The sequence below is a fragment of the Protopterus annectens genome, chromosome 13.part0 (assembly GCF_019279795.1).
Source record: "Protopterus annectens isolate FY-2018-M chromosome 13.part0, PAN1.0, whole genome shotgun sequence".
Taxonomy (NCBI): Eukaryota; Metazoa; Chordata; order Ceratodontiformes; family Protopteridae; genus Protopterus; species Protopterus annectens.
In genome coordinates this window covers 505494257-505566345 of record NC_056747.1, presented here as the reverse complement: position 1 = coordinate 505566345, position 72089 = coordinate 505494257, and the positions used below count along the sequence as shown (strand labels likewise).

At 42.7% G+C, this 72089-nt stretch overlaps 1 long non-coding RNA gene and 2 other non-coding genes across 6 annotated transcripts; all 3 read right to left on the bottom strand.

Moving 5' to 3' along the window:
- Positions 1-35779: 35779 nt before the first annotated feature.
- On the bottom strand, positions 35780-57334 carry LOC122787418. 4 transcript variants are annotated; one of them, XR_006362570.1, is made up of 6 exons: positions 57163-57334; positions 52593-52861; positions 50376-50546; positions 49688-49798; positions 41826-41897; positions 35780-36067 (listed from the first exon to the last, which is right to left on the bottom strand). It is a non-coding gene; the product is annotated as an uncharacterized LOC122787418 (long non-coding RNA). The 4 variants fall into 4 exon arrangements; XR_006362571.1 differs by lacking the exon at positions 50376-50546 and having other exon boundaries at positions 57163-57235; XR_006362569.1 differs by lacking the exon at positions 52593-52861 and having other exon boundaries at positions 57163-57212.
- LOC122788502 lies at positions 39714-39845 on the bottom strand. The gene has a single exon (XR_006362701.1). It is a non-coding gene; the product is annotated as a small nucleolar RNA SNORA18 (small nucleolar RNA).
- LOC122788497 lies at positions 41627-41764 on the bottom strand. The gene has a single exon (XR_006362696.1). It is a non-coding gene; the product is annotated as a small nucleolar RNA SNORA8 (small nucleolar RNA).
- Positions 57335-72089: the final 14755 nt, after the last annotated feature.

The following is a 72089-nucleotide window of genomic DNA, read 5'->3' as shown; positions in this document are numbered from 1 at the left end:
TCAACTAAAGGGATGGTGGCTGCAAAGCTGCTCATACCTGCTCTCAGAAGGTTGTAGTCAGCTTGGGGGGGGGGGGGGGTCAGGGGAGATGTTGACTTCGCAAGTGATTGCTTTATGGTCAGCTCTTACCAAGGATGACGACACTGTAGGGGTGTTACAGTGGCTACTCATGTTGGTTAGTACCAGGTCCAGGATATTTTTGCCTCTTGTGGGGGGTGCCAACAACCTGATCCAATGCACTGGCATTGATGAAGTCAAGGAATCTCTGGGCATTTGTTTGAACTAGAATAGGTCTTCCACTCTATACTTGGGTATACAGTCACCCAGGATCAGGTAGAGGGTTGAAAAGAACGGCAAAGCAAATGATTCATGTGTTACTTTTTTTTTTTTTTGCTCAAATACCTAGTCTAAAATTTTGTAGTTTTGTTTTTTTTTTTTTTGGCGAGGCCTTCCATGCTTTGCATCTGATCATTTAACTTTAGTAGATTTATTCAACCAGGGTGCATGGCTGAGTTTTTTCTTTTGGTGCAAAGTGGAGCTAGACTATTAGTGTCCAAGAAAAGTTTGTTAAAGTGAATTACTGCTTTGTCTAGAGGAAGTGTTTAGTGTAGATCGGTTTAGTATATTAAACATTTATTAAAATTAGACTGCAAGAAGTTTTGTAATTTATATTCAATTTAAATTTATGGGGAAATTAATTTTATAAAGAATAGACAATATGAAAAAATGTAAATGGTAGAATCAAGATAGAAGCAATTGGAATGATACATTAAACGATTAATCCTTCAGAATGAGAAACTTGAAGATAAAGATGAGCAGCTGCCAAGTATTAAACGGGAGTACTTGAACACAAGAAGTTTGAAAGTTTTTTTGCATCACTCCAGAGCACAACACTATTAGTACAACTTGGGCAAGAGAAGAAAGAGGTGTTGCCAGACTTATGCAGCCTAAAACAGAGATGTACAAGATTTCAGAAATTCTACAAAAAGTTAACAAAAAAAAAGACCGGGGAAAATTGATTCCAACTATGCCTTTTGGGTTTATAACTACCTTGGGCAACTGAGGAAATAAGAGTTTGAGAGAATACAAATGAAGGCTTTTCTAATTCCAGAGAATGATGCAATCACCCATAAAACACACCAGACTTTGGTAAGTTACTTTGTATTTGCAATACTGCAGGACACAGACTGCAATTTCAACTCCTACACAGGAGCAGGATTAGTTTATTATGTGATAACAAATCTGCTTGGACTTTAAAAATATGTCTTTGTTGATTCGTGAAGCTTGGCTGGGCAAAGCCCATTTTCAGCAGAGGATAATGAGAAAACAAATGTGCCATGGTGGAGCCAAGTGAAAAAGTACAGTTGTGTACACCTACCATAAATGTAGATGTTAGAGTGTCTTCACTGTTGCAGTCATAACTGTAGGGTGTTCCTGCTGGCAGGCAGCCCGAGGTCGGCCAGAATTCCAAAGTCTGGGTCCAGTGTCGGCTGTACCAGCAAGTACCCTGACGTCAGAACGTAGAGGTATAAAGCTGACAGCCGACGCCATCTTCTCCAGCCTTTCTTGCCCCAGATGTCAGAAGCTCCCCAAAATAACCAAAAGGTGTCAAAAAGAAACACAAATACACCACAAAGGAAGAGGAAGATAGAACAAGCAAAAAATAAGAGGGGATAGGTGGGAGGGAAACACAGACTGCAACAGTGAAGACACTCTAATCTACATTTATGGTAGGTGTACACAACTGTACTATGTTCTTCGTGTTTCACTGTTGCAGTCATAACTGTAGGGTGGAATCCCAAAGCTGTGAATGAGGGAGGAGGTTATGCAGAATAAGGGGCAGCCAGAAGACCCTGCAAAACAGCAGAGGCAAAGCCTGCCCTAGACTTAGAATACAAAGGGAGATTATAGTGCTTAGAAAAAGAATGCACTGAACTCCAAGTGGCAGCTTCCAAAATGTCCTTGGTAGGAACTCCTCTGAGAAAAGCTGCTGAAGTGGCAGCTGCTCTAGTAGAATGACTTCTAACAGTACCTGGAATCTGTTTCCCAAAGTGAGAGAAACAAAACCTTATTCCATGAGCAATCCATTTGGAAATAGTTTGTTTAGAAATAGCCTTGCCTAGAGAACTGGAGGCATAAGAGATAAGCAACTGATCAGATTTTCTGAAATCTTTAGTTTTGTCCAGGTAAAATCGTAGTTGTCTGTGTACGTCCAATGAATGCAAAATCCTTTCCCCTTTGTTTTGAGGATTTGGAAAGAAAGTAGGAAGGTGAATATAGTCTGATTTAAAGCCACTTTAGAAATCACCTTAGGCATAAACGTAGGATTGGTCCTCAAGGCAACTCTGTCTTGGTGGAAAATAAGGTATGGTTCCACAGCCATGAGAGCTTGCAACTCTGACACCCTTCTGGCATACGTCAATGCTAATAAGATAGCTGTCTTCCAGGATAAGAACTTGATATCCGAAGCAGCAGCAGCAGGCTCAAAAGGAGGTAAAGTAAGTTTCTCCAAAACATAATTAAGATCCCAAGCAGGAACAGGAGGAGTTCTGGGAGGTCTTAAATTCTTAGCCCCTCTCAAGAATTGTCTCACCAGCTGGTGAGAAAAGATGGGAGGATCAGTGTTGAAATGAGCCGAGATAGCAGAAGCATGGATTTTGATGGAAGAAAAGGAGAGGTCTTTATGCAAAAGGTCTGAGAGATAAAGTAAAATGGAGGAAATATCAGGCAAAAGAGGATCAGAACCTCGATCCCGCATCCAAAAACAAAATCTTTTCCATTTAGAAGCATAGGATTTTCTAGTGCTAGGCCGCCTAGCTTCTAAAAGAACATCCAAAACTTGTTTGGGAAGAGCAGAAGGAATCAAAGGCCTTTGAAGAGCCAAGCTGCCAGGCATAGAGTCTTGATTTGAGAGTGTAGCATCTGACCCTGATGCTGGGACAGAAGAGAAGGAAACAGAGGCAGAATCCATGGAGGTTCCAAGAACAGGTGTCTTAAAGTTGGATACCAAAACTGCCGAGGCCAATTTGGAGCTATCAAAATGATAATCTTGGGTTTGTCCTGTTTTATTTTCAGTAACACCCGACGCAGAAGAGGAAGAGGGAAGGCATATCCCGAAAGATTCCTCCAGCTGAAAGACAGGGCATCCACTTTCCAAGCTGTTTTGTGGAAGGACCTGGTGCAAAAGAGAGGCAACTGATGATTGAGATGGGATGCAAACAGATCTGAGGACAACCACAAACTGCCGTAATCCTGCTGAATAAATTGGGGTCCAGCATCCATTCGTGAGGATCCAAAAGATTTCTGCTTAGGCTGTCTGCCAAGATATTCTGTTTTCCTGGAATGAATTGAGCTTGAAGATGCAGATTCAGAGATAGAGCTGTGTCCCATAAACTCATGGCTAGTCTGCAAAGGGAGTAAGAGTGAGAGCCCCCCTGCTTGTTTATGTACCACATGACTGTGGTATTGTCTGTACGAATCAGAAATGCCCTGGTTGCAAAAGATTCTGGAAGGCTAGAAGAGCATTTTGGACTGCCAACATTTCCTTCAAGTTGATGTGCCAGGGAAGATGCTTCTTTGTCCAAGAGCCCTGCTGGCAATTGTCTAGAAAATGAGCTCCCCAAGCATAATCCGAAGCGTCCGTGGTTATGATCTGAGAAGGATGAGGCAGACGAAAGGGATTCCCTTCATTTAAAGCACAAGTCCTGGACCACCAAAGGAACTCTTTTTGGAGGCAGGGAATCAAAGGAATCATTGTATCCAGACTGTGGTAATGCTGAGACCATACACTCTTTAGGTACCATTGAAGTTCTCATATGAAGCCTTGCATTTGGAATCAACAGGATGAAAGAAGCCATGTAGCCCAATGCCTGCAGGAATTTCCTTGCAGTGAGCAGAGTTAAAGTAGCCAAGGTTTTGAAAATTGATGCCAGTTGCACTTGCTTTTCTGGAGTAAGGAAGGCCCTTTGCAAGCTTGTGTTTAGAAGGGCTCCCAAAAAGATAATTTGTTGTGAAGGGATCAAATGTGACTTTTTTGTGTTCACTGAAAATCCCAGTAGTAGAAGACATTGAACGAACTGCAGATGTTGAAGTACAAGATCTTTGCTGTCCACCTGAATAAGGCAGTCGTCCAGATAAGGGTAAATTTGAATCCCTTGGAGTCTGCAATAAGCTACTACTGGAGCCAGACACTTGGTAAAGACTCTGGGCGCAGTAGATAAGCCAAAGGGCAGTACAGAGAATTGAAAGTGTCTCGAACCTGCCTTGAATCTGAGGCATTTTCTGCGTTCCTGTCTGATGGGAATGTGTAAGTAGGCTTCCATTAAGTCCAATGTCACCATCCAAGCATCCTGGGAGAGCATGGGAAGAAGTTGTTGCAGAGTAAGCATCTTGAATTTTGGAATTTCCAGAAATGCGTTTAATACTGAGAGGTCCAGAATAGGTCTCCATGAGTTTTGTTTTCTTGGGACCAGAAATAGTCTTGAGTAAAAATCTTTTCCCATCTCTGGAAGTGGAACAGGCTCTATGGCTCTCATGGCCAATAAAGCGTCCACTTGATTTAAGGCCTCTGACCATTGATGTTTTGGCAGATCTGGCCAACCGGAAGACCTTGGCAGAGTATGAAAGTGGAATTTGTAGCCTCTTAAAATTACGTCTAAAACCCATTTGTCCTGGGTAATGCGAGTCCAATTTTGGTAGGAGAGAAAGTTTTCCTCCGAGAGGGGCTTCCAGGCAAGGAGGACCTGCAGCCCAACAGAGAGTCATTGGGTCTGCTTCCTTTGTGATTGAGGTCTGTCTTCTCCCCTTCTAGGTGAAGAAGCAGTCCACTGTCTGGACCTGTAAGAGGCCTGAGCCTGCCCCCGACCTCTGGAGCATCTATATCTTCCCCTTTGAGGCCTGTCAGATGTGGGAAAGGACCAATTTTTGGGGGGCCAATTTCTAGAAAATCTAGGAGGCTGAACTTGTAAAAAATCTTTAACAGTCTGCATAGATTTTGCTTTTTCTTCCATCTTTTTAATAACCTCCTCAGCCTTGGATCCAAATAAAACATCATGCTGAACAGGGGCATCTAACAATTTAGCCTTAACTTGCTCAGGTAAATTCTGCTCACGAAGCCAAGCATGTCTCCTGATAACAGTACCGGAGGCTGCAGCCCTGCAAGAAGCCTCCAAGGCATCAAAACCACAATGTAAACTATGTTTGCTAACTTGTTCAGTTGCATGCAATACATCCTGTAATTCCTTGTCCTCTGCACATGCAGGAAGCTCTAATAGAAAGAGTAGCAGAAGTATAAACCTTTTTGCCCCACCTGTCCAAGGCACGAGAATCCTTTTCAGAGGGAATAGGATTTTTAGATGAAGCAGCCTTGGAACCCTGAGAAATAGTTTCAGGATCTGCAGAAGGGTTCTTAAAAATTTATGGGAATCAGGGACTCTGTAAAATCTATCAGGCTTAGAAGGAGCAGGCGGCAAGGAATCAGGATTCAGATTAGCTTCAGAAAAAGCATCATCCACAATATCAAGAACAGGAGGAATAGCCAAAGGTCTGTGTTGAGGGAGAAGGAGAAATTCCCCAAGTCTCTTCCTGGAAGCAGAATAATCCTGACCTTCCCAATGAAAATGCTCTCATCTCATGTAAGGTTTCCCCAAAAGAAAAATCTTCAGGGGGAGAGGCAGAGGGAATAGAGTCCTCTGCATCAGAATCCTCATGAGGAGGAAAAGAATAATCCTGGTTAGAGGAAGAGGCTGAAGACACAGAAGCCTGATCAGAGGAATCATAAGGAATATCCCGTCTAGGCCTCTTTTCAGGAGGAGGGTGAGAACCCCTAATCATTGTAAGTAAATCCTCAGCCATCCGTAATAATTGTTTCTGGTTCTTGGGAGCGGTATCCGAAGAAGCTTGAGAAGAAACCCTTGGTTTAACAGGAGTCTTTGACTTTGCCTTTCTTGTAATAGTGATATGAGAAGGCCTGAAAAAACCCTCAGAAGCCGGTACCTGCACAGCGGTTCCGGACCCATCTGAAGGAGCAACGTCCGAAGGTCCTGCAGCAGATAAAATACTAGGCCTAGTTGGCTCCCCATGGGAGTCCGTGTCAGCCATAGGTTCCGAAGTGGCGGACGACAGGGGCTGCAAAAGCACCTCACTGACGACCGTCGAACCCGAAGCTGGCTCCGGCTGCAAAGTATCCTGTTTGGACCTCGGAGGTCTATCCTTGTCCTTGCGTTTCTTTTGAATTCCGGTTGTCGGTAAAGTATCCGACGACATCCTATAATTGAATAGTCTACCAAATAATTCAAGGCCCAATCGTACCTACGCTTGATAGTGCGAGAATTAAACCTGGCACAGAACCGACAGCAAGAAACGTTGTGGTCAGGGCCTAAGCAAGGTAGACAGTAAGAGTGGAAATCTTTATGAGGTATTTGTTTTCCACACGATATACAATTATTAACTTTTTCTGACAACGGAGGAGCAAGAAAAAGGTTTCCCCAACGGGGTACTTAGCTTGAGAAGAGAAGTAGAAAACTTCGGACCGACGACAATCAAAGCACGTTGTCCTGAATGCGCCAACCAACAATTTGCGAGCCGCTTTCCACGGCAAGAAAGACTGGAGAAGATGGCGTCGGCTGTCAGCTTTATACCTCTACGTTCTGACGTCAGGGTACTTGCTGGTACAGCCGACGCCAGACCCAGACTTTGGAATTCTGGCCGACCTCGGGCTGCCTGCTGGCAGGAACACCCTACAGTTATGACTGCAACAGTGAAACACGAACATCTTCTCAGAAGTTACATTTCAAGAGACTATTACAAGACTGGTGCATATAATATTTACATCAATTAGTCTACACAATTCCACCTGTAAATTCTTAAAGAAGGGGATTGATACTTGTAGAACAGAGCATGTGCTGTAAGTTTAAGAGGCATTACAAAGTGAGGGCATATGCATATAGAGCACACATGCAGACAGTAGTACCATTTTGAAAGACTGAGTGTTAACATGTATGAGTGCAAGTCAGTTTTATAAATTTAAGTTAAGCCTCAATTCTGTGTTTGTATACAATAAAGCTGCCTGAACCAAACCCACAACTGTTCATCTGTTTTATCCTGACCAGATGAGCAACATGGTATCAGAACCAGGATAGTATGCGCGCAACTTCTTCAAACCATAAGGTGCAGAGTTAATGGTGATAGTACATTGAGCAGGCTAGGTGACTGTGCTCAATAAAAAAAAAAGGGCCAGAAAAACTTACAGGTAACCAAAGCTCACAAAGGATTTATTTTGTAAAGAAAGTGATAAAGTATTTGCAAAGCACATCAAATGGATGGCACAAAACACATTGATTAAACAAAAGATTTGAAACCATATTTGATAGAATTATCAGAAATACTTATGAACATGTTCAGTCACTTCAAATTTGCATAATTAGAAGTTATGTACTCACCATAACGTTCCATCTGAGTAGGTGACTTCATTCGGATGCAACCTGTGGGTATCGGATCCGATCTCGGATCCGAGCCGGCAATTCAAAAGCTTAGGCTCCGAGCTCCTAGCTCCTCCCTCTTACCCATAACCCCTTGCCAAGCCCTGACTGACCTCAGATTGAGTTTGCCTCAAATACTGACCACAGTATACTAAAACAGCATAAATACTCGCTCTAAAAGGTCAGGGGATGGAGAGGATGAGTTATCGAATGAAGTCACCTACTCAGATGGAACGTTATGGTGTACACAACTTCTAAATCTGAAGTAGGCAGACTTCATTCGTCTGCAACCTGTGGGACAGAGTCCCTAGCTACCTGAATCTTGGCGGTCATGGAAGGATGTTCCGAGCAATCATGAGCCAAAGGATGCTCTTCCTCTAGAAACAACATCCACCTTGTAATGAGAAATAAAAGTATGAGGCGAGGCCCAAGTAGCTGCCGCAGCAGATATCATCCAACAGAAACACCATAGCGGGACTTAAAGGCGGCTGACGTAGAAACTGCCCTAGTAGAATGAGCACGTAACCCTCTGAGGAGCAGGTCTGCCTGAAGTGTCATATGCCTGCAATATGCAATTAGCAATCCATTTAGACAGAGTGACTTTAGACACTGCTTTACCCAGAGCCAATTTAGCAAAGGCAGACCAACAGCTGATCTGATTTCCTGTGGCCAGCTGTCCTGTTAATATAAAAAGCGTAATTGTCTATGAACATCCAATGAATACAAATTGTATTCCCCTTTGTTTTAGATGCCGGGAAAAAGACAGGCAAATTGGGATTGGACTGGTTAATATTGGATTCAGAAGAGACCTTCGAGAAAGAAAAAGATGGATTGGTCCTGAGGCACACCCTATCAGGGAAGAAAGATAGGTAAAGGCGGTTTGACACAAAGAGCCTGAAGCTCAGACACCCCTTCTGGCTGAAGTGATAGCTTCTACCAGAAAGACAGTGCTTCAGTGAAAGGAATTTTAAATCAGCAGAAGCTGCAGGCTCGAAGAGGAGGAGCAGTGGGGCCTGCAGGTAACTAAAGACAAATCCAAAGGCTGATTTTAACCTCCTTGACTGGAGAGCCTTAATAAAAACTCCTTTGAGAAAGGATTGCATACATTTCGCTGTCACTGCAGGGAGCTGTGTCCTGTCCAATGTGATAATGCGATGATAGTCACCATGTGATTGTACTCTTTAATCGTGGAAAGAACTGGCCCCTGTTGATGAAAGAGGTCTGTTAGAAATTCTAGCACCGCATAAGAGATAGGTGCTGAAAAAGGATCCAATCGTTCTCTGCCCTGCCCATATAGAGAACCTCTTCCATTTACTCCGATAAACCTGTCTGAGTAGAAGGTTTATGAGCAGCCACCAAAATGGCTTTGAATCCGGTGAAGAGATACCGGAGTCTAAGTAAGGTTGGAATTGGAGCAGCCAAGCTGTCAACTTCAGGGTTCGCGAGATTGGGAACTGGCATTCCCAGAGGGAGAGAGATGAGATCCGAGAGTGGATCCAGAATCCATGGTGGATTGATTTCTGTGAGACCATCACGAAAAGGGAACCAAGGTTGTCGAGGCCAGAATGGGGCAATGAGAATCATTCTGCTCCCAAACTGTTTGGCTTTCTGCAGAAAAAACCTCTGCATCAGAGGAAGTGGAGGAAGGCATAAAGGAGACCGGGAGGCCAAGCCATGCACCAGAGCATCCTCGGAACTCCCCTGGGTGGGGAAGCAGAGCTTAAGAAATTTGTCGACGCATTTGGCGTTTGAGGGAGAAAACAAAAAAGCTGTTTTGTGGAAGGACCTGGTGCAAAAGAGAGGCAACTGATGATTGAGATGGGATGCAAACAGATCTGAGGACAACCACAAACTGCCGTAATCCTGCTGAATAAATTGGGGTCCAGCATCCATTCGTGAGGATCCAAAAGATTTCTGCTTAGGCTGTCTGCCAAGATATTCTGTTTTCCTGGAATGAATTGAGCTTGAAGATGCAGATTCAGAGATAGAGCTGTGTCCCATAAACTCATGGCTAGTCTGCAAAGGAGTAAGAGTGAGAGCCCCTGCTTGTTTATGTACCACATGACTGTGGTATTGTCTGTACGAATCAGAAATGCCCTGGTTGCAAAAGATTCTGGAAGGCTAGAAGAGCATTTTGGACTGCCAACATTTCCTTCAAGTTGATGTGCCAGGGAAGATGCTTCTTTGTCCAAGAGCCCTGCTGGCAATTGTCTAGAAAATGAGCTCCCCAAGCATAATCCGAGGCGTCCGTGGTTATGATCTGAGGAAAGGATGAGGCAGGCGAAAGGGATTCCTTCATTTAAAGCACAAGTCCTGGACCACCAAAGGAACTCTTTTGGAGGCAGGAATCAAAGGAATCATTGTATCCAGACTGTGGTAATGCTGAGACCATACACTCTTTAGGTACCATTGAAGTTCTCATATGAAGCCTTGCATTTGGAATCAACAGGATGCAAGAAGCCATGTAGCCCAATGCCTGCAGGAATTTCCTTGCAGTGAGCAGAGTTAAAGTAGCCAAGGTTTTGAAAATTGATGCCAGTTGCACTTGCTTTTCTGGAGTAAGGAAGGCCCTTTGCAAGCTTGTGTTTAGAAGGGCTCCCAAAAAGATAATTTGTTGTGAAGGGATCAAATGTGACTTTTTTGTGTTCACTGAAAATCCCAGTAGTAGAAGACATTAAACGAACTGCAGATGTTGAAGTACAAGATCTTTGCTGTCCACCTGAATAAGGCAGTCGTCCAGATAAGGGTAAATTTGAATCCCTTGGAGTCTGCAATAAGCTACTACTGGAGCCAGACACTTGGTAAAGACTCTGGGCGCAGTAGATAAGCCAAAGGGCAGTACAGAGAATTGAAAGTGTCTCGAACCTGCCTTGAATCTGAGGCATTTTCTGCGTTCCTGTCTGATGGGAATGTGTAAGTAGGCTTCCATTAAGTCCAATGTCACCATCCAAGCATCCTGGGAGAGCATGGGAAGAAGTTGCAGAGTAAGCATCTTGAATTTTGGAATTTCCAGAAATGCGTTTAATACTGAGAGGTCCAGAATAGGTCTCCATGAGTTTTGTTTTCTTGGGACCAGAAATAGTCTTGAGTAAAAGTCTTTTCCCATCTCTGGAAGTGGAACAGGCTCTATGGCTCTCATGGCAAATAAAGCGTCCACTTGATTTAAGGCCTCTGACCATTGATGTTTTGGCAGATCTGGCCAACCGGAAGACCTTGGCAGAGTATGAAAGTGGAATTTGTAGCCTCTTAAAATTACGTCTAAAACCCATTTGTCCTGGGTAATGCGAGTCCAATTTTGGTAGGAGAGAAAGTTTTCCTCCGAGAGGGGCTTCCAGGCAAGGAGGACCTGTAGCCCAACAGAGAGTCATTGGGTCTGCTTCCTTTGTGATTGAGGTCTGTCTTCTCCCCTTCTAGGTGAAGAAGCAGTCCACTGTCTGGACCTGTAAGAGGCCTGAGCCTGCCCCCGACCTCTGGAGCATCTATATCTTCCCCTTTGAGGCCTGTCAGATGTGGGAAAGGACCAATTTTTGGAGGGCCAATTTCTAGAAAATCTAGGAGGCTGAACTTGTAAAAAATCTTTAACAGTCTGCATAGATTTTGCTTTTTCTTCCATCTTTTTAATAACCTCCTCAGCCTTGGATCCAAATAAAACATCATGCTGAACAGGGGCATCTAACAATTTAGCCTTAACTTGCTCAGGTAAATTCTGCTCACGAAGCCAAGCATGTCTCCTGATAACAGTACCGGAGGCTGCAGCCCTGCAAGAAGCCTCCAAGGCATCAAAACCACAATGTAAACTATGTTTGCTAACTTGTTCAGTTGCATGCAATACATCCTGTAATTCCTTGTCCTCTGCACATGCAGGAAGCTCTAATAGAAAGAGTAGCAGAAGTATAAACCTTTTGCCCCACCTGTCCAAGGCACGAGAATCCTTTTCAGAGGGAATAGGATTTTTAGATGAAGCAGCCTTGGAACCCTGAGAAATAGTTTCAGGATCTGCAGAAGGGTTCTTAAAAATTTATGGGAATCAGGGACTCTGTAAAATCTATCAGGCTTAGAAGGAGCAGGCGGCAAGGAATCAGGATTCAGATTAGCTTCAGAAAAAGCATCATCCACAATATCAAGAACAGGAGGAATAGCCAAAGGTCTGTGTTGAGGGAGAAGGAGAAATTCCCCAAGTCTCTTCCTGGAAGCAGAATAATCCTGACCTTCCCAATGAAAATGCTCTCATCTCATGTAAGGTTTCCCCAAAAGAAAAATCTTCAGGGGGAGAGGCAGAGGGAATAGAGTCCTCTGCATCAGAATCCTCATGAGGAGGAAAAGAATAATCCTGGTTAGAGGAAGAGACTGAAGACACAGAAGCCTGATCAGAGGAATCATAAGGAATATCCCGTCTAGGCCTCTTTTCAGGAGGAGGGTGAGAACCCCTAATCATTGTAAGTAAATCCTCAGCCATCCGTAATAATTGTTTCTGGTTCTTGGGAGCGGTATCCGAAGAAGCTTGAGAAGAAACCCTTGGTTTAACAGGAGTCTTTGACTTTGCCTTTCTTGTAATAGTGATATGAGAAGGCCTGAAAAACCCCTCAGAAGCCAGTACCTGCACAGCGGTTCCGGACCCATCTGAAGGAGCAACGTCCGAAGGTCCTGCAGCAGATAAAATACTAGGCCTAGTTGGCTCCCCATGGGAGTCCGTGTCAGCCATAGGTTCCGAAGTGGCGGACGACAGGGGCTGCAAAAGCACCTCACTGACGACCGCCGAACCCGAAGCTGGCTCCGGCTGCAAAGTATCCTGTTTGGACCTCGGAGGTCTATCCTTGTCCTTGCGTTTCTTTTGAATTCCGGTTGTCGGTAAAGTATCCGACGACATCCTATAATTGAATAGTCTACCAAATAATTCAAGGCCCAATCGTACCTACGCTTGATAGTGCGAGAATTAAACCTGGCACAGAACCGACAGCAAGAAACGTCGTGGTCAGGGCCTAAGCAAGGTAGACAGTAAGAGTGGAAATCTTTATGAGGTATTTGTTTTCCACAGGATATACAATTATTAACTTTTCTGACACCGGAGGAGCAAGAAAAGGTTTCTAGCGGGTACTTAGCGAGAAGAGAAGTAGAAAACTTCGGACCGGCGACAATCAAAGCACGTTGTCCTGAATCGCCAACCAACAATTTGAGCCGCTTTCCACGGCAAGAAAGACTGGAGAAGATGGCGTCAGCTGTCAGCCTTATACCACTACGTTCTGACGTCAGGGTACTTGCTGGTACAGCAGACGCCAGACCCAGATTTTGGAATTCTGGCCGACCTTGGGCTGCCTGCTGGCAGGAACACCCTACAGTTATGACTGCAACAGTGAAACACGAACATCTTCTCCAGAAGTTACATTTCAAGAGACTATTACAAGACTGGTGCATATAATATTTACATCAATTAGTCTACACAATTCCACCTGTAAATTCTTAAAGAAGGGGATTGATACTTGTAGAACAGAGCATGTGCTGTAAGTTTAAGAGGCATTACAAAGTGAGGGCATATGCATATAGAGCACACATGCAGACAGTAGTACCATTTTGAAAGACAGTGTTAACATGTATGAGTGCAAGTCAGTTTTATAAATTTAAGTTAAGCCTCAATTCTGTGTTTGTATACAATAAAGCTGCCTGAACCAAACCCACAACTGTTCATCTGTTTTATCCTGACCAGATGAGCAACATGGTATCAGAACCAGGATAGTATGCGCGCAACTTCTTCAAACCATAAGGTGCAGAGTTAATGGTGATAGTACATTGAGCAGGCTAGGTGACTGTGCTCAATAAAAAAAAAAAAAAAGGGCCAGAAAAACTTACAGGTAACCAAAGCTCACAAAGGATTTATTTTGTAAAGAAAGTGATAAAGTATTTGCAAAGCACATCAAATGGATGGCACAAAACACATTGATTAAACAAAAGATTTGAAACCATGATATTTGATAGAATTATCAGAAATACTTATGAACATGTTCAGTCACTTCAAATTTGCATAACTAAAGTTATGGTAAGTACATAACTAAAAGTTGGAGCACAGGATCAGTTCCGTACCCAGCCTGCTAAGAATGAAAGTGAGAGGGACAGTACATATGGAACGTTATGGTGAGTACATACTTTATTCCCGCACAAACACTCTTCAATATTATGATCAAACACACGTCAAACTGGGTCAGTGAAATGCCTCTGCCATATCAACACACAGTAATAGACTCCTGGAATCGTGTGTAAACATGCATGTATATGCCAAAACTTGCAACTATGCTTAATAGACTGAAATAACTGTTCTTTGTAAAACAAGTTTCTGTAGCACAAAAACACTTGGAATCACTGTATGTTGTGAAACTACCCCTTAGTGCATGAAACACTTCAAAATGACTGCACTTTGTGAATGAACTGTACACAGCACAAGAAACTTCTCAAAATGGCTGTACTTAGAAATAATTCAGTACAGTGTGAGAAACCTTGAAATGAATGTACTCAGAAAATGTACACAGCACATGAAACTGAAATGACTGTTCTGACTGCACTTTGAAAAATTGACTGCACTTTGCACAAGGTCAACTCTGAAATAATGGTACTGTAGTAAATCACACTGCAGACACTTTGCACACACTGAGATACTTATAACTTTTAGTTATGTACTCACCATAACTTCAGATGTTTGGGATCCATCTCGCCTACATTCTGACTGATGGGTTCGGAGCCGATCCCTCGGCTCCGACTCGGCACGCTTATGCTATAGAGCAAGGCCTCTAATTGGCTGAGCTATCTTTATCCCAGGATGCACCACCACTAATCCCCCAGATCTTGTTTGTCCGCATTCATGCACAGCTTGTTTATATAACATTGTTAGATGTTTCATGATGAAACAGGATTCGGACCTTCTGATATCCTCTGATCTCCAAGGAAGGGGGAAGGACGGTGGGTTATTAGGAATGTAGGCGAGATGGATCCCAAACATCTGAAGTTATGGGGAGTACATAACTAAAAGATCTCGCCTACATTCTGACTGATGGGACAGCGTCCCTAGCGCCTAAATCCCGGGTGGCTCATTGGAAAACACTCCTGAGCACTGTGGAACCAAATGAAGCTCTTCCTCGAGATGCCACATCTAATTTGTAGTGAGAAATGAAGGTGTGCGGGGGAAGACCATGTAGCCGCAGCACAAATGTCACCAATAGCAAGCTTAGAATGAAATGCTACCGAAGTAGCCATAGCCCTTGTAGAATGAGCCTTGACAGAGGTGGAAAGCTCTTTGTTAGAATAAATATAAGCTTGAGTAATACAGTCCCTGATCCATTTGGCAATAGTGACCTATGTGACCGCGTTGCCCAACTTGCAAAGGACACAAACAACTGATCTGTCTTCCTTGATTGTTTGGTCCTATCCAAATAAAAATGTAACTGCCTGTGGACATCTAGTGTGTGGAAAATAAATTCTGCTTTATTGGAGTATTTTGGGAAAAAAACTGGGAGCTCTAATGACTGTTGCAAGCATAGAGTAGAACAGACTTTAGGAACAAAAGAAGGATTTGGTCTGAGGGAAACCCTGTCCGTATGAAAAACCAAGTACGGGGGTTTCACTGACAAAGCTTGAAGTTCTGAAACCCTTCTGGCTGAAGTAATTGTCACTAAAAAAGCTGTCTTCCATGATAGAAACTTTAGATCACAGGTAGCTGCCGGTTCAAAGGGGGAAAAAGTCAAGGCACGTAATACTATATCGAGATTCCCAAGGAGGTGCAGGATGAGAAACCGGAGGTCTTAATAGAGCAGCACCTTTCAAGAAGGTCTTACACAACCTGTTGCTCATTAAGGGTGGGTCTATGGATTCATGAAAATTAGAAACCGCTGCCAATTGTACTTTGATGGTAGAAACAGAAGAGCCTTGGTTGAAAAGAGAGGTCAGGAACTTGAGTACTTCTGCCACGGGAGTAGAAATGGGGTCCAGGCCCCGGAGTTGAGCCCAGATAGCAAACCTTTTCCATTTGCTAGAATACAGTTTCTTCGTAGCAGACTTGTGGGCTGAAGATAATATGTGCACTACATCTGAGTCTAGTGCATGTCTCCTGACTATGGTCGGAAGAGGAGGAGCCAGGCCGTCAATTTTAATGTGTGTAGGGACTGGTGTAGTAGTCCCGACTGATGAATCAGTAGGTCTGGGACCTGGTCCGGGAACCATGGACCTTCCAGAGCATGTTTCCAAAGATAGGGAAACCAGACTTGACGAGGCCAGTAAGGAGCAATTAAGATCTTGCTCCCTAAGAGAGATGCCTTCTGAATTACCCTGGGTAGGAGAGGAACTGGAGGGAAGGCATAAAGCAGGCCGGTGGGCCAAGGATGGACTACGCAGCACGGAACTCCCCATTTGCTGAAAATCTGTGTTGTAATAGTCATGTTCAGAGACCATTCGTGAGGAGAGAGGATGGTTCTGCTCAACCTGTCGGCTATGACATTGGATTTGCCCGGTATGTGAGAAGCCACTAGGAAGCGTTCGGTCGAGACTGCCCATTCCCAGACCCTCATCGCTTCTCTGCAAAAAGGATAGGATCTGGTCCCTCCCTGTTTGTTCAGGTACCAGACAACTGACATGTTGTCTGAGTGAACAGCAATTACACCCTGGTGGAGGTAATAGTAAAGGGCTTGAAGGGACAGGAGTACTGCCCTCATTTCTAGGATGTTGATGTGGAGAGAGGTCTCTTCCGGATGCCATTTGCCCTGGACTGACCTGCCCAGGGAATGCCCCCCCCCCACCCCGTCTGGGAGGCGTCCGTGGTCAAAGTGGCCGCCGGAGGAAGAACAAAGGGTCGTCCCTGATCCAAATTGGAGGACACTCGCCACCAGCGAAGTTCCCATCTGCAAGATTCTGTGATCCATATTAGATGATTGAGAGGGAGTTCCTGAAAGGACCACTGAGTTGAAAGAAGCCACTGGAGGATTCTCATGTGTAACCTTGCCAAGGGAACTAGCAGAACTGTGGCAGACATCGATCCCAATAGCTGCATGACCATTCTGGCTGGGGCTTTGGACCTGGGGAGTAAGGCTCGAACCTGATTTTGTATGATCTGAATTCTGTCTGTAGGTAGATAGACCCGCATCTGGTTTGAATCTATCTCTGCCCCTATGAATCTTATTCTTTGAGATGGCCGTAACACAGACTTTGGCCAATTGAAGGTGATTCATTGCCCAGTGATGTTGTGGCTTGTAGGCTCCGTAGAAGTAGATGCTTGGAGGTGGCAGTTAGAAGCCAGTCGTCTCAGGTACGGAAACACCTGGAATCCTAGACTCCTCAAGTGAGCAGTCACTACTGCCAAGCATTTGGTGAACACCCTGGGGCTGTGGTGAGACCAAAGGGCAGCGCACGGAACTGAAAATGACTGCCTCCTAGGCTGAAGCGCAAGTGTCTCCTGGACGTTTGATGTATTTTGATATGGTAATACGTGTCCTTGAGGTCTATGGAGCACATCCAAACACCTTTCTCCAACAATGGGAGAATGGTTTGTAAAGTGACCATTCGGAACTTGGACTTTTTGACTGAACGGTTTAGGTTGCTTAGGTCCAAAATGGGCCTCAAGTCCCCGGTCTTTTTTGGCACCAAAAAGAATCTTGAGTAAGTCCCTAATCCGATCTGGTCTGCGGGGACATGGTTGGATGGCTCCTTTTGCAGCAGCTTTGAAATTTCTTCGGCTGCGGTATCCCGTTGACTGGGTGGCGGGTCCGGGATTCTTTTGGACTGAGGGGGGGGGGGCAACAGAATGGGATGGAGTAACCTCCGGCGATAATTCGAAGCACCCATCGGTCCTGAGTGATCCCTTCCCAGGCCTTTAGGTGCTTCAAAAAACGACCCCCGACTGGCTCCGGAGCAGCACAGTCGGGCAATCCCTCAGGGACTATGAAATGCTGAAGAGCCACGAAAGGACTTGCGGTCTCCAGTGTTGCGGGGGCGTCTGCCTGAATTTCCCCCTCTGCCTCTGGAGGGGGAACCTTCCTGCTGAGAGGGGTAAGACTTCTGCGATCTCCGGAACCACATCTTCCCTCCTCTTTTAGCCTTGGGATAAGGCCGAAAGGGAGTGGAAAATCGTGCCACGGCAGTCAGAGTCTTACCCTCCTGTTCACAGCGGTAAGTGTGTCTTTTACCTTGGGCCCAAACAGGGAGGACCCATCAAAGGGGGCGTCGGCGAATGAAGACTTGAAGGCCTCCGCCAAATGACACAGGCGGAGCCAGGCTTGTCTCCATAGAGCAATGCCTGTACCCGCCGCTCTACTCACCCCTTCGGCCGCATACGAAATGAGCCTCATGGACGAGTTCGAGATGGATGACATTGTAGCCAGCTGAGATCTGACCGTCTGGGCCAGCTCCTCAGGCAGGTTACCTAAGAGGGTATCGGATAGCTCCTTAATCAGATCCCTCTGGAATCTCGTAAAGTGCGTCAGGTAGTTCAAAGACCTCAGGGTAAAGGCCGCTGAACTTAGGGTGCGCTTGCCGTACCGATCCATGCTCCTAGACTCCTTATTAGGAGGATGGACGGACGTAGAAGCCTCTGCTACATCCTGCTGTGTAGCAGATGCCACCACCATAGCATCCACAGCCACACCTTTTGTAAGGAACTCTCTATCTGGGGGCGCCGAAAGAAATTTGGACGAGCGGGCACCGGTTCCACAGAGTCCGGGTGTTCCCACGCCCTTCGACAGATCAAACCCAAGAGCCCGTCGAAGGGCGGAGACACCCAGGAGGCAGAGGGCTGAGCCCCGAAGGCCTTCAGGAACACCGACTCATCAGCAGTGGGAGGTTTGGACTGCCAGCCTCCTTGTTGTTTTAGGGCTTCCAGGATGTCTGCAAAGGAGACATCATCCGAGGATGACTTGGGGGTCCCCTCTGCATCATCGAGATCGGTGTCAGATGTCAAAGCCTCGTCAGGGGAGTCAACGTGCTTCCTCTTGCACGTTTTCTTCCTGGGAGGTTCTTCCGAAGAGGCTTCGGAAGGACCTCCAGGAGAGGGAGAAACCCCAGCGGGGGTAACCTGAGGCCCAGGGGCTCCGCTGTCTGCGGACAGGGGAACTGCCAACGACCCAGTCTCCAAATGTAGGGAAGGAACTGGGGAAACTGTGGAGGTAGCCAATGAAGATTTGGCTAGAGCACTCCTCATAGCCCTGAAGGCGGGACCACCAGAATCCTGGGAAGGTCCCCCCTCCGTGGCCACGACAGTGGACGGTACTCCCACCACCGACACACCAAGAGGGAGACTTGGGACCGAAGGTATCAATCCCAAAGCCTCCCCCCAGGGCCGAAGGAAGAAGTCCGTGCACTGAACTCAGACCCAGGAGCCGGAGCAAGGGTCGGGCCTGACCCTAACACCTCCACTGGTTCCACCAACACCTGCTCCAACGGTGCCGAAGCTGTCGGAGGAAGTACAGTAAGGGAGTGGACCATCGGCTCCAAAGCCAACTGGGCCGGAGCCGAAACCATCTTTTGAAACACCGGAGACTGGAAGAGTCGAAGGAGCACCCTGTCGATGTCCTAATCAGACATCCTGGAAGATCTCGAGGATACCGATCGGGCCCGAACCGATTTCTCCATCGGCTCCGAAGGGCTCGGGGATCGGCTCCGAAAGGACTCAACAATTATCGGCTCCGAGGAAACCTTCAAAGAAATTTCCCTCGGTGCCGATAAGGACTTCGGCTCCGAGGGGGAAGTGTCTGAGCCGATGACCCTTATCGGCTCCAATATCAGTGGAGCAGATGAGGGTGACCCACCTCTCGATGCCCCAGACCTCGGCTCCGAAACCAGAGGGGTCGAGGCTGGAGGCAGACCGTTCCGACCTCGGCTCCGAAGTCCGTGGAGCCGATGGAGAAGTCTGCTTAGTCTTCTTAGCCGTCGGATCCGACTGACTGGTCGGAGCCAGCGCTTTCCTCTTTTTAGAAGGAGGAGAGGAAGACAAAGCCTCCTCAAAGGAAGGCTTAATTAATCCTTTGAGGATTAATTTGTTCTTCCTCTCCTGGAGGACTCTGGAGGAAAACGCATGGCATACACTGCACGATTCCTGTAAATGTTTGGCGCCAAGACAATAGACGCATGAGGAGTGGTCGTCCGTTATGGACATTTTGAACCCACACCTCGTGCACTTTTTAAACCCGGAGGGTTTATGTTCTTTAGACATAATGTAGAAAAAATATACCACAACAGTATATTAAGCGTTTGTATACACCAAAAAAAACACTAACTCCGAAAAAATATTAACTAAAGAACTTTTTTTTTTTTTTTTTTTTACACAATAACAGTAGAAAGAAAGGAAAAGGGAAACAAGGAGGGTCAAGACCCTCTAACTTGGGTACTTGACCCACACACAACCACTAAAGTAGTTAGTACAGGGGAAGGCCCCTCTAACTTAAACGGAACCTTCTCGGACAGGAAAAATTAAGCAAAACTTAATGAAATAACAAGAAACACACTCTTACACAAAAAATAGCCGTTAAAACAGCTTTTGGGTTGAAATGAGTGAACTACTGACAGGAAAAGAGACTATAAATATAGTACTTAGCCCAGCCAATGTTGAGACCACGTCCAAGCTCTGTAAGCGGCAAACGAGATCTGGGGGATTAGTGGTGGTGCATCCTGGGATAAAGATAGCTCAGCCAATTAGAGGCCTCGCTCTATAGCATAAGCGTGCAGAGTCGGAGCCGAGGGATCGGCTCCGAACCCATCAGTCAGAATGTAGGCGAGATAGGATCACATAACATCTGTAGTTATACTCTAGCCTTCGTCAATGCGTAGTAGCTCATGTCAAATCATGGTGGTTCACGAGAACATGCAGTCGCCTTGCTTTTTTATGCTTGTTTTGCCCTTTTATTGTACTTGTGCTAATTTGACCTCATGCTCATTATACTTTAGAACGAAGTCTCTTATTGGCTGAGCTATCCCACATCCCAGGATGCACCACCACTGCTTCCCCAGATCTTTTGTCCACACACATACACACACACACAGACTGTTGATATAATATTGCCAGGTGTTTCAAGAGAGAAACAGTTGAACTTGGACCGTCAGGTCTCTTCTGATCTCCAAGACAGGGGGAAGGAGGGTGGGTTATTAGGAATGTAGGCGAGATGTATCCCATACATCTAAAGTTATGGTAAGTACATAACTAAAAGATGTAATGTGATCCTATCTCGCCTACATTCTGTACTGATGGGGCAGCGTCCCTAGCACCTGATTCCTGGGTGGCTCACTGGAAAACTCCTGAGAACTGTGGAACCGAAGGAAGCTCGCCCCCGAGATGCCACGTCCAATTTGTAATGAGAAATAAAGGTGTGAGGAGAAGACCACATAGCCGCCACACAAATGTCACTAATGGCAAGCTTGGAATGAAAAGCTGCCGAAGTAGCCATAGCCCTGGTAGAATGAGCTTTCACTGTAGCTGTAAGCTCTTTGTTAGAAATGAAGTAAGTATGACTGATACAGTCTCTGATCCACTTGACAATAGTGACTTTCATGACGGCTTTGCCCAATTTATTATCTGAAAAGGACACAAACAACTGATCTGTTTTTCGTGCTTGGTGTGTCCTATCCAAATAGAAGCGTAATTGTCTGTGGACATCCAAGGTGTGAAAGATGTATTCCGCTCTGTTAGAGTACTTTGGGAAGAAAACTGGAAGTTCCAGTGATTGTTGCAGACAAAAGTTAGAACAAACCTTAGGAACAAAGGATGGGTTCGGTCTGAGGGATACTCTATTCTTGTGAAAAAACAGGTATGGTGGTTTGACACATAGGGCTTGAAGCTTCGAAACTCTTCCTGGCTGATCTGCAGTAGCCCAGCACCTTTCATGAAGGCTTTACATAACTTGTTGCTCATCAAAGGTGGTTCTATGCTCTCGTGAAAATTGGAAATAGCTGCCAATTGAACCTTGATGGTAGAGACCGAACAACCTTGATTGAATAGAGAAGCTAAAAACTTCAGAACCTCTGACACCGGGGCTGTCATGGGGTCTAATCCCCGGAGTTGGGCCCAAATAGCAAATCTCTTCCATTTGCTGCTATACATTTTTCTTAGTAGAAGTCTTGTGGGCCGAGGACAAGATATGCAAGACTTCCGGGTCCAAAGCATGGTTCCTGACTATGGTCGGAAGAGGAGGAGCCAAGCTGTCAACTTCTAGTGGAGGGACTGATGAAGTTGTCCTGACTGATGGGTCAAGAGATCCGGAACTTGGTCCAGGAACCATGGACAGTCCAGTGCATATTTCCGAAGAAAGGGAAACCAGACTTGACGAGGCCAGTATGGGGCAACTAGAATAATTTTGCTCTCCAAGCGAATCGCCTTCTGGATCACTTTGGGAAGAAGGGGAACCGGCGGAAAGGCGTATAGCAGACCGATGGGCCAAGCTTGGACTAGGGCATCCTTGGGAATCTCCCCCGGAACTGGGGTGAGAGAGAACTGCTGGCATTTCGTGTTGAGGGGGGTTGCAAAAAGGTCGCAACAAGGAGTTCCCCATCTTCTGAAAATCTGAGTTGCCACTGTCGTTCAGAGACCACTCGTGAGGGGAGAGAATAGTTCTGCTCAGTCTGTCGGCTATCACATTGTATCTCCCTGGAATGTGCGTTGCTACCAGAAAACGTTTGGTTGCAATCGCCCAGTCCCATACCTTCATGGCCTCTCTGCAAAGGGGGTAGCTGGTCCCTCCCTGCTTGTTCAGGTACCAGACTACTGACATGTTGTCGGACTGAATGGCAATCATGCCCTGGGGGAGGTAACTGTAGTGCTTGCAGCGATAGAAGCACCGCCCTCATTTCCAGTATGTTGATGTGGAGGAGACTGAGTGCCACTTGCCTTAGACTGACCTGCCCAGGTAATGTCCCCCCCCACCCAGTCTGGGAGGCGTCCGTAGTCAATGTGGCCACTGGAGGTGGTGGAACGAAGGGTCGCCCCTGATCCAGGTTGGAAGAAGCAAGCCACCAACGAAGGTCCTGTTTGCACGTCTCTGTGATCAGAATGCGGTGACTGAGTGGGAGATCCCGATAGAACCACTGGACTGACAGGAGCCACTGGAGAATCCTCATATGTAACCTTGCTAAGGGGACTAGGAGAATGGTGGCCGACACGGAACCTAACAGTTGTAGGACCATCCTGGCTGGAGCTAGACGTTTGAGAAGCAAGGCTCGAACTTGAGACTGTAGTGTTTCTATCCTCTCTGTAGAAAGATAGACCCGCATTTGCTTTGAGTCTATCTCTACTCAGATAAACCAAATGCGCCGAGATGGCAGCAACACGGACTTTGTCCAACTGAAGGTGATTCCTAGGGAGTTGCCTAGAGATGTAGTGGCTGCTAGGTTTTGCAAGAGTAGACGCCTGGAGGTGGCAGTTAGGAGCCAGTCATCTAGGTATGGAAACACCTGGAATCCTAGACTTCTCAGGTGAGCAGTCACTACCGCCAAACATTTGGTGAACACCCTGGGGGCTGTGGTGAGACCAAAGGGCAGTGCACTGTACTGAAAATGACAGTCTCCCAGGCAGAAGCGCAAGTGTCTCCTGGACGCCTGATCTATCAAGATGTGATAATAGGCGTCCTTGAGATCTATGGAGCACATCCAAACACCTTTCTGCAGCAGCGGGAGAATGGATTGCAAGGTGACCATCCGGAACTTGGACTTCTTCACTGATCGATTTAGCTTGCTGAGATCCAAAATGGGCCTCAAGTCCCCGGTCTTTTTTGGCACCAAAAAGAATCTTAAGTCCCTAATCCGGTCTGGCCTGCGGGAACAGGTGGGATGACTCCTTTTTGAAGCAGCTTTGAGATTTCGTTGGCTGCAAGATCCCGTTGACTGGGTGGCTAGTCCAAGATTTTTTGGGTTGGAGGGGGGGGTTGTGAAAAAGGGATGGTGTAACCTCCGGCGATGAGTCGGAGCACCCATCGGTCCTGAGTGATACTCTCCCAGGCCTTTAGGTGCTTCGAAAAACGACCCCCAACTGGCTCCGGAGCTGCACAGTCGGGCAACCCGTCAGGGATGCTGGAAGGTTGAGGAGCCACGAAAGGACTCGCGGTCTCCAGTGTTAGTCTGGGACAGCGTCTTCCTGAAAAATTTCCCCCTCCTCTGCCTCTAGAAGGGGGATCGCTCTGCTGTGAAGAGTAAGGCTTTTGAGATTTATGGAACTACATTTTCCCCCCTCTTCTAGCCTTGGGATAAGGCCTGAAGGGAGTGCAAAACAGTGCCCCTACGGCAGTTAAAGTCTTACCCTCTTGTTCACAGCGAGTCAAGGTGTCCTTTACCTTGGGTCCAAACAGAGAGGACCCAAAGGGAGCGTCGGCAAAGGAAGACTTGAAGGCTTCCGCAAAATGACACAGGTGGAGCCAGGCTTGTCTCCATAGAGCAACACCTGTTCCTGCCGCTCTGCTCGCCCCCTCGGCTGCATATGAAATGAGCATCATGGATGAGTTTGATAACGATGATAGGGTAGCCAGATGAGAGCTAACAGTCTGGGCCAACTGCTCAGGTAAGTTACCAGAGAGGGTATCTGAAAGTTCCTTGACCAGATCCCTCTGAAGTCTGGTGAAGTGAGTCAGATAATTCAGAGACCTTAAAGTAAAGGTTGCTGAAGTAAGGGTGCGCTTCCCGTACCGATCCATGCTCCTGGACTCTTTATTAGGAGGATGGATGGACGTTGAAGCCTCTGCCACATCTTGTTGGATAACAGATTCCACCACCAGGGCATCTACAGCCACACCTTTGGAGAGAAAATACTTTTCGGGGGGTGCGGAGAGAAATTTATTGGGGCAAGCTGGCACCGGTTCCACAAAATCCGGATGTTCCCACGCCCTTCGAGAGATCAAATCCAGAAGCTCATCGAAGGGCAGAGACACCCAGGAGGTGGAGGGCTGAGCCCTGAAGGCCTTGAGGAATACAGACTCCTCAGCGGAAGGGGGTTTGGACTGCCAGTCGCCTCGTTGCTTCAGGATTTCCAAAATGTCCGCAAAGGAGACATCAGAGGATGACTTGGGGGACCCCTCTGCATCATCGAGGTCGGTGTCCAAGGTGAGAGACTCGTCAGGGGAGTAGACGTGCTTCCTCTTGCACTGTCTCTTCCTTGGAGGTTCCTCCGAAGACACTTCGGAGGAACCTTCAGGAAGGAGGGAACCCCCGAAGGGGGTGGCCTCAGGCCCCAGGGCTCCACTGTCTTGAGACAGGGGGACTACAAAGGAACCAGTCTCCGTGCCAAGGGAAGGTGACGGTGAAACCGTGAAAGTGGCCAAGGAAGATTTGGCCAAAGCACTCCTCATGGCCCTGAAGGCGGGACCCCCAGAGTCCTGGGAAGGTCCGACCCCCAAGGCCACAACAGTAGACAGCACTCCCGCAGCAGACGCACCAAGAGGGAGGCTCAGAACCTAAAACATCGGTCCCGAAGCGCCACCCCCGGGGCTGACAGAGGAGGTACGTGGACCGAACTCCGACCCGAAGGGCGGGGTTGGAGTAAGGGTCGGAACAGACCCGAAAACCTCCACCAGCAATGACTCCAACGGCGCCGAGGCTGTTGGAGGAAGAACCAAGACAACAGGGTGGGCAACTGGCTCCAGAGCCGACTGGGCTGGAGCCGAAACCAACTTTTGGAAGACCGGAGACTGAAAGCCTTTGAAGTACCCTGACTATGTCCAAATCCGACATTCCCGAAGACAGAGAAGAGATCGAACGAGTTAGAGTTAACTTCTCCACCGGTTCCGAAGGACTGGGGGGGGGGGACCAGCTCCAAATAGTCTCAATAAATATCGGTGCAGAGGGAGACTCCACAACCATCGCAATTTCCCTCTGAGCCGAAGTGGACTTCGGCGCCGAAGGGGAAGAGTCTGAGCGGGCAACTCTCATCGGCTCTGAACACAGTGGAGCCGATGGTGACCCGCCTCTCGAAGCTCTAGCCGCCGGCTCCGAAGCCAGAGGAGTCGAGGCTGGAGGCATCGAGGCAGACCGTTCCGCCCTCGGCTCCGAAGTCCGTGGAGCCGATGGAGAAGCCTGCCGAGATTTCTTTGTAGACGGTTCCGACTGGCTGGTCGGAGCCGACGATTTCTTTTTCTTAGAAGATGAAGAAGATAAAGCCTCCTCAAAAGGGGTAATAAGCCCTTTTAAAATCAATTTGTTTCTCCTCTCTTGGAGGACCCGGGAGGAAAAAGCATGACAAACGCTGCAGGACTCCTGAAGATGTTTAGGGCCTAAACAATAAACGCACAAAGAGTGATAGTCCATTATGGACATTTTGTAACTGCATTTAGAGTATTTTTTGAACCCAGATGGTCTGTGCTCTTTCAACATGTTGACACACAATCACTACCACAGAAAGAAATCTTTAACCAAATTTTGCTTAAAGAGAAATGTAACTGAGGACAAGACCCCTCTAACAGAAAACGGGATTACTTGACCAAAACTAGAAAATACCACAAGACTCACACTAAGTAGTTTCAACCACGTGCTAGGGCAAGGCCCCTCTAACTTAAACGGGATCCTTTCCCTCAAACTAAAGACAAATTTTACCACAAAAATAACTCAAAGTCACAACAACGATAGCTGTTAAAACAGCTTTTGGGTAGATTAGCCAAGAATTCCTGACAGAAATTTTTTTTAAGAAATAAGCACTTAGCTCAGCCAAGTCCGAAACCACATCTCTGCTGTAAAGCGGCAAACGAGATCTGGGGAAGCAGTGGTGGTGCATCCTGGGATGTGGAATAGCTCAGCCAATAAGAGACTTTGTTCTATAGTATAGCGTGCAGAGTCAAGAGCCGAGGATCGGCTCCGAACCCATCAGTACAGAATGTAGGTGAGATAGGATCACATTACATCTTGGCTGTTTACAAAAGCTCAAGGTCTACAAGTAGCTCACAGCTTACACCCTACCCTATGATGCATTAGGGAATTCCCCAGATCTAGCATAAAGAATTTTACAAGTTTAAGTCCAGAAGAGGGTCAGAGAAAAATTAGATGCCAAAAAATCTCCTCTGTCCTCCAGGAGCCAAAGGCTTAGGGAAGGAGGGTGGGATGTAAGAATGAAGGCAAGACAGACACACATGGAAAGTTATGGCAAGTACATAAACTACAGTTGTGTACACTTACCATAAATGTAGATGTTAGAGTGTATTCACTGTTGCAGTCATACTTGGGTTATCCTGCTGGCAGGCTACCCTCAGTCGGCCTGAATTCCAAAGTCTAGGTCTGGCTTTGGTTGCCGTCACCTCTTCCCTGATGTCAGTGCGCCAGGGGTATAAAAGATGCACTGATGCCATTTTCTTCAGTCTTTCTTGCCCCAGATGTCAGGTGCCCCAAAAGAGAAGGCTAAAAATATGCCAAACATGCATGCACCAAAATATATTATACCTTCATCTACAAGCACATACAACTCATAGGTTGTATAGATTACAGAACTGCAGCCAAGTTCCAGCAAAGAGATGGGGATGGTGGGTGGGTGGGTAACCTGGACTGCAACTGTGAATACACTCGAACATCTACATTTATGGTAAGTGTACACAACTGTACTATGTTTTGTGTTTCATTGTTGCAGTCATTACACTTGGGGTTGAATCCCAAAGCTATGGTTGGGAGGCTGGAGCTAAATAGCATTAGGAGCGGCTATGAGGCCCTTCAGAACTGCAGTGGCAAAGCCTGCCCTGGATTTAGAGTGGCAAATTATAGTGCTTTGTAAAAGGTGTGCACTGAACTCCAGGTAGCAGCCTCTAAAATGTATTTGGTTGGTACTCCCCTGAGGAAGGCTGCTGAAGTGGCTGCTGCTCTGGTTGAATGTGGCCTAATGCCCTTAGGCACTGGCTTGCCATGTTATGAATAGCAGAAACAAATGCAGTGGCCTATCCACTTTGAAATATTCTGCTTTGAGATGGCCTTTCCTTGTGATCCTGCAACATATGCCAGTAGTAGTTGTTCAGTCTTTGAAAGCTTTGGTTCTGTTCAAGTAGAAGCGTAGCTGTCTATGTCCAAAGAATGCAGAATCCTCTCCCCCTTATTCTGTGGGTTTGGATGAAAAGCAGGCAGATGAATAGTTTGGTTAAGGGCAACACTGGACATCACCTTGGGCATAAATGTCAGGTTTGTCCTCAGATAAACCCTGTCTGGATAAAAAAAGAGAAAAAAGTTCCACAGCCATGAGTGTCTGCAGCTCTGAGACTAGTCTTGCAGGGGTTATTGCTAGGAGCAGAGCTGTTTTCCAAGATAGCAACTGGCTCAAAAGGGGAAAGTTTTTCCAAAACATAATTCAAGTCCCATGCAGGTATTGGTCATCTCCTTGGAGGCCTTAAGCTTTTGGCTCCTCTGAGGTATTGCCTTAAAAGTATGAAAAAAGATTAGTGGCTCTGTATTGTAATGAGCCGAAATGGCAGAGGCATGAATTTTAATTCCTGAAAAGGAGAGGCCTTTGTCCAGCATCTATTAGGCATTGCAAAATCAGAGGAATATTTGGTACTGCTGTCGATTCCTTGTGACTCTCTTCCATTTTCCAGCATAAGATTTTCTAGTACTAGGCCGCCTGACCTCCAAAATGACATCCATCACCACTTGATGTGTGTTTATGACTACATTATCCGCCATGCTGCCAGATTTAAGGTTGAGTTGGCTATGCAGGATCCGATTGTTTTGTTGGGACAGTAGGTGAGGTATTTGAGGTAAGGTCCAGGCTGGACATTGAGACAAGTTCCTTAGGATTGGATACCAGTACTGGCGGGGCCAGTCTGGGGCAATCATTTTTGGCTTCTCTTGTCTGATCTTTAGGAGTACCTTGGGGAGAAGAGGCATATACTGTTTAAGTTTTTTCCAGCTGAAAGATAGGGCATCCACTTTCCATGCTTGTCTGTGATAAGTCCTTGGGCAGAATCTCTAGTTGGCAGTTGTGAGGAGAGGCAAATAGGTGCAAGTCCGGGCATCCTCATTTCCTTATGTTGAAGACTTGTGGATCTAATTTCCACTGGTGGGGATCCATGAAGTTTCTGCTTAGTCTGCCAGATTATCTTTCCTGGCAGGAATTGTGCCTGCAGATGTACTTGGTAAGTCAATGCTGTGTCCCACAAAGTCATGGCTAGTCTGCAGACGGGGTAAGAATGAGTGCCTCCCTGCTTGTTTATATACCACATGACCGTGGTACTGTCTATCAGTAGTTGTCCTGGGTGAAGTAGGTCCTTGAGAGCTGTCAGGGCATTCTGAACAGCTAGCATCTCTGACTGATATGTAGATGCATTTGGTTGGCGGACCATGTGCCTTGAATACATCTTCCTGCCCTATGTGCCCTCCAGGTATAATCTGATGCATCTGTTGTCAATGTCTGCCTGGCTGGGGGTAAGGTAAATGGCTGTCCCTTGTTCTGGTGACAGGCCTTTACCCACCATCGAACCTCCTGTTGCAGGCAGGGAATGAGAGTAATTGTTTCCAGGCTATGGCAATGCAGAGTCCAAACACTTTAGGTACCATTGAAGTTTCCTCATATGCAGTCTTGCATATGAAATTAGCAGAAGGCAGGATGCCATACAGCCCAAAGCCTGCAGAATTTTTCTTGCAGATAACTGGGCCTTTGTTGCCAATTTGAAATAGGTAGTCCGTTGCCTTTGTCTGGTGCGAGATGAGCAATCTGGGCAGTTATATCTAAGCTTGCACCCAGGAATATTAGAGAGAGTACTAGTTTTGATTTCTTAGTTGACTGTGTACCCTAGGCATGGTAGTAATCTTTTTACAAATGCCAGATGCTGTAGTAGAATGTCCTTGTTCTCGGCTTGTATGAGGCAGTTGTCCAAGTAAGGATATATTTGTATGCCTCTGTCTGCAGAATGCAATTACTGGTGCCAGGCACTTTGTGGAGACCCTGGGCGCAGTAGATAAGCCAAAGGGCAGTGCAGAGAATTGGTAGTGCATTGAGCCAGATTTAAATCAAAGGTATCTTCTGCATTTTTGTCCGATTGGGACATGCAGGTATGCTTCTTTTAGGTCTAAAGTCACAAGCCAAGGCTTCTTGCCCAGCATGGGCAGAAACTGCCGTAAGGTCAACATTTTGGATTTTGTTATATCCAGACGTGTTTAGAATAGATAGGTCCAGTACTGGTCTCCAGGCTTTGTCCTTTATGGGTACCAAGAACAGTCTTGAATAAAATCCCTGTCCCTGCTCTTGTTCTGGCACTTGAATTGCCCTCATGTCCATGAGGGATGAGACTTGTGCCTCTGCCCATTGGTTTTTTGGTAGGTCTGGCCAACCATTTGCCCTTGGCAGGGTATGAAAGGGGAACTTGTAGCCCCACGACACTATGTCTAAGACCCATTTGTCCTGGGTTATGTGCCAATTTTGTGGAAAAAAAGTGCTAGTTTTCCCCCTAAAGGTGCTTCCAGAAGACAAGTGCTTGGCGCAGGAAGGGGGAAGTTATTGGGACAGTTTCCTGTAAGGCTGTGATTTGTCTTCTCCACTTTTGGAGGTAGAAGCACCTCACTGTTTAGACCTGTAGGAACCTTGGGGCTGGGATCTGCCTCTTGGGCGTCTGTATTTGCCCCTTTGTGGTCTGACACTGGAAAGGACCAATTATTTGTATGCCAGTGTCTAAATCTTAGAGGTTGTACCTGTAAGAAATCCTTGACTGTTTGCATAGATTTAGCTTTGTCCTCCATTTTCTTTAACACCTCTTCTGCTTTTAACACCAAAGTATCATGCTGTAATGGAGCATCTAATAATTTTGCTTTAACATGATCTGGTAAATTTTGTTCCTTTAACCAAACATGCCTCCTAATGACAGAACCTGTGAGTGGCCCTTGCAGGAGGCCTCCAAAGAATCAAAACCACATTGCAAAAGTATGTTTTCCAACTTGCTCAGCTGCATGCAATAAATCCTGCATTTCTTTGTTTTCTGCACCTTGAGAACGTATCAATATTTTCTGTTTTAAGTAGTGACATATTGCTGATATTTGAGCATATAAAACTAACAATTTAAAGCCCTTATAGCCAAGGTAGCACAGGTTTAAAATCTTTTCCCCATCTGTCTAATGCCCTAGAATTCCTGTCGGAGGGGGTAGGGGTTTTTTTTTTTTTAGCAGTGGATGCCTTGACCCCTTTGGGACCACGAGAAATAGTTTCTGGGTCAGCAGCAGGGTTTTTGAAAAGGAATTTATGAGAGTCAGGTACCCTACAATACCTGTCCGGCTTAACAGGAGCTGGAGGTAAGGAGTCAGGGGTCAGACTGGACTCTGAAAATACATTTACAATGTCCAACACATGTGGAATAGCTAGGGGCCTGTGTTGTGGGAGTAAAGGCAAGTCCCAGAGCCTTTTCTTAGATTCAGAATAATCTTAGCTCTCCCAGTGGAAATGTTCCCTCATGGTATGCAAGGTTTCCCCAAAAGAGTAATCCTCAGGAGGGGCTGAAGGGATAGATTCTTCAGCATTAGAATCCTCATAGGGAGGAAGAGAGTATTCCTGATCAATTTGAAGAAATGGAAACCTGATCTGAAGATTCATATTCTGTCTCTTGCCTAGGCCTCTTATCAGGAGGGGGATGGGAACCCCTGATCAAAGTAATTAAGTCTTTGGCAATTTTGAGCATCCATTTTTCGGGCATGGAGGCCTGACCATGAGGCTGTTGTACTTTTTGTCTTTAAAGATGTTTTAGTCTTTGCCTTTGTAGCTGGAGTCACTTTAATGTACAATTGAGTAGGTCTGAAAACACCCTCTGCAGCAGATGTCTGCTCAGCGGCTCTGGACCCATCTGTGGGAATAGATTCTGAAGGTCCAAACCTTGAGCTTCCAACAGCCTAGGTGACTCCATGTGGGAGTTTATAGCGCCTGCAGGTCCAAAGAAGATACGGGATGACACAAAACTGAGGTTCCATAGGGGTAGGTGGTTTAATGGGCAGTCTTAATAGACTGGTACCCCAAAGTCTGTGGGACATAACACCTGGCCCTGTTTCCCCTAAATGGAAAAAGGAGAACTGCTAATTGAACTCCAATAGTAGCTGCAGTTGCTCCTTCATGAAATATGCTTCAAGAACTCAATTATAGAAGATAGATGGAGAAAGGGTCTACACGATTTTACAAGGCTTAAGAGGAGAATCTTTTCCATTTGCTAACAATTTTCACGTAGGAGCTTTAAGAGAAGAAATCAGGATATGCTGTACTGAAGGTGAAAGGTCAGGTAGCCTGGCTATGTTTGGAATTGGTGCAGCTATGCTATCAACTTGAGGGTTTGAAGAGATGGATGCAGCAGTCCTGACAGATGGGTCAGAAGATATGGAACTGGGTACAGAATAAAAAGCTTCTCCTTAAGATGAGGCCACAGGAAAGGGAACCAGATTTGATGAGGCCAGTAAGGGGCAATAAGTATCAAGGTCCTTCCCAATACACTGGCTTTCTGAAGAACTATGGGTATTAATGGGAAGGGAGGAAAAGAGTAGAGAAGATCCGAGAGCCAATCATGTACAACTTACTCCCCCAGAGGGGGGGGGGGGTTAGGGCAAGGTAGCTGCAGCATTTGACATTCATGGACGTGGCGACTAGATTGCAGCAAGGCTGGCCCCATTTTCAGAAAATTATTTCTGATCGCTCTCTTCAGGGAGTGCTCGTGAGGCATCAGAATAGCCCTGCCGAGTGTCTGGTATCATGTTGGATTTACCAGGGATACGCATTACTGCGATACAGGCTTTAGATTCTCAAGACTACTGAAGTCGTTCCATTAAACATTCTCCATTACTACCCAGTTCTAATTTTTAGAACACAATCAGGTCATTCCTAGACCTAGTGTAAAATACAGCAACCTGGATAGGATTCTGTATGATTGCATGTCAAAGAATTGGTTCTGTACAATTGCATGTACAAGTCATTCAGTGTACAACTTATTTCTCAAAGAGGATGTAGAACAGGGTGTGTTGTACCTTTAAGGCACATTTCAAAGCAAGGATACATGCATATAGAGCATGTGCAAGCAGCAGTGCCACTATCAGAACAAGTGTAGTAGTCAGTGTGTTTATAAATTCAGTTGCTAAGCCTCAATACTGATATGTTCAAATATAAAGCTGCCTGAACCAAACCCACAAATTAATTTTACCCCAAGACAAGCAATACTACAGAAGGGAAATTAGCTCAAGTGTTCTTTCATACAAGACAAAAAAATGTCTTCAGATCTATGGCATCATCCAAACAGATTTACAAATGAAGCAGTTTCTCCCAGGTAATTTACCTCCCCACATTGCTAAATACTTGGGATAAAGTTGGGACAGGCATGAAATCATCTGCTACCACAGCATACAAAGAACTGTGCAAGATCTGTAAACACTTCTAGTAATGGCTACATTTTTGTACCGAGGTCTTACAAGCTCAGCCAGCAGCTGTACTTAATTTAGTCAAATGTTCAGAGGTCATGTTTTAATAACCATTTACATTTAGTTGCTGGGCTGAAGCATACATTTGCTTTTGGGTAGACGTCACCACATCTAGTCAGAAGTGCTACTAATTCAGATCAGGATACCAGCTGCACCATCAAGCTCATGCTCCTCATCAATCTCAAAGTCACACATCTGCTTCTGAAGACAGGATAAATGCACTTCCCCTCAAACTTAATACCTCTATTGTCATGCAGAAGGCAAAGGCTTAGAGCTGCTCCCTGTCAAGAGGTACAATGCTCAATTTCTCTCACCTCCATTGCCTGTGTGACCAAACAAGTCATTTGACCAGACAATGCACAAAAGGTAAATCTTGAGGAAGTGCCTCATGGGTTTATCCAGTTAAATCCAAACTGGATACCAACTCTGACAACTCTATTAAAAATCCAATGGCTAGACCAGTACATAAAGTAGGTGCTGAGGCAGGCACTCATCTTGGTAAGAACTTTTACGCAACGTGAAAGCCAAACAGATGTCACTTTACAATCCATTTTGGAGGCAGGAATTAAAGTTTTAGCAGTTGCTTGTTAAACATGCAGTGATGTGGCCATTTCCAACTACACACAGGAAGGTTAACTACTTGGCTTCAGTGGCATTAATGACAGATATAGTCTGAAAGAACTGACAAGATTTCCCCAACAAAACAAATCAAGCCAAAATAAGTGTAAACTGGGCTAAACAGAAGAGTTCAGCAAGTCAGATAAATCCATGCACAAATGTGATTGTTGTAATAAAATTCAAGCACAGAACTCAAATAGACTCAAGTTTAATAAAAATATTAACACTATTAAAGTACTTTGTCAAAGACAATCAAGGACTTCAGTTTTACTTCAACATGCTTCTTGGACTTTAAAAGCTCTGATGTCATCCAATTAAGTTAAAGCCAAAGCACATTATATGCATATCCAGATCATTTGACAAATGACAAATGTCTAGCCTAATACTAACATTTCACACCTATAAAGTGTTGGAAAGAATCTAGTTTAAATTTTAAATGTCATACAAATTATAATTCAAGCCAGGTACTTTATTTAAGAGCTTCCACGTGAGTATACTTTCCCGTTGACCCATTCACAAGTTACTCCCCATCCTTGACACATTTACACCACCACCTTCCATATTTAAAATGGAATAGGGTGGCACCTTTAAGTGTTTAACAGGTCCTTAAAGTTCCCGTCTCGAACTCCTGGCATATGCCCCATGACACTGAACAGCTCATTATCCACTTTAAAAAATATTTTAAATTATTAATTTATAACTTTTAACACTGGTAGGTAATGAATGTTTTGATCAAATTCAATTCTGTGCTGAAAACAGTCTGGCAAGGGTTCTGAACTCCTACCCTTTACATCTGTATGAACTTCCTTGCCAGGCATTATCCTGCTAAACTGAGGTGAACATTACTTTCTTCATAAAAACTAGCTCAGACCATTTGAGCTGCCCTTACCATCTGTCCTTTCATAATCACCTTCTTCCGATGGAAAGGATAACTGCTAGTAAAATGCAGTTAAGGTGTTAGACTTTGGCTTTAACCCCCCCCTCCAAAAACAAGTTAATCTTGTCTTTAGAATAAGTGATGGTGCAGTTTTGAAATTCAGCTGCAATTCCAAGAACAAGTTAGAGCTCCCATCGTCCCGGTGCAAAAAATGCGTACATTGTGCAAGTGCTTGCAGTAAATTCCATTTAAGGTACCCAGACTGCAAAAAAGTTCCCAGTATGCCAATACAAGACTGGCATTAAACCAGGGCACAAGCTGCACCCACTACTAGATTTTGAGCATACATAAAATTATTGGACAAAACCAACAAGGTAGTAACTTTTCAGAGTGCTCCCAATTGGTGCGTCCTGCTAAGAAACGCACACTATCCCCATATCATGTAGGATAATGGTGAAGAGGGCCTTCACATATGTATATACAAAGATGGGGTAATTTGGATCAAGTCCCAGGAATCTTACAACCCACATGTAAACAGCCAGTCTGTTTTTGGCCACACAGCAAGTTTGAGCAATTGGCTCAAGTGGTGGATCCTGAAGGTCCTTGTGGATCTTAGGAATACCAAAGATTCCAAGTACATTGTACTTGGCTTCACATTAAAAATCACACCATCCATAAGTTCAAAACAGTGAACGGTAATCACACCATCCATAAGTTCAAAACAGTGAACGGTCTTTGCTCAAGTGGTGTTCACTTCATTAAGGGAAAGTTTGATAGCCAAGTAAATTTTCCATTTTGTCGTGGTCAATAGCACTCAAACCAGCCCCTCCCCTGGTTTCATAGCTGAAGGTTATTATACACCTTGTAAAACATTTTCATCCTCTCCAAGTTGCAATTTATATGAGTTTTTACTAGAATCTTTCTATGTCCACATTTTCAGAAACTTTCAATTTTAAAGGTTAAAGGTACTTAAAAACTATGACATTGGCCAAGGGGTCTGAAGAATTTAGCCACAAGCTTTAGTCTTCCTTAAATTTTAAGTCTGCAATTACACTAGCAAGTCTCGCTCTTCTAGGGTATAAAGTTTAACCCCCCCCCCTCCAATAGGTTAGCATGTTTTAACACCATATCACCATGTATCAAACTTCAAAGCAAGGGCCAACATTGCCCGGTTTTAATACCTTCACTTGTAATGTTAGTATGTCCCTCCTGGGTTCACCGGAGATGTTCAAATCCCAGAATCTGGGGACTAGGGAGGGGCCTCTACAGAGAAGTTCAGCAAACTTAAAATAGCCCACTGCTGTCACCAGTATGTCTGGTAAAGGATCAAATCTAGTCAGCTTCACTTGACTAACCTTGGGTCCACTTTGCCTTTTTTTAGTCTATATTCAAACATTTGAATACCCACTTCAGACATCTCCTGCATACTCAGCTGCTCATGCATTATAAACCAAACAAGTTCCCTGTATATCTGTAGTGGGTCAACTGCTGTAACAAATTATCTATGTGCCAAAAAAAATCAGGTAATGACATGGTGAACAATGAGAAGCAGACAGACGCCTCCCAGACCTTGCTGCATCTTCAGTCTCCATTTCCATGCTGAAAGTTTGCACACTACTTCACAGTTGAAGGGCATCCTTCACTCAATGTCATACATTAATGGATTTCCATTGGAGTTTCTCTGCAGGATCAGGAACTTCACTACATCATGAGTTTCACACAAATTCCATGCTCCTCGTTGACATGGCCCAATGATCTGAAAAGATGTCAAAACAGTTACAATTCTGCAAACTGGCACTTTAAATAACCCTCCTTTCAGCTACAGAGGCTAACTCAATTTAGAGTCAAGTTGGCTGGGCTTTGTACAGTTTTAATAGGGGTGCTGAGTTCTAACAGCAATTTTCTATAGCGCTAGTGTTTTCATAATCCTTCCACAATTTAAATACACAAACCCAGAACTGTCATCTTAAACTGCACAGTCTAGACATTTAGAATGTACTTGTTAAAATATAAATCAGCAGCAATGAATAATTGTAGTTCAAACTTGAGATCACAGATTCCATACAATAGTACCTTTTTTGAAGCAAATATTTTGTTGCTACTGATTAGCAATATCTGCAGTACAGTTGGGTAAAATGGACATTAGTGAAATCTGGCACCCACCATACCCCCAACAGTACACGCATATTTTGTATGAAAGGAGCAAAAAAAGTTCATACTAGATTGTAATTACCAACTCCTCACCATATCTTTCAACTGCACAGATTTTTGCAAAATGTTCAAGTTTTGCCTCAATTTTTGTTTTTCCAGCAAAAAATTGGCAAAATCAAAAGGAATACTCCACCCTTTCATACAGTTTAACTCAAGCATTGGGTTTCTTCTCTCCCTACAATATGGTTCCAGCATTATGTATGTACCAGAAATCTGCTTGTAGTTTTTAAAACTTATTTCCTTGCATTGGAGTCAAAGGAAGGGAAAGCCCGCCTACTTTTTAAAAACCTCAACTTAACATACTTTGCAGAGAAGTTAGTCTCCACCGGCATGACATATCATAGACAGTTAAATCTGTAGTTTACCCTGTCAGGTACTGCTGTCAATCTTGGAGATGGGAGATTAATCCTGTTGTCAGGAACACAGCAGAGGATATATTAAAAAAAAAAAAAAAAAAAAAAAGACAAAGCTGTGGAATTGTTTCGACTTTATTGCAGAGCGGAGAACCTAACACTCCTTTCACAGCAAAACAGAGCAACTAGATCAGAGGTTTAAAGGAAATTGTCAACTGACAAATTTACATAAGCAGCAACCCAGTATTGAAATTCTAAGCTTTAAATGTTATTTATAATAGTTTGTGTTAAGATAACTTACGAGTAGTTGCAACGATTTGTGACATTTAGAGAAGTCAGTAAATATTTTTCTTGTAAAGTATAAATGCATTTACCAATTTCAAACACCCCCCCCAACACACACAGGTCAGAACTGCAGAGAGTCAGGTGGCAACCCTAACTAGGTGCATTGATACTGTTCATAAAAAAGGTCTTCTGCTTTGTGTGACATCCTTCCAGAGGGGATGCATATCTGGTACATGCAGATCCATTGTAAGAGATTCCCACTGACTGAGTCAGTCCTTGCATTGTCAGAGAGCAACCATAATATACAGCTGAATTTACTTTAACATATGTGCACTTGCATTAAGAACACCAAGAAAAGGAAATCAGAAGTACTTAATGGTGTTTAAACGCGTGCACACTTGTATGCATATGCCCTTTATATACATTCACACAGTGCGTGCATATAATGAATTTATAATAAACACAATATAAGCATTATTAATGTATACATTCTAGTATATTTGATTTACTTGGTCACATTAGCTATGTGTTCCACATGCAATCTTGGTCAATATTTGTATTGATAAGTGCATTTAATAACTGTTATTATCTTTGCCAGTGCAGCTTATGTTGTAGCTGAACAGGATCCTGGAACCAGTTTACTTTCCTGTTTATCAAAGTATAAAGTAGAAAAAAGGAGAGGGAACAAGATAAAAAATAGAGGAACTAGTAAAGCACATTTTAAGTCTGCATCATTCATGAGAGAGACAAATCCTCACACTGAAGGCATTGGGAAGTAGCAGACAGTTTTTGAGTCCTACTAGACACTTGTAAATGTACTGCAAGGAATCATTTACTGCAATGAGTTTTCACACCTTGGCGTGAGAGTATGGGGGAGGGTTTATCAAGTTTATTAGGACTACAAAAAACTCCACTTACAAAAAAATATTTTTTATACGCTTTCTTTTGCTGCAAGTAGCCAACAGGTATTTATACCATAGCACAAGCTCTGTCAGAGAAATGAGGCTCAGTCAGGTAAACAGAGAAGCAGAAGGTGTGTTTAGATGACAGTGCTTCACAGTCCTGCCATATTTTAATGGCATGAGAACACAGCACCACTTCCTTATGTCTGGCATGAGTCATATAAAGAGGACTTCTGAAATGAAGCAAGAAAATTACCAGGGTAGGCACCATCATCCACCATTTTGAGAGAGACACATTAAAATAGCGCAAAAACAAAGATACAATGAAAAAAAGTTTTTTTTTAGTTCCAAGGTGGAGTTTTCCTTAGAAGACAGGAGATAGAAAATTGAGATTCAGATTTTATACCTTCAGAAAATTCACACTAATGCAGAACATATAATTCATCAACTTTAAGAGCAATGCTTGTTCCAGATATTTTGCTCCAAGGAGCATGACCGGTGAGTTCCTCACCCAATAGCCAGCAAGTCAATGCCAAAACCAAAAAGGCCTGACCACAAGGTACAACTGGTGCCAACAGGCAGTGCTATAGGCTTTATGCACATTCCCTGTCATCCCCACTACAAAGCAACTGTACTACTTCACTACCACAGTTCTGTACAGGGATCATCAATCTGTGGCCATAGCGTAAAGAACTGCCTTCTGTTTTCTGGCAAATTCTCTTTGAAATGGCCAGTACTACACATGCAGTTTTAGACTGTCCTGATCGGACTTTAATGGTATTCAATTTGAGCAGAGATTCAACCTCAGTCCTATGTGGAACTAAATTTTCAGGAAGCAAACTGAAACAGGTCTTGCATCCCCTTATCAGTTGCGATTACACAATTCAAAATGTTTTAGGTTCAAGAGTATGGTCTTTGTTAAAGCCTACGAGTGCATCCGAGAAACTTGCTTGCTAAAATGAGTCTTAAGACCAAAACCAACAGTGGATAAGGAATTTGCATTAGATAAAGTCCAATTACCACCCATCAAGGCAAATGCAGCAGCTTAACACCCCTTGCTCAGCTAAACATGTAAGGTAGTCCATAGAATTTATAAGTTTAGTTCAGCAGCTCTTGGCTAAAAACTGCAATGGACTGCTTGTACACACTGGTGCTCTAGATGCATCATCCCTAGCACACATTATAGGATATTACTACATAGCTCCTCAGCAACAGCTTTTTAAAAATGATCCATGTGCAGTCAGAGCAAGATTTGTAAGCCTGGGACACATGACATACCAGCTGCATTTTCAAAGGCAGCAAACAGTGGCTAAGGGCTAAAAAAAAAAAAGAGCCAATTCCACAACTGTCACATGCATATAGCTATTTTGCACTGAAGTATGCCAATATTTAACAAACTTTGTATCCAACAGATTCAGGCATTTAAGTACAAAGAACCTGGAGGAATTTCAATTTTTGGTCATGTCCACAGCAAGCAGGAAACTTTAGCATTCCAACTGCTTTGGTAATGACCAGGAACTAAAAGCAGTCACTTACAAGTTAGTGCATCCAGCCACACATTTACACCATACAAAGAAACCATTGTATCATTAGCAAATTGTTTTGCTCAATAGTGGCAAGTCCCCCAGAGATGCCTTATGCTGGAGACAAGTCTTGTATTGCAGTTTTATCCCACTAAGCCTATGAAAGTAGCTTAGTGAGTAAAGCTAACCACAAATTTAATTTTCGAGGCATTTCCAACGACACAAATCTATAGGGAAGACTTATCGGGATAGACCTCGGTAACAGGTGCATTCAATGTCTGATGCAGCATCTTAATAACCTGACCAGTAAAAAACAAACAGCTATCCCCAAACAGCAAGTGCTTTAGCAGAAAAAGGAATCCCAAAAGCTCAGAAAACTTCCTTTCATGGAAAGAGGTAGAGACAAATGAAAAATAAGCCTATAGCTCCAAGTCAGTATAAATCCAAGTAACTCATGCACTGCTGACACCACAATCCTGAAGGCAAACAAAACTCCCATCTGCCAAGCAGACATTCTAAATACCAAACAAAACCTATTGACCTGTCTGGAGAAAAAGCACAGCATGACAATTGTCCATCTTTGGGGATCTCAAAGTACTTACACTGAAGTAAAGCCAACAACTTCATGCAACATTTGTTGCAATGAGCACAGCACCTACAAGTTCAGATGGAGACCATTAAAACTACACCCCACACTGCAAAACTGACAAAGTACCAGTCTTTTGTAGCTAGAGCCAGGTACAGTAGCAAGCAAATTACTGAAGTGAAAATTCAAGGTCCCTTTATCCAATCCATCCTCCCAGCCTTTACTTAAATGTGCAGCTTTCACATACATGTAGTTCTCTTGGAGAACAGGATGGCTTCCTACTCTGCAAATAAAGTTTAAATAAAGTTTAATGGATATTGTTTTATTTTAGGATTGCCTGCTTACAAACTTGGCTCACCATGGACTCTACAACAGTACTTAGTTTGTCAGGGTGCTTTTCCACCTTTTTTGTACACTGGGAAAGGGAGTTAGTTCAGTGACTCCCTGGAGGCAATGTTCATACCACTGTGGGGGGGGGGGGTTAGCCCAGCCACAACAGTCTTCCACACCACATACTTGCACAAGCGCTCATCTACGGTCAATTCTGAGTCCAATCCATGTACTGTATGCCTTTGGAATGTGGGAGAACACTGGAGCACCTGGAGGAAACCCACATGAACAGAGGACATGCAGACCACATAAGGTATCCCAGAGAACAAAGGAACTTCGTTGCTGAAAGGTGAAAATGCCAACTACTGTGCTCCTGTAACCCTCATTTACTAGAAAAACCCAACTTAAAAAGGTAGGAGTACAAGAAAGGAAAGACTGACATTAACCAGACAGAATTAAGAGTATGGATTTTGCGCTGCATATAAGGAGTGTGAAGGCAGTTTCTAATTTCACTATCATTTCCACATAAAGGAACAGGAACACAGAAGACATGGAGGTCTGAAGACTGATCAAACTGATGGTAACCTTAAGACTGAGGTTATACAAAACAAGTAAACAGCCCCAATCTAGAAATCTTCCAAGCCTCTTTACTAGGTAAAATGGAGTCTAGTGATCCAAATGTCAGTAAGGAAAATGAACTTTCTGCTGAGTAAATCAGTGAAGGCAGAGTATGTTATAGCTTTGAATGGCATTTTTAGAAGATTCCTTTAAAGGAGAATGCAAGCCTAATTAAGACAGCCAGAGTAATAAAAACACTGAGTAAATGCATTGAGAACAGAATACTTTGTTAAAGATAATGTGTAAACGGACAAGTAAAAAAGAATGACCCTTCATTTGTCAAATTAGTTGGGAAAATTTGAGGGGAATAGCAAGCATTCTAATTGGAAATCTAACAGCAGCCTTCCAAGCCACACAGTCATCCCTTCACCCTAGCTATCCGAATAGAGTAACCCCTCACTCCGGCTATCCGAATAGAGTAACCCCTTCACCCCTGTGAAGGTCCAGCACATTGCCAACTTTACTGAAATACTGAAATATCAAGCAGCAGTTAAAGTTTGTTCAAAAGTCTGTACCAGCAGATATACCAGGTTGTCGAGCACAAGAAGCAAGAAAACCAACGATGCCAGATGCTGAATTTCTATAGCACTGTGAAATGAACACCCAACAGAACAAGACTCTGGAGTGCAGATACCATACAGTGCATTGAACCAAATAGAGGCAAACAACCTGCAGTTAGCTACTTGGGGCCAAGTTTGTCTCATACCTGACTAGACTTGTGTAGACTTCATCCACTCCACATTTAGGCCTCTGTGTATGACTGCCAAAAGCGCAGGTGCTAAAAATCAAAAGAAAAGGTTTTAATATATGTTCAATATTTAGTTTATCCCACTGACCCAATTGAAATGGGCCAGTAGGTAAAGCAAGCCACACATTTTCCAAGACCTTTCTAATAAGCCTGTAATGTCTGGTTGGGACAGATCTCAGCATTTTTATTTCAACTCAAACAAAGCAGTGCATACCCTCAGAAGCAAAGCTCTTTAGACTCCACCCAGCTTACTGGACGGCAACAATCCATTCCCCCAAAAAGGATAGGAACCCACAAGCTAAGTGGATACCCAAAAGGATTATAGTATTTGCTGCAATTTGAAAATCCCATCTTCCAGGATGGATATTCCCAAAGCCTGTTGGCAGACAGCTCAAAAAAAAAAAAAAAAAAACCAAGAAAACTGGGTGGGTGACTAGCTTGACCAGATGCAAGCAAGAACACAAATTCAAGATTCCCTGGAGAGACCTAGACAATGGGGATTAAGGAGGTTCAAAGGGTTAGAAAAAAAAATCCAAGTGGCTTAACCTGGAGGTCAGCTACAAATAATTTATATTTCATTTCAGCCAGGACCCTGACCTAGGTGCCACATACTTGGCATTCCAAGCAATTTGTATAAAGAATACACATCTCTGGGTGGTCATTAAGCCAGTCTCAGCCCACCTTATCCTATGAAGCTTACATGGAATGCCAGTTTCCAAATCCCACTGTATGCAGCACTAGCTGGAGAACCATCTCAGTTAAACTAGATCAGGTGATAAAAAGGCTAAATTTAGTTGCCAGCAAGCACTGTAGGTCAAAGACTATTCTTGCAACACCCTTTTAACTATTGTTTAATTAGAATTCAGAGCACATTAACCTGCAGTGTTCAGAAAGGCAGTTCATCACTTAATACTGGTCAGTGCAGTTGAACAAATGCCATTCATCATGTTACTGCCATCATGACTTAGAACAGACTTACAACTCTCCCCTTAAGCACTGCAGCCAGGCTAACAGGAAGTGGAAGAAACTAAATTACTCACGGCTTGTATACAACACACACATACATAGTACTCAGATCTTGCCCCCTCCCCCCCCCCCATGTATTACTGCCACAGTTGCCCGTTGCCACAACTTCTGCCTTCTACAGGTTCATAGGTTACTAAGTTAATGTCTCAACAATCCTTACAAGTTTAAGCCAGTTTTACCCAATTTTCTATCCCTAGGGGAAAAAACGGGTCAGCAAGCCAGGTTGACAATTTTTACCATATGTCCATCCATAAGAGACACAAGCACCCCCCCCCCCCACAGGTGGATCTGAGAGTTCCAATCCATTGGTCCAGACTGCACATGAGTATGCTCCGTGAAGAGCTCTGCTTCCATGTGCACTGGAAGTCTATTCACAAGGAGAGAATCTGTGGCACATCTGTCAGATCAGGTTTAATTTTTTTGAGAAAGTACCAGCTGTGCAATTGTGAATATGCAACATTTCATGTCACAAGTGGATTAGTCTGCCTTGAAGAGACAAGAAAAAAAAATCTGCACGACACTCCTGTTGCAGCAGCCTAGAAAGGTCCAAGCAGAAAGTATGAGTTATACTTTTACTGGTCTGAGGGCCAAATGGTACTATGACATACTTTGATCTGGATGCAATGCCCTTTTACTATAGCAGATAGATTTCCTCACTACCACGGACAGAACTCCGGTTACTAAAGTATCCAATCTCACCACTAGGTCCACTCAGAGGGGTGCTATCAATTTTGCTGGGGGAATTTCCCAAAGGGTATTATGCACTTTGCATTTATTGCAAGGCCATGACTGACCAGTATGATCCAGGCCATTCTGCAGGATATCAGTTTTGGGAGTTAGTGATCCCCCAACTTGGGAGTTTTCAAAGCAATGCATAAGGCCATCTACATTTGCCTTAACATGCAAGTATATCCCAAACAGGAAGGGGCCCAGCACAGAACCTTGTGGTACTCCACTGCTGACTTGCCTCCTACTGAATGTGGAGGCCCACACTAAAATGTGACCTACCTGCAAGATATCCATGTGGCGACAGGTTTATAATGCCCAAGTAGGGTACTGTATCAAACTGCTTTGCCACAGAAAGTTAGAACAAGTATTACTGTCTCAACCTCATCTGTGGTTTTGGGTGACCCTCTGTCTAGATTGAGCAAATAGGACCTGCCCTTGAAGCTGAACTGGGTCAGGAGATTTAAGTCACTAACCAGTTTCAAGATCCTTTCCACAGCCTTGCATATTAGACTAGGCACTTGTGGGTTGGTAGCTTCAGTGTGTTGATGCCCACCCCAGCCTCACGCAGAGGTATTGCTGTCCTCCACTAGACTGGGAGAGCACCCGACTGGAGACTACTCTGATGGGTCTGCCAGGTCACGTTTCAAGCTATTCAACAGGCACCCTGGATTCCAGCAGGGCCCAAAGCAGTGTTCCTAGCTTTAAAAAGCAGTGATCCAGCCAACATAGTACATTGGTCAGTTTAAGATTTAACACATTACTAAATACTTTAGTCATCTTTTGCTTGGGAGGCTATTTTAGTCACATACTTGGCTTTTGAAGACTTTAACAAAGTCCTATTTCTTCTGTTGTGTAGTCTATACATGGAGCCCACCAGGGTGGCTTTCCAGCTAGAGTTGGGTTTAGTTCAGTCAGGTACTGCCACTCTAGGGAAATGTGAAAAGGCCTCCATGTTTTTAGGGTTAGGGGAAAGTTACGTTTGCGATTGTTTAATAGACATGGGAGTAAAACAGTTGCACAGCATTTGCATTGATGGATCCCACATGCAAGTTTCCCAGTTTATAAAGGGGTAGTTAAAATTGCCCATGATTAGGGCTTTGGGCGAAAGAGAATTTGCTGCATTGGTAGAATACTGGTTTTACACTGCCAGAGACTCCAAAACCCTTACTAACCAAAACTTCCCATCACTGCCCATCAACCTAACCTCTCTACTAGATTTCACAGTCTCCTTAAAAACAGTCCCAACCCACAACAAATACTTGCTCAGGCTAAAACCCACACCTAGCAGCTGACAACCTACATTCACACTTAAAAAATAGCAGCTGAAGCCATCCCCTACCCAGTTTCAATACTAATTAACTGTTCCATATCAGAGCAACACATCCCCACTCTGGAAAATTACCCCTACACAAAGGCGGTCCCGCCACAGACTTTTCTATTGGCCCATAGCAATCCTAACCCCTCTATCTAAAATCCTTGAAAGGTGTGTTCACACCCAAACACTCATCTCCTAGACAATCACTTACTCGGCAGAGCTTTCACCCCTACCATAGTACTACCACATCCCGTATTAGCTTCAACACCAGAGCCTTCGATAGTGTCTCAAATGGCAGACTGCCTTGTCCAAACCAAAGCCAAGTTACTCCACTCTAGCCTGGTTTCAGAACTACCTCTGATCAGCAACAAGCACTATAGTGGAACAAAGCTCTCTTGCCCCTCAAGGGTCTATTCTCAGCCCCCTCCTTTTAAACCAGTTTACAAATAATCACCATAATGCTACAACTCTAGCCATCCTTACAGTATGCAGACAACTCGAGTGTCATACATTCTTCCCCAACTCTACCAGAACGACAAGCTTAACCCAAACATCCTTCAATGTTACCAAATCATGGTTGGCAGATGCCCAATTAATCTCTAATCCAAATTAAACGCATGCTCTTACACTCCACTAAATTCAATAGTCAATCCACTTCACCATCCGCCCAACTTCTTGGTGTTACTGGTCAAAATCTGAAGTTCGGCTTACATTGCAGAAAATAGGTAACCTTGTACAGACGCAAAAACCACAAACTCCAAAATAACCACAGCCAGAACTCTACCTTCTGTCAACTTTACTCCTCACCCATCCTTACCTTCTGTCAACTTTACTCCTCACCCATCCTTACTAACCTCTCCAAATCAGACCAAAGCAAGCTAGATGCCCGCTATAAAGTATTTGCCACTAACAGTCATTGTAATGCCCCAAGACAACTATCTTTGTTAGAACTACCCACCAACTCTACTGCACACCAAATGTACTACAAAACTGATAACCAGTTCTACAAGGCCCCCCCACCATCAATCCCAATACGAAGTATCCGCCACCAAGATCCACTAATAAAGCTCCAATTGAAGTAACCAGGAGTAAAAATAGCTCAGGTGATCCCCTATACTCGTACTATATTGCTAAACTGTGGAATGCCCTACCACTTGAAATTAGAATTATAACTAGCTTAAAATGCCTCAAGTATCACATTAAAGCCCACCTCACCAATTCCTGGACTCTTACAGGTACTGGGCATGGGTAGCCCAAACCATGAACTAGCCAATTTTAAAATTGTAATTGCATACGCAATGAGCATTGAATTTAAGCCATACGACTACCTTGTTTTTTTCTCCCTGTCAATACCTCAGATTGAGTCTTCAGTTTGCTAGGCTACTTGTAGATAAGACTAGTATCGCAACTGCACTCTTGTTGTATACAGCGTTACAACCTGCTACTACTTGAACAGTAGTCTAGAAGCACTACTATACAAGACTGTTCTTGTCTCCCACTTGACCCATTTATTCTGTTCTAGTCTTTAGAATTCTGAATGTCTTACTATTTTTCTCTTTATTGTACTATTTTTTTTTTCTACTAAAAGTAGTTTACTAACAATGGAGCTTTCCCCCCCCCCAGGCCTCCGCTGAAAAGGGTTAAGCCTAGTTGGACTCTCGTGGTAAAAAATGTAAAAAAAGGCACAATGAGGATGGGGAGGACTGGGGCACTAATGCCTTAGCCAGTATTCAAGCACCTTGTGGCAACAAGTGCTTTCTCTACTCATCTATGATAGACCCCCCCCCGTTTCATCACATTATTGGAATGGGTACGAGACAGCATAGAAGGCATTTTGAAAAGGATCAGCCAAATTCAACTCAACCAAAGCATGGCCCCAAAACATTTAGTTTTCATCCCACCTCATTCCAGAACAAACTGCAGAAGTCAGAAGATACCCCAAGAGGATTTTCTTGCAAGGATACTGAAGTGCCAACATGTCAAGTACACTATATGTGCTAGAGAGGAGCAGCTCTCACTAACATGTCTAGTACACTATGTGCTCCTGAGGGGAGCAGCTCTCACTTCCATGCCAATATTGCAACAAAGCAATCACACAAGATTTAATTGCATAACCCTGATAAGGGGTGCACCAACTTTTGAAATAGTGGAATAGAATACAAGTCATCTTAAAAACCCTGCCCCCCCCCATTAGTCTAGCACCCACTTCCATTCCCCACAATAGAAAACCTTAAGCCTTCCATATAGTAATTGCATTCTTAGTCTTCCTAAACAGATTACATAAGCTTTTGTACCTTCCATTTAGTAACACAACTTATACACACAAAGCAGTTGTGGGTTGCAAAGAAGGCGTTTATGTAAGCACAAGCTTTCAGGTCTTCATCCACCAATAACTAGACAAACACCTGAAAATGTGCTATGTTAAGCATAGCAAAGGAGTTTCGGTTCAGGATACAGTACAAAGTTCCCTTACAACCCATTGCCAACACTGTGCTGCTCTGATCCTAAATCAGATTTCCAGTTGTCAGTAGCAAGTCTAAGAAGTTGTATACAGTTAACCAGCACCCATGGGGATTGGCAGATACCAAAACACTGCAGTTTCTGGTTGCTTCAGTGTTTCTATTAAAAATAGGCATAACTAATCCTGTACTCTGTACCATTTGTTTGGTTAGACTTGTTCTTAGGTTGGGGAGAGGGAGAATTTATTCCAATCTTCCTTTTTAAAAACTCTAAAAACGTAAGGTAGGTTGCATCACATGAAAATTATTCTGCATTTCTTCGCCTTTTTTTCCTTCTGGCAGTATTCTGGTTGAGTTTACTGTATACACAGGCTGCAAATCAAATCTGAATACAAAGATGAAAACCAAACAGAGAGCAGACTCCCTAGCTTCAAAGGAGCCAGCCCCAAAGCTACACCACCTCAAAAACTAGGACATGGCATGCTAAGTTCTTGCTTCAAAAAACAAGGCCAACTGAATCCAACTACAGCCATACATCTTAACTGAACAGATATTTTGCAGAATGTCCAGATTTGCCTCACGTTTGGTCTGTTTTTCATAAACTTGGTGTTCTGGCAAATTAAAGTGCCAGAACTGAATTACAGGCTTTATACCCTTCAGAAAATTCATGCTTACACAAAGCCTTTTATTTAATCAACTTTAACTCATTACATCTGAGTGATGCCCCCAGGTGCATTGGCAGTTAACTCATGTAGGAGTCAAACACTGCTTGCTCATATCTGCATCAACTCCAAACCATGCTACACACAAGGCTTTCATTTTAAAGCTTAGTGGCAAAGTCAACTGCATTATTTGACCTACGTGTAGTGCAGGTAAATAGGCATCAGCTGTTTTTAGAATATTTATACAAATAACATTTGTAAATCTAAATCTCACCAACCAAGTAAAAGAACCTTATCCTCAAAGAAGCTCTCAGCTAGATGAATAAAATGCTGCTTGTGTACAACTGGAGTGGTTGCTGAGATACTGCAAAAGTTGTTTACAAAATATTACAAATGTAATGGTAGAGAGTTTCATAAAATTCAGTTTAAGACCTAGAACCTATACTATCACTACAGTTTGTGCCGAAGAGTTTGCCATTTACACTTTTCATAACCGCTATGGTTCTAGAGATATGAACGTTTAAAATTTATTTATTTTAAATTTGTTGACCTGGCTAGTCTAACTGGATACATGTCCATTTTCAGTAGAGGCTTAGAGAGATAAGCTCCTAAACAGATAGACGAAAAAACTTGGTAATCAATATACAAAATAAGACTAAATAAAAATATTCATATTAAACAAGCAGATTTCAGGTACATCAACACAAAAATAAAAGAAAAAGGATGACTAAAATAGCAGCATTAATTATATAAAAAAATATACAGGTTAAAACCGTATTCTGTGAGGATAAAAAAACTTGTAGTGCAAGAATGTTTATACTATAAAATATGCAGTTATAAAACAGTTAACTAGAAAGACAAGGTAAAGAGGAGACAGATTAATTATATACAAAATATAAAAAGGAAAAAATATATACTCTTCAGTAGGAAATGTATAGGGAGACTCAGCACAGTGTAGTATGGGAGGAAATCTGTATTTATAGGTAAAATAATATGTTCTAGTTTATGAGTAGTGAGGGAATTGGCAGAGCCAAGTTTAATCATGAGGACTTGATTTAATTCTGTCAAAAGGCTTAGGCTCTGCCCATCGGAAGTTACAGTGCAAACCTGAGCTCCACTGAAGTGAATGAGCCTTTGTCCAGATTTAACAGTTTGAGTTGTATGACCACAGCAGTTAAACCATCAAGCCCCTACCAAAAGTTGCATCACCATTGTTCCCTCAAGCAAAATATACATTCTACCAACCAGCGAGAACTGAAATTTTCCATCTTACTAAATAACTTACTTTAAAGTGACCTTGTCACCAATATCATTGACATCACCATATCAGCAATACAATGATGGAAGCAATACTGGTACTTCTCTAGCCACATTTAAATCTGGTCACATACCATGTTTAAGTGTATGCACCTCTTAAAAAAATGAGGCAGGAAATAATTTCCAACAAACCAGCTGGGGTGGGGTTTTGAAAAGTAGGTAGCACATCAAGAACCCAAATTTGAAAACTCCAGATCTCACCTGGCTTAATATCCCAATTAATATAAAACTGATACTTCTAGCATTCTCAGTCAAGAATGCAGAAACATTAAGCCAACAAAATACATAAACCAGAACTGCAAAGTGACAGACCTTTTAATCCTTGCTTCAACATCCATTTAGTTTACTGAAGCCACAAGACATTCGGCAACCTCTAGGAAGAAGCCTGGAACAGTTCACTTTCAAAACCTGCAACTGGAACATCTAAAAAAAATGAAAGCACATATTCAAGAACACAATACCATGGCGGACAACTGAAAATTCTTTAAAAAAAAATAACTCACCAACCCCTTTACTAGTCTTTAACATGCTCACTACACGTACATGGAAAGCCATTTCTGATGACAGACTCAGAACACTGCTCACCACAAAACCCCAGCATTCAGCCTACATGCTATGCTACATTACTATTCTGTGAGGTAAAGACCTTGACCTTTCTTGCACATACCCTAAAATCTCAAAGAGTTGCTTTAAATCTAAGATTCAACCCTTTTCAGCCTGAAATCTTTGAAAGACGCAGCCAAAGTGCTTAACACCCATACAACCACCACAGCTTGCTTTACTAAATGTGAAGCCCCAATAATGCAGTCACTTTCCAGGCAAAAAAGTTTTGATATCAGATAACTTGCACCTTTTAAACATTTGAAGCATCCATATGCACCAAGTGAAATGGTACAAGCATTTAAAATAAGCTTAAAAACTTGCTGCAAATCCTACAACCAACCCTAAAAACTCAAACCAAAAAAGTTACTCAACATACATTTGAGATATCAGGACTCACCCAGAAGGACTTGCCTGGGAAGTCCAGTCAGGCTGTAGCAATTTGTGGGAAGGACTCATTTTTGCAGCTGAGGTACACTTAATCCAGTTACCTTACTCCACAAGAAACGGCAATACATTTACAGATTTTTGAAACAGAATAGCAGGTATTCCTGCTGATCAACATTGTATACTGCCAAAGGAAAAAAAAAATACCATGTTATGTTTGTTAACACAATGGTTTCAGTCTACATACTTAACAATCCTAGCCAATAACCCGAAGTCAGAATCCCAACTATGTACTGTGAGGTAAAGACTTGAGCCTCTACACCATCCAGTTCTATTTTAGGCGTAATTGAAATGTATTAACCCACCAGATGTGCAGTAGCAAACTCCGCCTGCGAGCATTTTGACTGCACCGCACACAGTTTGAAAAATGCCACCATAACACAAGGTAAATATGTGAAACAAATTGCACAAAAAGATGCGAAAACAATTAAACCAATATAAAAAGCAATTCAAGTGTACTACAGAGCACTAACAGAAATGATAGACTGTATGTGTACCACAGTATGTGACAGGGGGATCCCATATTTTCACAATTAAATACTAGCTTGCAACTTCATGTAGCAACTACAAAAAATTAAGCAGGGTGTATTAACTTCTACCTTATCTTGTCATCGTAGATTATCTAGACTTTCAGTACGCACTGCACATTTTCAGTGTGAGAATGCCATGGGGTGAGATACATTAATGCAACTTCCCAACAGTAGCATTTATTTGGTTCATAAGCAATAATGTAGTAAATGTACTTACTCAGGGGTGTAGACATTGAAATCCATTCCGTACTCAAGTTTCCTATCGTTATCTCCATCCCACCTAGTAATAATGCCCTCAAACTTAATGGATGTCATTTCAACTGCCCCGTTCCTAGTAATGACACTGGTATGTTTGCGGAACAAGGTAAACATGGAGACACAAATCACTTTATATGTTTACTTTCCAGTGCTCCCTATTTCCATCTTACAGAAAATACCTTCCATGCTGTGCCTCTTAGCAGATACTGAATTTAGTGAAATGTCCTTAAAGTAACATGTCTATCAAAGTAACTGTCAATCACGGCACACTGCCATTGTTAATCCCACCCTCCCTCATGTCAATCATGGCAGGCACGCCCATACCTGCACGAACTCTGTGGTGGGTTAATACACTTAAATTTCGCCCCATTTTACTCAAGTAAACAACATTAAGACAGTATAAAACTAAACTGGCAATTTTTTTATTCCCTACCATTTACTCCTGGAGTTCACTGCACCTTATTCTTACTGTGCCATGTCATAACTGAAAGGAGTTTGCGATTAACAATACCGGCGAGTGTAGTGTACTGGCTCACCCTCAGTTCTGCGCAGGAGTGGACGTGGCTTCATTGATTGACATTACCTTCTTACAGCCCACTGACAGGTCTTAACATGGCCAAAATTAATAATGAACCAGAAATGGTACTGGGTTTGATAACACTAAAGCATTTGTGGCAGTCTAATATAATTTAGTTCACCATACAAGTGATGGTAATACCCCTATAACAGCCTGTCAGCATTAATTTCTACTAGCAATACTAGGGGGTTAACCTGCCTAAGACTATACACAGTGTCCTCTGATACCATGCATTTTTAGTACAGTAAAGTTTGTGCTATAATTACGCAAACTGTTTAAAGAGATTCACAATAGTTTTGATACTAGCAATTCAAAACAGAAATGGGTATTCATTTTAACTGGGGCAGAAAGACCCAGCGAGGATCTCAATGTGATCAGAGAAGGATGCTTATAAATTGCATTACAGGAATTGCAATGTACACCTTTACACAAGCATACCGTTTTCCATGTATTTCTGTAACGGCTTAGACAAGCTTCACGATAAATGTTTATTAACCACTGTCCTTTAAAGAGACAAATGCTGCTCAACTGTCCCAAACTTTGACTCGCCACCCCTTTTAGTCCCTCACAAAGCCTTGGATAAAGTGTATGCTGATTTACATAATTCTGTTTATCCCTCATGTTAACACCAATAAATCCCTGAGGGACAATCTTTATCTGCGTTTGTTCAGATTTGAGTAGTGGTGTTTTGGCGACAATGGAAACACTGAACCAGACAACCCACGTCCAGACTACAAACCAGGCCACTTTCCTCCATTACCAAATCACAGAACCCCAATGTCTGGCATCATTCATCTCAACTCACCAGAATGGAGAGATGTTGCTTCCTATTTTTGGCCTGTTCTTAACAAATTTGAAGTTTCTAGCAAGTCACCGAAGATTGATTGAAGTCAGAAAACAGACCATAATCGTAGACATCCTATAACAAGGCATGTGTTTTTTAAACAGCTTTCAGAGTTAATATTGGGTATAATCCAACTTCATCCAGAATATTTACAGTAAGAGGTTCAGAACCATGTCTTGACTGCAGTCTGTACTCTTACAAGGGCAACAATGAAGCAAAAATCAAGTCAGCTGTGAACAAGGAAAAGGTTTTTTTTAATCACCACTAATTAGCCAATAAGGCACAAAAGGGGCAGAGTATTAACAGCAACACTGGACTCTTGTTACTACAATTCTGTAACAATTCTGATTTAAAAAGCTTACTGCAGCATACAGTGTATGACCACACTTCTGCCATTAACACTTCAACTGTCACAAAGACAGTCCAGTTAGCACATTGATACATAAAGGACTTCAAATGCCCCCTGTAAACCACTAACCTACAACACAAATTAGGTGGCACTGATGACTGAAAGACAGCAACAAATCTAACAAGGTTACTCATCTGTTGGAAAACCCACACCAAATGAATTCTAGTAACAAAATAGCAATAATTCATACGTCCCATTTTTGGCTTTATCCAGACTTAAGATATATGCCATCATGTTAATAAAGTTGCACTGGCACTCATTCCCAGCAAGTTTATGCAGGCATAGTGACAACATACCAGGATCGGGTATAATTCTGATAATTCAACTCCACAAAGGCAGACCCTCCACAGAAATAACCAATTGCCGCCCGATAGCTATTCTCTCCAAAATACTAGATGCATGCCACTCCGGTCTCAGACTACCTCCTTACTAACAACCTCCATTCCAATACTCAGCATGGTTTCTGACCAACCATAGCACCACCACTGTCTTACTCGTTTACTAACACTATCCTTCAGCATAAAAACGATGGCACTCTCCTCTGCTACTTTTAGACCCATCTAAAGCATTTGATATGGTCCCACACAAACAACTTCTCTGTCCTCAATAACCTATCATTCACAGTCAGTCACCAACTGGTTTCAGAGTTACCTGTCTGACCGCCAATCTGTTGTATGGCAGAATGACATATCTCTGCAACTACCTGGCTCCATAGGGGTTCCCCCAAGGATCCATCCTTGGACCCCTACTCTTCTCTGTTTTCACCAATAATCCAGCCTCTGCCACCAAACATGGCACACTCATACAATATGCAGAGGATTCAACCATCTGTTCAGCCCAGTCCCTACCCAAACTGCAAAAAGTCATAGGAAGCCTTTTCCTCTGTTGAAACTTGGTTATCCGATGCCCAATTAATACTAAACCCAAACAAAATTTAAACTACTCATCTTCCAACCCACCAAACACTCAAACTCTCACTTTAACATCACAGCAAAAGACAACCACTATATACCCAACTGAACACACCAAATTGCTAGGAGTAGAAATAGACAAACTAAAAATTTGACATTCACATATCCCTGACAATAAAAAAGCCCACAAAAAACTAGGAGCGCTATACATAAATAAGCAACTTCTCACCAAAGCAGCAAAGATTTCAATAGCAAATTCCCACCTTATCTCCACCCTACTTTATGCCTGTCCAATATATACCAACCCAAGGCAATGCGATTTAAACAAGCTAAAGACCTGCTACAACAAAATAGTCAAATTCGCCACAGAGGCATCCTACCGTAGTCACCACCGTCTCTCACTTGCTTAACTGGGCTGGCTTGAACTCCCTCACCTCCTTCAATGGTATCAACTCTCTCAAAAACTAGTAAAGCTACTAAATGTCCCATCCCTCCAGAATCTACTCCAACCCTATCACACCACAGGGTAATCGCCCGCCCCGGACACGCCTCCTAGACTCACAATGCCATGTAATTGTCGAAAAATAGCAAAGCCCACCTCCTAGTAACCCTGACAGCTGTCTGCTGTCACATTTATTTCGAACGCGGCAGAAGGGAACGATTCAATTGTATTTGAAATTAACGCAGTTTAACAATTGTTGAAAAAAACATTCCTTTGTATTTGAAATAGTTTAACGCAGTTTATTTAACGTAATTGTCGGTAAATCAATCAACAGCATTTGTTCAGTTATGTGTCTGTAAAATATACAGTTGGAACAGTGCGGACTGTGCTTGTGTGACTAACTAGACTAGATCTTTAGATCGCGTTTGCGAGTATTCTCACAGGCACACAGAAAAATGACATAACTAGACTAGATCTTTAGGTCTCACAGGCATACAGAAAAATGACTTAACTAGACTAGATCTTTAGGTCTGAGTGTATGAGTGTGGCTCTTTACATGTCAGTTTAAAGTTACTAACCACGTTATTTGTGTTTAATTTAGCACCCTCTTGTGTTTGTACTTGCGGACTGTGCTTGTGTGTCTAAGTGGACTAGATCTTTAGTTCGCGTTTGCGAGTATTGTCTCACAGGCACACAGAAAAATGACACAACTAGACTAGATCTTTAGGTCTGAGCTTCGCGCTCACTGTCACTCAAATGTGCCAATCAATTTGGACACGCCCAAAGCTGCGCAGTACCGCCCGCGAGGTACTTCACTGGGAGATTACCCTATTATCTTGCACTATTGCCAAATTATGGAACTCCCTCCCACCCATAGTTACCTTCATACCATCATGCATCCACCTCAAAACTTTACAAAGGCGCACCTAAAAACCATACCCATAACCAGCACGGGTATACCCTTGCGACTCCCACTCGCATATCACCCCCCCCCAATCCACTACCTTTCTTTCCACTCCACTAACTTGATTATAGCAAGCTCAGATGTTCATAAGCCAGTACTTATACAGCAGGAAATTCTTGTAACCATTTGTTAATGTCTGTTCTGTACTATGTTCTTCATCTGTAAATATGCTGTAAGTAATTGCTATGTAAACTGTTAATCGCTACGTAATCCAATGCAACTACTGTCTATTTTAACTGTGGAGCTTCTCCCCGGGCCGCCGCTGAAAGTGGACCTACGTCCAAGTCGGACACTCCCGATCAACAGATATAAATAAATATATCTGCCCTACACGATTACTCATCCAGCGGCTGCAACCAGAAAAGCATAAAATTAATACGCAAGTTAGAGTTAAAGGGGATGTTAAATTATTAATACGAAGCGTTGTAAGCTAAACCAACAAATTTAACTCCACTGTTAAAAAGACAATCCGAAACAACCAGCTTACTCTTCAAGGGCTTGCACTTCCTAATGCACGCCCTCCTCACGGGTCACTCACCGCGTTCGCGCACCTGCTAAGCAATTTAGATAAATTAAAACCCGGAGGGTCCACCGCCCTTAACTTGCTTATGGCAACAGGTACTGCCAGTACTGCGCATCTTTACAATCTCTTATAGCTACTCTTAATCCGAACGTTCTAGTCCGAGCGACTGAGTGTGATGGCCTCAATTGTGCATATTTTGGTCCATTTCACTTAAAATTGTGGATTTCTGGCAAATTGACGAATAAAGTCAGAAATATCAGTTTCGGATTATATATCCCGAAAAATCACTTTAATACAAGACGTGTTAAAGTAGTATTTAAAAAAGTGCCCCCATTGCTATTCCTTTGCCCCCCCCCCCCCCCCCCACAGTTAAGCTTTCTTGATCTAAGCGGTTGAGAGGCACGCACAATAGACGTTAAGAATACACGTTTTTAAGTTTAACATTAAGGGCAACTTAGACATTTAAATGTGGTTATAATTTATCAGTGCACTACCCCGGAAACAATTTCAAGCCCATCGCTGGTGAAATAAAAGGATTTTACAAGCAAGACCGTAAATAAGTCATATTAGTTCACTTTATCGATTTCGTGCGCAAACTACACTTACGTAATACTAATATGGTGACCTCCAAAGTGGTCGCGCACACGAAGGAAGCTAACGCCACATTATGTAGAGAAACCATTAACAAGACGGAAAATGAAAACCTCAAACATTCAATAAACCGAAAGAAATTAAAAAAAAGAGATACTAGCTTGAAAGAACTTGTGGAAAATAATTTTATTTTTCACGGCTAAACATTCTAGCCGACGGCATGAAATCCTTCTGGAGATTACGAATAGAGAGCTTAAGCACGAAGCCAAAAACACAAATATGAAACCATTAAAACCCAAGTGCGACATACAGCACCTCAAAGCATTTAGAAATGCTCTCCAAGGTACACGCCGAAGCCCCCAATAAACAAACTCAAGTCATTGTCACATCACCGATGATTTCTACAACACATACAGTCCAGCATACACCAAACTATGCAGTTGCCCCACAATACAGCGAAAGGGACTTCATGTCTCACGCTCTATAATATAGCTCATCAACTGTACCACGATCTCTTTCGTTGCTACACAAGATTCTGCTAACCGCATTATATAGGCCCCACTACCAACCTCCAATGCACGACAATGCCCCACTACCAACCTCCAATGCACGACAATTAACAAGTCTATAAAAAATAAGCAAGGCAATCAAAGACAATTATTTCATGAAAAAGAAAAATTCCAACCAGTACCAAAGTTTTCAGCATATTTGAAACACTGATAGTTGTATAAGACGATAAGCGAGAGTCGAAAAGAATAAAATCCTTTCCAGCAACCGTTTTTATAGCTCATGTGGGGAGGCGGGACGTCAACATGCTGTTCCAATACACGTCCACACTTAAAGGGCGAGTGTCAATGATGTAGCTTTCAGAACACATTTTCATTTTTTTGTCACCAATGCTAACTAGTCTACAGCGAGACCATGTCGGTAATCTAACAGTGTAGTACCTCGCAGTAGCAAACCCCGCCCCTAACACGCCCACGACTTACAAAGCTACATAATAGTAATTTGTCATGTAGCTGTCAGTTTCAGTTTTCCAAATTTCCGATCATCCGATGAAATATACATAAAAATAGCATAAAAAGCATGACATATATTTAAAAAGGGCAGTTTTTAAAATATTTTGAAATATATATTTTAATATATTTAAAAAGCAAAGTTGATAAAGTACTTTAATGAAATAGGTTCATAGGTAGGTACTAGGCTATCGGCCCAAGGGCCTATGTAAGCCTAGCCAACAAGGTTCCCTGGCTTACACCACCCAAAAAAGTTATTTTCCTGTACCACTGTCCAGCAAAGACACAGAGGTGATCCCCGGGGTGTATTTCCTATTTCCCATCCACTCATCAAGATTTTTCTTGAAGAGTGCTAATGAAGAACTTTGCTTGACATAGATGGGTAGCCTGTTCCAGAGTATGAAAAGCCTCTGGGACAGGAATCTATCCTTCCAGCATGTCCTGTTTATTGTGGTGACAAGGTTTAGGTCCCTAGAGCGTGTAGCTCGGAGGGACTGGGATTTCTTTAGGTGTAGCAGGTCCAACAGCTCTGGGTATGACATAGCTTTATATGTTAGGCAGAGATCACCTCAGAGTAGGTGATATGCTACGGAGTAAAGCTGGAGTTTTTTGTGGCAGTCAGTGTAGGGCATTTGTTTGAGGCCAGTAATCCTCTTTCTGAGGTACTTCTGTGGCCTTTCCAGCTGCTGCAGATGTTTTGTGAGGTATATTCCAAAAGGGGCATTGTACTCTATAATGGGTCTAATGAGTGTCGAGTAGAGGGGAACAATGACATCTTTTTTCCTGGATGAGAACCCTTTTATGATGAGGTGTGCCATGTAGAAGGACTTCCTGACTACTGTGGCAATGTGACTATCAAAGGAGAGACTATTGTCCACCTGGGTCCCAAGGTCTCTTATCACACATTCGGTGTTAAGTAGATTGCTGCCTATGTGGTAGTTCATGGGTACACAGCCAAAGGGGATGACACTGCACTTTTTGGCATTGAGCTTGAGGCCATGGCTCTGACACCAGGCATCTGTCTCAGAGAGGCCCTTCTGTAGGATGTCCACATCATTTGGGGACTTGACTATGGCTCCTAGTTTGCAGTCATCTGCGAACTTCATTAGCCAGAGGGCTTCTGTGTTAGCCTGTACTTCAGAGAAGTAGATACCAAACAGGAGAGGTCCCAGGATGGAACCCTGTGGTACTCCACTTGTCACTGCATTGAGGTCAGATTTGGAGTCTGCAACTTTTACAGTGTGAGTTCTGTCAGTGAGCCAGTTGGCAACCCATCTTGTGACGTAGGGATTTATACCTAGTTTAATGAGTTTAGCTATAATTCCAGAATGGGGGATGGTGTCGAAAGCCTTGGCGAGGTCAAGATAGGCTGTGTGAACCACCTTACCCTCATCTACGGCTTTGGTGACTGCCTCAAAAAAGTTGACCAGGTTGAGGAGGCATGATCTGCCTTTCACAAACCTGAACTGGGTGGGATCCAGAGTTTGGAGGTTACCAATGTCTTTGTTTATGAGTTCCATGATGATATGTTCCATGGCCTTGCAGACCAGGCTCGTCAGGCTAATAGGTCGATAGTTCCCGGGATCGGTGGTGGCTCCCCCTTTGTGGAGTGGGATAACTGTTGATGTGCGCCATTCAGTGAGCACAAAGCCTGATGCGAGGCTATTATTGAACATGATGCTTAAGTGGGGAGCCAGTTCGTTCTGAAGTTCATGTAAAATGCAGCCTGGGATGTTGTCCGGTTCCATGGATGCTGTGTTTTTGGCTTTAGAGAGTGAAGCTTTTACCTGCATAGTTGCGATTACAGGGACTCTGCATTCTTCTTGTATAGATATGGGCCGGGGTGAGGGGGGGGGTAAAGTTAGCACTGAACCTATCTGCCAGGATGTTGGCAACATCAGTTGATTCTGTAATTTTCATGCCTTTGTGCTGTAACTCAGAGCAGATCTGGGTATTGCCATCGAGATTCTTGACATAGCTATAGAATGCTTTGTGGTTGTCCTTAGAATTAGTGGCGATTTTGTTTTCATAGCTAGCTTTGGAGGATCTTATAAGGGATCTCAGCTTCTTACTGAGGCTGACTAGGGAGCTCCTCCACTCATGGGATTTTACTCTCTTTTGCAACAGTTTCTTCCTTCTGTTGTACAGTTTGTTTATGGCAGGGGACCGCCAGATTGGCTTCCTTTTTTTGGAGGATAGCATCTTGGTTCTGTTTGGGATAGCACGATCCATGCACTCGTGTAAGTGCTTATAGAGTGCATTTGTGTAGGATTCAGCAGTTGTAACTGTGTTGTCCATCTGCATGGGTGTCATGAAGTTCACCACTTCTGTCTTAAGAAGCATGAAGTTGGCTTTGGAGAAATTTTTTACCGTGGTTTCCTTAATGGGGGGTGGGGGCGGGATGTGGATATCAAGGGTGATTAGCTTATGGTCGGATCGGACCAATAAGGAGTTGACTTCAGATGTGGAACACTGGTCACTCATGTTAGTAATGACTAGATCTAGGATATTGTTGTCCCTGGTGGGGGTGTGGATAAGTTGATCCAGGGCATTGGAGTTTATGAATTCCAGAAAGCGTTGAGCTAAGGAGTTGGTACATGAGTAGTTTTCCCAGTTAATGGTGGGGTAGTTGAAGTCACCCATTATTAGGGTGTTTGGTTGAACCCTAATATTTTCCAGTACATCAAGAAAAGAGGAGTGAGAATCCTGGGGCATGGTGGGGGATCTGTAGCAAGCTACAATTTGGATTGCAGTTTTGCCCAGAGTTAGTTGCACTTGGATAACCTCGGATGCATTATGCTGAGCAACTAGCCTGGAGGTGTGGATATCCTTAATTAATATGGACACACCTCCACTTTTGGTGTTTTGGTCCAGGTTACATGGCCGAAAAGTGTGATATGAGGTATAGCCTGGTAGTGCAGGGGTGCTCTCTGGAGTCTTGAACCAGGTCTCAGTCACTGCACAGATATCGATGTTCTCCATTTTAAGGAATGTCTCAAGTGAGTGCATTTTGAGATTTAGACTTATAGCATTGAGTAGCATTACCCTCAGTTTTTGCTTGCCTGTTCCTGTTACGGTGGTGAATTTGTTATTTGAACCTTGCCTAAAAAAGGCACTATAGGGGCAGCAAGAGCCTTAGCCAGTATCTGGAATCCCAGGGGCGACAGGTGCAGGCCATCTGTGGCAAAACATTGTGGTCTGTCGACCATGTCATCCCAAGCAGACAGATATTGGATCCCCTTAGAATGACACCAGAAGCTTAGCCAATTGTTGAAGTCAGTCATTTTGTCCTTGTACTGCAGTATCATTCGGGGCAATGGCAGAATGATACTCAGGGCTAGGGTCATACCTGCCTGGGCTACAAGATCGGAGAGCTCTCCCATGTCTCTTTTGTAGTCCAGAGAGGTACGTCTCAGGTCATTCACACCAACATGGACAATGACAGAGTCATATTTGTACTTGTTGTAGAGTGACCTGAGTGCGTGGGTTATGTGGCAGATCCTGGCACCCGACAGGCAGCTGACAGTAACCTTCTCCTTGTTTAGCCTGGTGAGTGGGACATCAGTGTGCCGGACTATAGAGTCACCTATGACTAGTGTGTTGGGTACGTTGTTTTGCCTTATGTGCTGTGGTTGAGTGGCACACTGTAGGCTATGTGTCATTTAAGTTGTGCTGGGGTGGTGGAGGTTGCTTGCGTTTCTACTTTGGAGGTCTCTGTTGCTTAGACAGATTATTACTGAGCCTCCGCGAATGTTTTTGTGTTACTATGTGTGGATTTTGGTGGTGTAGATTTAGTGAGACTATGTGATGTGTGGTGCAAATCTTTACCTTCTCCTCATGACTGTCAAGTTCAGTCTTGGTTGGAGAGAGGTTTACCTCCAGTTTGGCTAGATAAGTGCATCTCTCACAGGTTGTAGCATTGTGTGGTAGGAGGAGAGGGTTGTCTGTGTACATGAGGCAATTTCCACATTGCCTCCAGATGCCCAGATTCATCAGATAGACAGGAGAGAACACTGGGAGCTGACCCTTAGACATGCCTGAATAAAAAGCTATTTTCCTCTAGATAAGTGAGGAAAGCGAGTACAAGAGCGTTTTTTCTCTAAGCAAGTGAGAAAAGTAAGTACAAAAACAGTTTTCCTTTAGGTAATGAGGAAGTTTGAGTGCTATAGTAATTAGTAGATTATTTGGTGCTTACAAGTTCTGAACAAGTGCTGAGCAGGAATAAGCAAATTTAAGTGATAAAACTAAGAATCTGTATCTGCACTAGGCGAGTTACAGGACAGAAACAAGTGCAAATGCAGGCTTTCAAATTAGAAAGTTGAGAGAGATGAAAGAGATTGCCCAAACGGCCAATAACTACAATTTTTTGGGCCAGAACCACGCCTTATGCCTAGTATGTCCAAGAAGGCACATGAACAAGTCTTCACTATGTCTGCCATATTTCTCACACCACACAAACTCATCTAAGTGGCTGTCCACCATATGCCTCAGTGCCTCGTTAATCTGCTTAAAGTGTTTTTTACAACGTGACCACATACCCTCAACAGCGTTAGTATGTGCACCAGTTGTAGGGTCTGCAAAATTCTTACTGTGGTTTACAGTAAGGTGTGTGTAGTTCATTGCAAACAGTTCCGATATGCCCCTGTATGCAGCCCATTCATCCGATACAATCACTGAGCCTGGTAACACATGCTTTTTAATAATTGGCAGTAAGGTCGCTGCATCCCTTCTTTCAACGAATGTCAGGTACCCACATTTCTGATTACAGTGGTAGATGCCAAATACTATTTTCAAAAGAATTCTATTATTACATGTAGTTTTTGTATGACTGGTGCATTAAAAGTGGTAATTATAGTCAATATATTCAATTAACTAGCTTGCTTAAAAACGTTAGGAGAGTGGAAAATTACCAGGGCGGTGGAACAGCTGAATAAAAGGTGTTTTTCTGCAAACTGTCACTCAGATGTGCGATGATTGTAAGGTATTTTTCTAAAAAACTGTCACTCAGATGTATGATGACCTGCCAATCAATGTGTACATGCCCTAACCTGCGCAGTACTACACCGTTAGATAACCCCCATGTCATTCAATCTGCACTTTCTCCTTCCTTTTTGTGCAAGTTCACCATTTTTGTTTCTGGAGCGTTCCGCTCTGGGTTTGGCTAGGTAAGACCACCCACAATGTGAGGTTAACACACCCCTTCCCCACCCACGTGTTTTTTTTTTAATTATGACCCTGCTTGACCTTTCCAGGAATAATTTCATTCCCAAGAAAAAATACAATGCAGCTCTGATTCTGATCTAGTTAATCTTCAAAGCCTGGTTAAGAAATTGTATTACTTTGCTTGTCTGCTGCAATCTAAAAGAAAATGCTCTGGCTATATTGAAATAATATTATTTAATGTTACAAAGGAGAAGTTGGTAAAGCAGTGATAATCTTGGTAGCGATATCGATATTGCAATATTCTGTACTGATCGCTTCCTTCGTATCTCTAAACAATATTCTGTACTGATCGCTTCCTTCGTATCTCTAAACAAAGATGCAGTAATAAAGGCAATGTCGGTATGTCACTGCTGCATGCAATTTTAGTTTTATAGTAAGCACTTTCTTTGTACCTCTCAATTTTTTTGTCAAGAATCAAGAACAAAGTGATGGAGGACAGATCCACAATCTCCAAGGAACAATTTTTAAATATTTAAGAAAGGGAATGGAGGCTATTGGTTGCCTTACATTTGATTAACATCGTAATTAGCTCAGAGTGAAAACCCGTTTACCCATTTTTGATTTTCAAAAATGAATATGTAAACATTATTTAATCCTTAGAAAAAAGTCGATGCGAATTTGTTCATGGTTTATGTGCATTTTAAATGTTAAATACAACTACACTATTACTAAAACACTCTAGATTTTTTATTTTCTTTTTCAATATTTTAACAATGATATATTGTTAATTTTGATAATTAAGAAAACCGATAACATTACAAACATGAACAATTTCTTTACAGTACATTAATAATATGTACAACAATTAATGCTAGACCATCCATGAGAAAGTGCAGTTGTGTAAAATCTTAGCATAACAGTAGATGTCACTGGCTTCACTGCTGCAGTATTCATTACAAATGGATTTCCCTGCCATGAAGCCCACTGTCTGGCCAGTTTACCAAAGTCTACCATTGCTTTAAGGTACGCTGAACATCACCTACACACTGCTTGCATAGGGAAGGGCATAAAGGTGACGTTCAGGTGTACCATCCTCAGAACTGATTGTCCCAGTAGGAACAGCAGTTCAAGGAGAACCTGCACATCCAGGAAGGAAAAAAGAGTAGGGGGATGGAGGGAGTGAGTACTGTAGCAGGGCATCTACTGTTATGGTAAGATTTTACACAACTGTACTATGTTCTTACATTCAATGCTGCAGTATTCATTACTTATGGGAGAGTGCCAAAGCTCAAGAAGAAACATGGGAGGAGGAAGCAGCAGCAGAAGCCATGAAGAATGGTATAGGCAAAACCAGCCTTAGCTCTAGAGATACCATCTAACTGGTAGTGTTTGGTAAAGGTATGCACAGAAGTCCAGGTAGCAGCTCAAGAACAGAATAAGCCTTTGAAAAAAGCACTGGAAGAAGCCACAGCTCTAGTAGAATGAGTCTTTACAGAAGAAGGAAGGCTCTCACCATGAAAAGTATAACAAAAGGAAATAGCCTTTGAAATCCAAGAGGAAATAGTTTGCTTGGAAACAGCCAAACCTAAAAACCTAGGATGAAAGGAAACAACTGGTCAAATTTTCTAATAGCTTTAGTTTTAGCCAAATAAAATCTGAGCTGTCTATGCACATATGCAGCACCCTCTCACTGTCTGAGTGCGGAGGGGGGAAAAAATTAGGCAAATGAATAGACTGATTAAGTGACAACTCATTAACCACCTTAGGCATGAAAGAAGGATTAGTATGCAAGGACACCCTGTCCTAATGAAATATCAAAAAAGGTGGACAAGCCATAAGGGCTTGCAACTCAGTCACCCATCTGGCAGAAGTAAGAGCTAACAAAAGAACAAAAAATAAACAGGGTACTTATCTGCAATGGTGAGGACTCCAACAAACAAGAGAAATCACAGGAATGCCAATAAGCAGAAAAATGGCAAAAATGGATGGAGGTAACAGACTGATGGTTAAAACAACATTTGGACTAGCAGCAAAGAAGTTCTGAGGATGGTAAGCCTGAACATTACCTTTAGGCCCTACCCTACGCAAGGAGTGTATAGGTGATGTTCAGCGCATCTTAAAGCAATGGTAGACTTTGGTAAACTGGCCGGATGGGTGGCTTCACTGCAGGGAATCCCATTTGTAATGAATATTGCAGCGGTGAATTTAAGGACATCAAATTCTACATAAAGTAGGGGTCAGTAGTAAATCTTCTAGTACATCCGTTCATCTTCTAGTACAGCCAATGAATGGGGGAATATATATGAATATACACACTGCATTCCAGAAGAAGAAAGATATTCATGTTGACAGAAAAAAATGCTTACTTGATTCAGGCTTTCATACAACACAGCTTGTTGAGGTTAGTCCACATTTCTGGAAAATTATTTTTGGCCCAGAAAAACTTTTGCAAATACTTCCATAATGAAATCACAATAATTTAAAAGACAATTTGCTTCTGTTTAACCATTGTTTGACAATCAATAAATAAGTAAAAATAACTCAGGCAGAAATTATACAGATTAAATACATTTCAGTTGATGTAAAATACATACGCCTAGTAAACAGCTGTACCAATTTCAGTCACATTGTCCTTAGAGAACATAAGCTTTTTCAGATTTCATTTGAGAAGCCTTATCTGTATATGTTGTCTGTTAGACTGTGGCATGAAGATCTATGCAGGCATTCTATGACATCAAAGACCTCACCCTAGTAGTTCACTTTTTCTTTCAAAGGATGAATGGCTAAAGAGAAACCCAAACCAAAAATGTCAGTCTCCACCATTTAAATAAAACACACTGGAGGGATAGTTTCAGTACCCAATGGTTGCCTCATAGCTGGAATAAATTGCCCTTGCATGTTAAGCAGAGTGACACTCTTGCCTCCTTCAAGATTAACCTTAATGAATGGATGTGCACCCACAAGTTCATCCACGACCTGACATGCTTGCCCTCTTGAAGGTGGGGATTACATCCCAAGGGTGGTATTTTGTAAGGCAAACATGGTCTTCTGACTTACTTGCCTTGTACTTCCTATGAGCCTACAAATGACCATACAGGACAGAGTGATTTGTAGACCAAAAATATGAAACACATCTGTATCTAAGATATCACTACAAATTATACAGTCTGGTGTAGATAATTTACTCATTAGAGCTAATTTATGAGGGGAGTTATAGGCACTGTGAATAAGCATAAATTGCTGGTATATAAATTTGGAATAGGGAATGTTCTTGTATGCATTCTTGTAAATTGTTTCCCAACTGAAACAAAAATAATTTCATTCAACAATGTTAACCAGTCATTTGAGATGTATATCAGAGTACCATGTAGAATTTCAAAATCAAGTGAAATGAGAGATAATGTCTTTTTCAGGTGGTTGACTGAGTCTATTAATATAAAAACTGAAGAATGGAGACAAATATAGTAGCTGTAATCTTTGTTAAATTTAGGAGCAGCATAACATTTCTTATAAGTTTGCCATCAATTCCTCATCTCTTTTTTGATGCTACTGCATTTTTAGTAACATGATACAGGCAAATATCTTTTTTTGTGCGGAAAAATTGATATCCTCCAAATTTATCATTAGAATGTTAGTATTATCAATAAGGGGTCGTATTATGTACTGTTTTAACATGTTGAGCCTCCTCAGGAGAGTCTGTGTATGTAGAATTAATAGCCAACTGCATCATGACAGTTTAGAGAATATATACACAGTTTTCTTTATAAAAGAAGTCAGTTTTACTGAAATACCTGTACTATTTGTTTGAGATCTAATCACCATGATCCAAAGAAGACTGTTGTTAGATCTTGATATGAGATGACTGGAAATGCAAAATAATTTTATTGTCTCTACATGCTGTATAAAAAAGCTGCAGAATGGAAAGGTTTAGTCCTTCTTTATTATTAGGATATGAAAGATTATTTAAACTGAGTTGAAAATTATGATTGTATAGAAACCTTGAGATTTGTTTATTAGCTGATTTAAAGAAATCAGTTGGAATGTGCAAGGTCAGATTGTTAAAATTAGAAAAGTCAGTTTAATAGCTAATTTTAATAATGGATGTTCTCACCAGTAAATAACAATTATCTAAGTCTGCACTGATTCTGCTCAGTAGTTGACCAGAGCCTGAGTGAATAAAAGCAAAAGCATCAGGTTTATACTTTATACGCAGGTGTTTGAATTCATTCAATATTAATTTTGATGATAAAGATGATTTTGATAGATTATTTGTATTACTGATTAGAAACATGGTTGACTTACCAACATTTAATTTGTAGTCTGAGGCACTATTGTAGATTTCTCCGTTATGTAGTAGTCATGGAATATCTTTTCATGAGTTTTAGAAATATAACAAAACATCACAACTGAAAAAGGTTATAGTAATATGTGTTACATTTTATACCAAAAACTATTGGATTTGGAAGATTTTGAAAGAGCAGTTCTAAAGGCAGTAGAAAGAGTTAAGTTGACAGACAGCGCCATTGCCTCTTTCTTGGTAAAATATGTATAGAGGAGCATAACTTTCTGTCAATAGTTAAGCATGTACAGCCTGATTCATGTAGGACTTTTCATAGCTTTGGTGAAACCGTGTGGAGACACATTTTTTTAATGTCATAAGATAAATGGAATGTATTCTTGATCAAACCTTTGTGTGTATCTAATGTAAATATCCAAGCTTATCATCAGCACTTCCTTTGTGGTACACAATCATTTCTAAAATAGAATTGTTATCCTGCATTTGTCTTGATTCTGTAAATCTTGAGTGTAATTTAGAAATAACGTGATTAACCAATAAACAAGATTTCTTTGCCAGAATGGCAGAACAATTCTTAATATCAAAGTTTATTAGTGAAATGGGGTGAATTTTTAAGAAAAGTGTATCTAAATTAGGTTTAAGAATAAAGATCGCTCTGTATTAGTTTGGGTACTTGTCACAGATAAAGAATAGTTTAATACAACTGTAGATTTTTAGGATATGAAATAAACCATGTTGCTACTCATAAAAATGGATGTATTGAAACCAGATTATCCTTAGGCTTTACCAAGCTTAGTCATGGCATTGCTTTCTAGATTTCCTCCAGTGATGTATTAGTCTCCATTTTTTCCTTAGATTTTCAGGCACTAAATTGTGGAAAAGCAATATAAAATGTATGTATATGGTCTTTATCTGTGCATTTTTGAAGCAAGTATTTCCTCATAAGTTTGGTGAAAAAGACAAAAGAATATCTTATACCTGCATATATAAAATAACATTAACTGGGGAGATATCCAAATCTTGGTTTAATTTAATTAAACTGGACAACATTTTTTGAAGGAACAGTTATGTGTTTAGAATAAATAGCACCTGTTTTAGATTAGGGCTGGTTTGAAGAAGCACATATTGATTTGAGTTTATGTTCAATATTTAGCGATTTAACTTTTTCGGGATCAAATCAGCAATGGAGTTCACTTCAAAGTGATACACTCCAGGATCTTTCCTGATGTTCATTAAAAGAAAAGTACAGTTGTGTAAGTTGAACTTACCATAACAGTAGATGTTCGAATGATCACTGCTGCAGTAGCCTTAGCTATGTGAGTTATACCCTACCAGCTGGCCAGCTTCCAAAGCTTCAGGGTACCTTCCATGTACCCAAACTGTCAAGCAACTCAAGCTGAGCTGACTAAAACACAAGTTTGGGCATGAAGCCCTTCAGAGCTTTTCAGCCAGCAGAAAGAGAGAGAGAGGCTGAGCCCTGACATAAAAAAAAATACCAAAAACAAGGTGGATGGAGGGATGAAGTGGCTACTGCAATGGTGGACATTCAAATACCTACTGGAATGGTAAGTACAACTTATACAACTGTACTATGTTCTTCATACTGATCACTGCTACAGTAGCCTTAGCTATATGGGTAGATTGCCATAGCAAAGTATATTTAGGAGGTGGAATGAGAAGGGCCAAGGACCCCCTGGAGGATGATCCTAGCAAAACTTGATCCAGACTTAGATAAGGAATCAATCTTATAGTGCTTCATAAAAGTATATACTGAGGACAAGTAGCAGCTTCTAGCATATTTCTAGAATATAACTTTTCCAAAAATCCATAGATGAACCAAGGCCTCGATAGAGGAGCCTTGACCCTGCCTGGAATAGATTTGTCATGGTGTATAACAAAAGGTAATAGCCTTAGACAACCATTTGGAAATGGTCTGTTTTGACACAGGTTGCTCCTGCTTCTTACCTTTAGAAGAAATGAACAGTTGATCCAAAGATTTGAAAAAAAAAATAGTTTTGTTAAGATAGTACCTGAGTTGTCTGTGGACATCCAATGTATGGAGTATACTTTCTCCCTCATTTTAGGTTCAGGAAAGAAAATGTGGAGATGGGATAGTCTGGCTTAAAGTAAACTTGGATACCACTTTAGGTATAAAAGAAGGATTAGTTATCAATGAAACCCTGTCCCTATGGAAAATGAGGTAGGGTTGACTCACCTCAAATGCTTGCAACTCAGATGTCCTTCTTACAGAGGTCAGATCAATCAGTAAAACAGTTTTCCATGTTAAGAATGTCAGGTCAGCCAGATTAGCTGGTTCAAACAGAGCAAGTGTTAGCTTCTCTAACACAAAATTAAGATCCCAAGGAGGGGCCACTGGTTTACTTGGAGGCCTCTTATGCAAACCCCCTTTCAAGAACATTATTACATGAGACTGCCTTGAAAGAGAAGGCTCTATTGGCAGACATTCTTAAATGGCTGATAAATGAACCTTGACAGAGGAATAAGGGAGGCCACAGGATAGTAACTCACATAAATATTGTAAAACCAGATAACAACTAGTGAACAATTAGCCCTGAATGGGTGGTGGTTATGTTGTTGGCACTAGCTAGAAAACATTTTCCATTTACAACTATATGATTTTCTAGTAACAGGCTTTCTTGCCTCAATTAGTACTCGCTGCACATCCTCAGAAAATGGGTGTTTAAAAGGAATTAAGGCTTTAGCATCCAGGCAGTCATTTGACGATGATTGATGTTGGGGTATATCAAACACCCCTGTTCTTGTGTGGCTAGATCTATTCTGTGAGGAAGCTTGTGGTAACTGCCTCTGGCCATTTCCCAAAGAAAGGAGAACCACAGTTGCCTGGGTGAGAAAGAAGTCACCACAATGATCTTGGAGAATTCTATCCAAATCTTCAGAAGTACTATGGATATTTGTGGAAAGGCATACAGGAACATTTCTGTCCAAAGAAAAGACGTGTCTTCCAAGCATTTGCATGCAGTCCTGAAACAACATTTTGCCAGTTGATTATTCAAAGAGAAGGTAAAGAGGTCTAATTGCGGAACTCACCACAGATGGATCAAATCTTGGAAGACCTCAATATAGTTTCTATTTGTGAGGGTCTACCCTGGGAGTCTATATCACATCATCAAACTCTCTAAATATCGAACAACTCTTCATTGAACACTATTTGACAAATCTTCATCCATCAAACAATCGTTTCAACAAAACCAGTAAGAAACCAGTGGGCCAACCTTCTGACCGCAACAAAATCAGCATTTTTAAAATCCACCCTAGTGGGGGAGCTGTTTATGTCTATAATGTCTAAAAGAATGGCAAAGCTGATGCCAAAATTGATAGATATGGATCAATGTGGTTATGTGGAGGGGAGGCAAACACTTGACAATATTAACAGAACACCAATCCAGAGGGAAGCTGAAGGTAAGAAAATATCACTGTTGTTGGTGGGTCTTGATGGGGAGAAAGCAATTGACCACAAAAGATGGTAGTTTATGAGCAGGACAATGAAAACATTTGCATTCCATGATAAAATTATAAAGCTAATTAGGAGGATATATGAGTGATTGGAGTTAAAAATGAAAGTGGGGTGGTTTCCTCTCTGATAATTTCTGTTTGAGCAGTGGAACCATGCAGAGGTATCCTCTCTCCCTTTGTTATTTGCACTATATTTAGAGGGTCTATATAATCTGAGTGAAAGCTTACTTGTGTGAATCACTATTTGTTGAATGATATTAAGCCAAAGCTCAATTAAGCAAAAGCTTGGTTACGCAAATTTATTTCCAAGCAAAGGACGGGGTTAGCCATCATCGGGTATTTGCCCTTTTCCCCACTGTAGTGCGATCTCGGAGTTGGTATATTTAGTTAGGGAGGTGAAGGGCATAGCCCCCCCCCCCACATTGGGGTGTGTGTGGGTGAAGCCCCCACTTTGCAGAATTTAAACTTAGTTTTGTTTGTTCCGATCAGTGGGTGGGCAGCTGTTTTTTTTTCCCCTGGAAAACGTTTCGCTTACCCGTGTGTTTGCTTAATTGAGCTTTCTCTTAATACAGTTCGATAAATAGTGATTTGCTCAATTAAGGGTTCACTCAAGTGATATAGACCCATATTTAGAACCATTGGTAAAGAAAATAAGAGATTCAGAAATTCAAGGATGTAACTGGTACAGTAGTCAAGAAAAGCTGGCAGATGACACTATTTTATACCTGATAAAACCAGAAAAAGACATTTTAGTGTTGTGGAACATTTTGAAAAAGTTTCAAATCTATTTGGGATACAAAATTCAAGAAGCTAAAACAACGGCATTAGCTGTAAATTATGTACCCACACACAAACTGGTTCAGCAATATCCATATTTATGGGGCAGGATAAAGGTAAGTACTTGGGAGTATGGATTAATAGGGATTCTGGTGTGGCAGCTAAGCATATGTGGGAAGAGACTAAACAAAAGATAATGTAAAAAATAAGAAATTGGAAGCTCTGTTATATGGATATGGATATCAAGATACAAGCAGTTAAATGTTTTTAGTCCCTTTAGTTTTATATACAGGTCAGGCATATTTTTATCAACCAGAGAAAAAGTTGTGGATAGCAAGTAATAAAGAGCTGAAGGATTTTACCTGGGAGGGGAAAACCATAAGAGTCAAGCGGGGTAAGTTGATACTTCCAACTGAACAAGGAAGTTTGTAATTACCTGATTTGAATGGGTATTTCAGAGCTATACAGTTAAGGCTCACAAGCAGAAACCTATAATTCAAATTGGAAAGGAATGATGATGAAACAGGGGGGGAAGCTCAAGAAAGAAGGAGTGATTGGGATTTTGGATGCAGATCCTTATGGAGAATAACAATGATTATACAGAATATTATACTCATAAAGTATCAGAAAGTATTCTAAGAACTAAGCCAACACAGGAATGGAGAAAGGAGATTCTACCATTAGGGATGACTGCAATTAGGGATACATACTAGGTGACTTCAATTACCCTAATATAGACTGGGAACACTACTCAAGCCCAAACACCCTAGCCCAAAAGTTCCTGGAATTCATAAACTCAAATGCCATGGAACAACTAGTCACCATCCCCACAAGAGGAGATAACATACTTGATCTCATCATCACGAACAT